Here is a 61,764-nt window from a genome sequence, read left to right on the forward strand (position 1 = left end):
TAAACTTATCAATTTCCAAATGTTCGTCTGTGCGAGCCGTAAGAAATACAATTGGCACAATGAAAAAGAAGTAATATTATTTTTTAAAGCTTCGCCGAAGCAAAGTAACGTTCTTGAATATATAAATAAGGGAATGCTTTTAAGCTTATGCAAAACAAGATGGATTGAAAAGCATGATTCTGTGTTAAGTTTTAAATCTTGTTTAATAAATGTAGTAGAAACACTTGATTTGATATCTAAGTGGAATGAACGAGATTTTTCAACAAAGGCCGCATTACTAAAAAATGCAATGTTTGAGCCTTGATTTGTAATAATACTTTGTTCATTAGCCAATGTGTTAAATACCACAGTCTCATTAAGTGAGGCTCTTCAAAAAAAATTATTTAATAAGGAATATGCAAAAACTATTCTTAAACAAACCATAAAGATATTAAATAAAGATGACAGAATGAAGAAAACTTTAATGCTATATTTATGACTGCATCAAAGTTAATTAAAGACTTAGGTTTAAAAATCAAGATTCCACGAATTGCAGGAAAACAAACTAATTGCGCAAACCTTAATACCAATGATCCTCTAACTTACTATAGAGTTAATGTTTATTTACCGTTACTTGATAGCATGCTTCTAGATTTACAGTTTAAATTTTCTGATGAAACCTTGAACTTTTTTGAATTAAATGTAGCAATACCTAGAAATTTATTAAATAAGACAGAGTTAACAGCATCCATAACTAATACACTGATAAATATAAAAGACTGTTGATGAGAATGTCCAATTTAGATAAGTTTCTTCAGAATTTGAATTTTGGGAGCTAAAATGGAAAGATGCAATCAAAAAGCAACAAGACTTACCTGAATGTGCACTGGAAGCATACAAGCATGTAATGTGATGGTAATGTCTTCCCTTTAATTAAATGTATTTTGCAATTGCTTTGCACCCTTCCTGTTAGCGTTAGCGTTGCTTTGGGAGAACAGAGTTTCTCCGTTTTAAAAAGACTTAAAACTTGGTTAGGATCAAATATAGGACAAGCACAATTAAATGGATTAGCTATGATGCATATCCATAGAGATTGCATCATAAATGTCGAAAATTTTAGCGGGCTCAATTTTTAAATGGGGTATTGTAGAAAAAAATTGTGGTATTTAGGAGTGTTTAGGGCCCGCAAAATTTTTTCTGCTAGGGCCCTCGAGGATATAAATATGGCCCTTATAACAGACTAAATATTCATTTTCAACGTTTGATTTTTTCAAGATATTAATAAACAGATACATTCAATATATTTATTAGCAAACTTTTCTAAAAATATTCTAAATAATCAAATAAAAAAGTGGTTTATCTGAAAAAAAAAAAAGCAGACTTTTTTTTGTTGGTTAAATTATTCCCCAAGGACAATGACCTGGATCCGCCACTACCTTTATTAAGGTATTATAGTTAGAGCAATAATATTCAAAGTTATGATCGAGGACATATTTGCATTCATAGTTTGTAATAATATGATGCAGTATGCTACTATATATTGTTTCTTTTTTATGATATATATTGTATTTGAATAAAAATTTCTGAAATCTTTATCAATTCTGGTTTTTTTGGGAGACCAGAAAAATATGTATATACAGTATTGGACAAAACATTTGCAACCAACATCGAACAATGCTAAAAAGTGTTCCTAATTTTACATGTATTAAAAACAAAACGAACTATACTACCACAGCAAACAGTTCAGGAGACTGGAGTCATAGCGTGCCATGACATGAGCAATCAGGTGACAGGTGACAGTACACAGGCAGAATTTCGTTGACAAGTGCCATTTTGCAGCGGACAAAACAAGTGCAACTTTTTTGGTTTGCTTCATTTTCTTAAGTCTAGTCCGTGTCAACGTCACGGAAGTTTTTTAATAATTAAATGAAGTATCCAGAAGTTTCCAGAAGCATGCAGAAGCTTCCAGAAGTTTCCAGAAGAAGCATCTGGAAGCATCCAGTTGCATCCAGAAATATCCAGAAACATTCAGAAACATCCAGAAGCTTCCAGAAGCATCGAAAAGAAGCATCTAGAATCTTCCAGAACAGGTTCATACAGGTTCATTTTACTATATAAGAGACATGTAAATCGACATGTAATTCAGTCAGTATATGGAAGTCAATCAGTCAGTATTATCAAGACAATTTTTTAAAGTGCGTTTTATCAAAGTGTTTTATCGAAGAACATCAACACAAGAAGTGAAATACAACAAGTGTTTCATTACATCAATACAGTCCACATCCAACCAAGACATTGTGTTCCACAGAGCATTATTGTATCATTACAAGGTAAATGTAACACGGTAAGCCTTGAGAAGCGTGATTGTTTATTTTTATTATTTTTATGACTTCAAGTACAAAAATGGCTCCCGACAGTCTTGGATTGGAACTAAGAAAGAAAATTATTGGCGATTACGTAAGTGGAATGTCACAAAAAAGTATTTGTGATAAATATCGCGTGAAAAAACGGACTGTATCAAGACTATGTTCCGAATATCGTTCTACGGGGAAGTTGGCAGCAGATAACAAAAGTGGAAGACCGCGTTCCACCACTTCTAGAGAGGATTCTATGATTGTCAGATCCGTCAAGAAGGAACCCCCTAGATATCATCAGTCGAGATACAAAAGCAATTAGAGCTGCCTGTATCTGACCGAACAATCAGACGACGTGCTGTTGAAGCCGGATTGTTTTCTCGACGCCCTGCAAAGAAACCGCTGATTTCACTAAAAAACCAGAAGAAAAGACTCCTGTTTGCTACATTTAAGTTTAACTTTGTTGAGGTCAATGATAGTTACGAGAAAGATATTATATGACTAAATAGCTATGATGCTACGCTTTCTTTTAATAATATATTTTTAGGAAATCAAAAATGGATTCAAAGAATGGTAGGTAAAGCAGCATCTAAAACTGTGTAGAAAACTATATGCAAGTGGGTTACCCAAAAGCGTACAAGTCAACTTCATTGTAAAAAACTAATACCTTATTTTTTCTGACTACTGAGAAGTATAAAGGTCAATAGTTCCTTATTTTATTTGCTTATTTACAGAAGAAAAGAAAAAGCTAGCAATTGTTATTTTAATTAAGTTAAAATAAAAAGTTTTTATTTTTGTTTATGTTTTGAAATTTTGTAGCGGAGGGGGTATTTTTCTATGAAAAAAAAAACGCATTAACTTTTATGTTAATACCAAATATAGATTAGGAAAATAAAAACAAAAATAAATAAATGACAAATAATGTTTTTAAAATTTTATAGTTATAAATACAACTATTTCTTTTTTGCCTTATTTACTTATTAACAAATTTGAAAAGGTAGAGCTTATTATTGGTCTTTAATGTAAATTGACGGCTTTGATTTTTATTTTAATAAATCTTTAATGTTGTCATTACATTAAACATTACCAGTATTTCGAAAAACTGAAAACTGTGGCTAGATTGCATTTTTTTTTTTTTTTTAGTTTTATTGAAGTGCCCCAAGAAGTCCTTGTGGTCTTATCACCGATTAGCAATTAATTGGAAGTTCACGCCTCCTTCCTAACCGCTGTTGCAAAACTTGCACAGAGGTGGGGTTTGAATCACGGATCTTTGTTTCTGATGCAAATGCGCTACCACTGCACCACGACCGCTCATTGATATTGTAGTTGAATTGAACATTATTTCAAAATTAAACTTAAACAACTTCTTTGAATGAATTTAAAAATCTTTGTAAATTTGTAAAGAAATAAACATTCTTAATTTCGATCTCTCGTCAAAACTTCCTTCTTGTTGATCTATAGATACTTTCTACAATTTATCATTTTAGTGATTCAATCAACCAAAAAATCATCAACTGATTTATAAAGTTTTAAAAATGGCTGTGTTTTTATTATATTTTTAGCATAATCTTAACATTTAAACAATCAAAAAAACATATCCACCATAAAGCAAATTTCTGTATACTTCTGGTAATAGTTAAACAAGATGGTTCTGGTAGCATAATAAACAAAGTTCTGTGGATCTAGCTCTTTCTGGTAAAAAAAATATTGAGTCCATTTTGTCTTCTTAAAGCTGAACAACCACATATTGCACAATTTTCACCAGACATATCAAGAAAAGAAGTTTCAAAGAAAACACAAAACAACTTAGTAAAATAGCAGGCAAACGCTAACAACAACAATCTTTCTGTGCAGGTTCGGAAATCCGGAAACGAAAAAAAAGCAGTTTGAAAGAGTTAAAACAATTTGTTCGCTTCTTATATCTTTTTTATAACTATGATGCAACTGTATCTTTGTTATAACTATGATGTAACTAAGGTTTTCGCTAGAAATTTTTTGATATAAAAGTGACAATTTAGCTATTATTAATTAAAAATTTTTTGAAGTTTAAAGGAGTATGGCAAGGATTGCCTCCATGATAAGTGTCTGGGAATAGATGGCATGATTTCTAATCCTAGTGCGAAGAAAATTGTAAGAAAATTACGCTTTATATTTTGACGTAGTAGCTGGTATTTTAAAAACCTTTGGTACCTGTTACCAGCCAAAGCCACCATGATCTAAAATACATAGATGACCATCGTTCCTACTTGTGTTGGAAACACACACTGAGAAATTTTTAGCTTTATAAAATAACGTAGGTCTGGCGGCAACGGGCTCTCGCTCTATATAGTTTGTCACAAAAAAAACCGTTTAAAAAACACAAATTAAAATTACGGTGGAACGAGTTCTGACGTTACAAAAATAAAACAAAACAAAAAGGCGTCAAAGATTTTAGTTCCTGAGTCGAATAAGGAAAGTAAAAATTTCTTTGAGTACCGGCACTTTAATATTATATCATATCTTTTATTGAGTAAGTTTTCTTCCTCTGTATGATAATATATGAAATTTCTCGCAGAGACAAAGATTATAAACTTTTAATGGTTAATTGTAGGGCTTACATCGTGCTATTATTTTACCTGTAATCACAGGTTTTATAACTTTAGACTAGGGTTTTCATATTTCTTTGGAAAGTTCAGTGTCATTTTTATATTTGGGTGCATTGAAAGATTTAAGATGGTTGGCATATCTTAATTTAAATGCGGTTTCACTTTATACCAAAATAAACTAAATTTTTGAAATCAGGATCTCCAGAACTTACAGTGGCTTGGTATACAATGTTGTTAGAAGGCATTGGTTATTTAATGCACAAATCTGTCTACTCAGTTGCATTGTTTTGATGTTATATTTTCATTGAGTTGTTAAATCTTGTTGTTATGTGCATTTATTAAAGAGTTGACATTGGGTATGCGACTATAGCTAACTTTAATATAGTTTCAATTAAAAACTTTATGAAGCCTGTGCCCTACTGTGCCCTACTACCTGTATCCTACTGGAAAGTGTAGGTCAATTAAAGCTAAGAAGCGGTTTTTAATTTTTGTTTCAACATGTTTGCTAAGCGGGAGTTGCACCATATAATTTTACGTTTGCGAAGTTTTTTTTGATTTTTGTTTACTAGCGGTTGGTAGGTGAGCTTTGAATTGTATCCATTAAACACAGTTTCGTTTACTGCCAAAGTTGATAATCTTAATTCAATAGTGCGAGGGGTTTCTTTTATTTTATTAGGTGGATGGTTTGAATCAGAATGAACATAATTACGTTTACAACATGGTTGATAAGAACTGTTAATTAGGTTTAATGTTGCATCAAGATAATTGGCAATTTAATATTACAATGGATGGAGATAAGTAAAATCGTTAAAAGTTGCGGCGAACAGACGTGTTTTATTGCAAAGAACATTCTTTTTTTGTTTTACAAATTTTAAAACAAATTTTATAATTTAACATTTGTTATCAATTTAATTGTTAAATATGGCATTACCATTGGTGAAATAAGAAATATGTTTAGGGAATTGTTCGCTGGGTAAAAGAAAGACATAGAGCTACTAGTAAAACAACAAGAATAAAACGTTCTTAAACTCATTAGTGCAAATGCAAAGGTAACGACAGCAAAAAGCAGAATTAAATATTATCGCCAGTATGGAAAAAATTAAAAGACTCGAAAAAGATGTATTTGGTATAAAAGAAAGCTTAAATTTTCTCGAAGAACTCATTGAAAAAAGTATTAACAATAATATTGAATCTATCTAGAAAGAAAGAGTTTCTAAAAATGTAGCACATAAAAGTATTGAGTTTACCGACCTTAAATAGGATCGATGGACTGAAAGAAAAAGAAAATGAAGCATGAACAGAAAAATAAACAAAGGTGATCAAACTGTTTGAACAGACATTAGGGGTAAAAAATGTTAAATAAAAGTAAAAATGTTAAATTGAACTAATGCATCGCTGCAGACGCAAAGATGCAAAAAAAAGCCACGTACAATCATGATAAAACTTTTAGATTACAAAGATAAAGTAGAAGTTTTAAAACATCCTTTTAAACTAAAGGGTGAAAGTATTTTCATTAATGAAGATTTTTACTATAAAACTAACGTAATAAGAAAAGACTTGAGCGAAAGAATAAAAACTGAAAGGCAGCGGGGAAAATTTGCAAATTTATTGAAACCTGGTGTAAGTTGGTGTATATTGAAACTTGGTGAAAAATTGGTGTAAGTGTGGTGATATATAACTTGGTGTAAGTGTGGTGAAACAAATGCGCAATTTGAACTAATTAATTACAAATTAGTTCACCAACCGCGTAATTTTGGTATTGGTGGGGGCGTAAGTATTTTTATCCACAACTCAATTAATTATAGTTTACGTAACGATCTCTGTGTGAATGAAATAGATTGTGAGTCATTATACATCGAATTAAAAAATAAAAACACAAAAAACATAATTGTAAAGGCGACATATAGACCACCATCAGGTAATTTTAAAAAATTTAAAACTCATCTTAAATCATGCATAATAGCTATCAATAAAACCCGAGATCATGTCTTTTTGGCTGGGGATTTAAACATTGACCTAAAAGCACATGCTTCAGATAGGAATGTAAAAAAATTTTATAAACACTCTTCTTCAAAATAACTTAATTCCAACAATAAACAAGTCAACTAGAGTGACTAACAACTCTAGTTGGCTAACAACACTTCTTGATAATATAATAACTAATAACTTCGATAATAACCGTCTTAACACAGGTATAATCAAAACTGACTAACCAGATCATTCCCCAACATTTTTAGTTAATAATAACATAATAAATAACAACATTCCTTCTTAAACTACAGTATTTAGGCGAAAGATCAATGAAAACTTTGTAAAACAGTTTTAAAACCTTTAAGAAACAACAACGATTGGAATCTGGTATTGCAATCAAACGATGCTAACAACTCATATGATCTATTTCTAAGTCAATTCTGCAAGCAATATGAAACAGCGTTTGCTGGAAAAAAAATTGATGTGAACATAAAAACAGTTATGACTCCATGGATGTCTGATGGGTTACTAAAATCCTCAAAAAGAAAACAAAAATTATACGATAAATACAAAAATAAAAAAACTTATAAAAACGAAATGACATATAAAAACTACAAAAATATATTCGAAAAAACAAAAAGAAACTCTAAAAAGCTTTGTTATGCAAAGCTATTATACAAAGCAAACGGAAACACCAAAAAAACTTGGAATGTAATTAAAGAAGTAATTGGCAAAAGTAATTATGTAAAAAACACTCTGCCAAAAAAAAAAAAATTAATCAAAAAATATTTATGATAAATCAATTATAGCTGAATATTTACTTAATGCTGGTCCAAAATTGGCATCAAAAATTCCTCTGAATTTAACTTCATTTGAGTCTTACTTCAAAAATTACGATAAAGTTTCGGATGAACCTAATCTTAAATTATTTGAATTGCGACCCGTCTTTTATAATCTTAAAACTAACAAAAGTGCTGGGTTTGATAAAATTAACGTTAATGTGGTAAAATCTGTTTATGATATAATCGAACCTCTTTTGTTTCACATCTTTAATCTTTCTTTTAAAGCAGGTATTGTCCCGGAAAAATTAAAAATTGCACGAATCACACCGGTTTTTAAGACTGGTGATAACTCTATTATTTCTAATTATAGACCTATATCTATATTACCGTGTTTCTCAAATTGCTTGAAAGAATAATGTACAACAGGCTATTTAATTATTTATCAGATTACAATGTTGTACTCAAAACAGTTTGGTTTAAAAAAAAAAAGTTTCACTTAACATCTAGTGGTTGAAATAGTCAATCAAATAACAAACGAATTATGTGCTAACTACTTTACATTAGGAGTTTTCATTGATCTGCTAAAGGCTTTTGATATTGTAAACTATAATATACTAATAAAAAAACTTGAATATTATGGAGTAAAAAATAATAACTTACTTTGGTTCAAAAGCTATTTGACCAATAGAAAGCAATTCATCCAATATGAGCAAAAACAAACTGTTCCATATGCTATAACTAGTGGTGTCCCCCAGGGCTCTACTTTAAAACCCTTATTATTCTTAGTATATAAATGGTTTAAATTTAGCAACACACTTCTTAAATTGTATTCTTTTTGCAGATGACTCCAATCTTTTTTATTCGCACAGAGATATTAAAACACTTTTTGAAACAGCTAACAAAGAGTTGGGTAAGGTTAATGAATGGTTTATTAATAGTAAACTGTCTCTAAATGTGGATGAAACCAAATTTTTTTTTTTTCATAAGGTAAATAAGTTAGAAACTATTCCCATTAAACTGCCAAACCTAACAATCAAAAACGCTTACATTAAAAGAGAAACTTCAGTTAACTTTTTGGTCGTAATATTAGATTAACATTTACGTTGGAGTGATCATATAAAAAGAATTGAGAAACAATTATCAAAAAATATTGCCATGATATATCAGGCTGAACCATTTTTAAATTATAAATCTTTAAAAAGTTTATATTTTTCTTTCATTCATTGTTTTTGGTTTATTGAAATATTGCATGGGCAAGTACAAATCATACTAACTTAAAAAAATTGTACAGTAAACAAAACATGCGTGCAGAATATTATTTGGAGCTGATAAAATTGTACCATGCGAGCCTCTTCTGCGTAAGCTGTTTTAATGTTTATGTATAAAATAAAGATGGGACTATCTCCTGAAATATTTCAGTCCTATTTTGAAAAAGTAATGCTCAAGTACCCAACAAAATTTTCAGATAATAACTACATTGTTCCTAAATATAATTAAAAACAAAATACATATTCAATTCAATATCGTGGACCATATTTGTGGAAAAAGTTTTCTAATATTGCAAATACGAAAAAAGTTAGTATACAACAGTTTAAAAATGAATCGAAACACGTGTTATTACTTACGGATTTTAACATATCCGATTTTAAATGCTTCTTTTAAACTAAAATTCAGTTATGTAAAATGTCTCAGAATTTATCAACATTTTTTTTTTTCATTAATTCAGTTTTGTCGTTTCCTCTAATTTTAAAAGTTATTGTTAAAATCTAATCTTCTTGAATATTTTTCTTTATTTTAACTATTAATTGAATTGTTATTTATTTTACTTTTATTCAAATTGGTTTTAAAATCTACATAAATATTACGGTTTTTGTAAATTAAGTACTCTTTTATTTTTAATTTTTCGTTCTTTATTTAAGTATTACTTTATTACAAATTGTTATATATTTTATTTTCATATTCTTCAATAAATACTTTGCATAACATACGTATATAGTGTTGCTCTTGTAAATACGTGTTTTTTAATTAATTTATTTATTTTTTGTTTTTCTTTTTTACTTTTCTTTCAGTTATTCTTGTTTATTTGATTATTACTCTTAACATGAATATTGTTCTTGAAGTATTTCTTAAACTAATTAAAATTTGTTTTTACATTTATAATTTTCAATAAATAGTTTGTAAATTATAAATATATTATACGATTATTGTAAAATCCGTACGATTGGGGCTCGGTGATAAGACAAAATAATGTCTTCTACTTGCCCCGCCAGTGTTTTTATTAATAAACTTTTAAATTGTTAAAGTTATTAAACGGCGAAATAAACAAACAAACAAACAAAAATAAAAAAGTAAGCTTTTACTTTAAAAAACATGCGTAAAATGCTTTTTGATTTTTTTAATTTGTTGGCTGCTTTTGTTTTCAAAAATAGCAAGCCCGTCGTCACGATACAAGCCACAAAATTATTTTTATCGTAACGTTGAGAGAGCAGAAACAATATAAAAATACCGACTAGTTCGCAAACTTCAGTTCCATCAAATGCTCCCATTGTGACATCCGCCTCATTACTTTATCCAGGCTTCATCGTTTTTAAAAATCAAAGATTTTATTTGCATCATATATTAATTTTTTATCGTCATTATTTATAATAACATGTTGTTCTGCGAAACTGAGTGCATTGGTAAGAGTGTTTTAACTAATAGATGGGTAAAAATCATTATATACATATATATATATATATCAATCAATCAATCAATCATATATATTCTGAAAATAAATTTTCACGGCTATTTACAAATAGTATTGAAATACTAATCTCAAGTAAATACCTTAAAAAATAGTTTATTTATATACAATTAATCTTAGTAATAATAATAATAATAACAACAATAACAATGATAATAATAGTAATATATTTAATAATAATAACAATAATAACAAAAATAATAATAATAGTAATGATAACAATATTAATATTAGTAGTAATAGTTAAAAGTAGTTAATAATAGTAATGTAAATATTTATAGAAATAACAATAAGCAATAGTAATGACAACAAAATATATAATAAAAATTAAAAAAAAAAAAAAAAAAAAAAAAAAATACTAAAGACAAGAAAAATTGATAATAGAAATTATAAACACTAACTATATTTTTTTAATAAAAAGTAGAATAATCTAGTTTTAAAGGTTGAGAATGAATTGAGTGCTTTTAGTTCATAAGGAAGGTTGTTCCAAGTTTTAATGCTTTGATACTTTATAGATTTATGTCCGTATTTATGAGAGCAATGTTTAGAGACAGACAGGTTTAAATTACTATTGGAACGAAGGTGATAACGAGAGTTGGCACTTTTGGAAAAGAAATTGATGAAAGTTAAAGGTAGGTTATTGTGTTGGTGGTTCCAGACAAATTGGCAGTTTGAAAATTGAATATAGTCACATAGTTTTAATACTTTAGAAGTTAGATAGAGCACATTAGAATTAAATTTAATATTCTGAAAATAAATAATTTTTAAAGCCTTGTTTTGGAGGTGGGATAACCTAATAAGAGCTTGTTGATGGGACTGCCCCCAAATTTGGCATGCATATATAAGATGTGAGCCGAAAATAGCATGGTATATGTTCAAAAGTGTTTCAAGATTAACATAATGGCGAACTTTGGCCAACATACCATTAGATCTACTTAGTTTCATTGCTAAGTCTTCACAGTGGGATAAAAAGGAAAGATTTGAATTAATTTTTATACCAAGATATTTAATTGAGTTAACAGGTTCAATTTTTTTGCCACTTAATCTAAAGTTCATATGTTTATAGATTTTTGTTTTATTTGATTTAAAGATAATAAGTTCAGTTTTGTTAGAGTTTAGAAAAAGTTTGTTGGAGCGAAGCCACTGAACTAGATTGGCAAGATCATGGTTAATGTGTTTGTTAATTTTTTTTAAGGATTTATTAATTAGCATTAGGTTAGTGTCATCAGCAAAGTGGTAAACAGTAGCAAACTTAATGGACGTATGAAGATCATTAATATAAAGAAGGAAAAGCAGTGGTCCCAATACTGAACCCTGTGGAACACCATTAGAACATTTTACAAGGGTAGATTTTGAGTCATTAATAGCAACAAATTGTGTTCTATTGTTTAAGTACGAAATAAACCATTTAAGGGGTACGCCTCTGATCCCATAATATTCTAATTTTTTTAACAAAATTGAATGATCTACTGTATCGAACGCTTTCTGTAAATCGACAAATACACCGCATGCAAAATATTTGTCATCGATTGCTTTTCTAATCAGTTCAGTCATTTCAATGAGAGCATGAGTTGTGGAGTGATTGGCACGAAATCCATACTGATGGGTGTAAAAACATTTAAATTTTTCAAGAAAAGCATAAAGCCTAATATGCATTGCCTTCTCAAATAGTTTACCTATATTAGAAAGCAAGGAGATGGGTCGATAATTTGTGAAATCTAGTAAAGAGCCTTTTTTAAATATTGGAATAACTTTGGCAACTTTAAAAATATCTGGGAAAATACCACTTTTAAATGAGTTATTTATAACAGTACAGAGAGGCTTTGAAATAATGTGTGGGACTAGTTTAAGGAGGAATGTAGGTACGCTATTAGGACCAAGACTTTTTTCAGTTTTGAGCTTGTTTGTAATGAGACCAGATATTTCATTTTCAGTAACAGGATTAATAAAAAACGATTTAGCATTTGGAATGTTAAGAAAGTCACTAAATACGCGTTTTGGGGGTATGGCTTTGCTAAGTAGTTTGTTATGTATAGTGCTAAAAAAATTGTTAAATATATTAGATACGGCAGTGTGATCAGTGATAAGATTTTCGTTCAATTTAAGTTTAAAAGATGTATTGTGTGTAGAAGGTCTAATATTAATGATTTCTTTTATTCCCTTCCAGGTGTTTTGAACACTATTCAGATTATTATTAAAATACGTAATATAGTATGTTTTTTTGCTAAATTTTAATAAATTGGAAATTTTGTTTCTATAAAATTTAAATTTTGTAAATAATTCATTTTTCTTATAAATATTTTTTGATTTTATAAACTTTTTATAAAGTTTGTTTTTAACTGAGATAGATTTAAGTATTCCATACGTTATCCAAGGTTTTGATTTTAGTTTAATTTGTTGGTTGGTTAGTATTTTGTAAGGAGCATGTCGGTCTAAGATTTCATCAAATGTTTTTAAAATAAAAACCATAGACTTATTAACATCATCATCTTTTTTAATAGAGAGTTCCCAATTGATATTAGAAATTTCTTCAATAAATAAACTTTTATTAAATTTTTTGAAGCATCGTCTGTAAGTTTTTACTTTTTTGGGGTGTTTGGGTATGCCAGGAATGCAAATAAATTGTGCCATGTGGTCTGAAATTGAAATCGTAAGGTTACCTGAGTATTGATCAGTTGAATGAAAGTTTGTGAATATGTTGTCAATCAGCGTTTTAGATGTAGCCGTTATGCGTGATGGTAAAATTATAGAAGGGCTTAGTGAGTAAGAAGTTAAAGAATCAAGATATCTAGAAACAGGGTTAGATTCATTGTGACTTAATAGATCCATATTAAAATCACCCATTAAAAAGATCTTTTTTTTTTCGTTACTTAGCTTTTCAAGTAGAGGAGTTAAGTGGGAAGAAGTAAACTCATGTTGATTCATTGAGGGATGACGATAAATGCAGCCAATTATTATGTTTGATTCACAAGGTTTTTCGATTTCAACAAAAATAGACTCTAAATATTTAGATGAGTAAATCATAAGATCATTGCGAACTATGTAGTTTAAATTTGAGCGTAAGTATAAAAGTGCTCCTCCTTTTTTAGCCTCAGTAGGACAATGCTCAATATTAAACCCGTTTATGTATATATCAGTTATATTTGTATCGTTTATATATAAATTAGATTCTGTAATACCTATTGCTAAGGGAAAATTATTAAGAGAGCTGATAAGACTACAGAGTTCGTCAATGTGGAATGGTAGAGAAGCGATGTTAAGATGAATATATAGTTCCGAATTGGGGAGCATAGTTTTATTGAGATCAATAACGTCATAGTATTTGCAATTAACAGAACTGGGAAATTTATTTAGATCTTTAAAGATCTTTTTATGATTACTTGGAGTCTCAAAAGAGTTTAATGAACTAGTAAGTATATTCTTACATAATAATGTTGATTTAAGCTCCAAGTTGGAAATCGAGCTGAACGCCATACTCTTAGATAAACAACTATGACAATAAAAATCTGACGAGTCATTTGAAAGAAGATTATAAGAGTACGCATTAATATGAGTACACTTTGCATGGACCCATGAGTTACACAGATCACATTGGATGGCTCTTTGATTATCAGTTATATTTTTATGACAAGTATTGCAGAGAGATTTGAATGCCATAATCTTTAGAAAAAATATTTTTATGTATATGCAGTATTAACTAATTAAAGTGACTAAAGTGTAAAATAGAGGTTTGAAAAATAAATGCAAAGTAAAAGACTAAATTTAATAATTAAAAACTTGGGTAACCGTTAGCGTGAGTAATCGAAAATAATTTTTTTCATTATATATATATATATATATATATATATATATATATATATATATATATATATATATATATATATATATATATATCTATATATATATATATATATGCTAGATTTTCAAACATCCAAGAAGCAGAGAAATTCAAAATAATCTTAAATAAACAACACCCTGCAATACAAATACACAATTGAGACAGAAAACCATAACAAAACTCTGAATTTCCTAGATATAACAATAATAAATAACAGCAAAGGTAAGTATGAGTTTAAAGTCTACAGAAAAGAAGCCAAATATTCAAATAAAACCGCACTCGAATCACGACCCCAAAATTTTATGCGCAACATTCAAAGGTTATGTTAACAGGGCATTCTCCATATGCAGTGTTACACATTTAAAAAATGACAAAAACTTTCTTATTCAAATTTTTAATGAAAATGGGTACACCGAAAGCCAACTAAAAAATATTGCAAATCAAATTAGGAAAAAACGCTACGTAAAGAACAATAGAATTCAATCCGAGAACAATGCTTTCCCAACAGTATCATAAATTGGGAGAAAATTAAAACTCATAAAGTTGAAACAAAAAAATTCGACCGTAAAGTACGAGAAGCACTCGAAATACAGAGGCACCAATGTTTCCCATTGAATGGCGGAATAAATCTCGATAATGGGCAATTTGTTAAAACTAAATTTTGGACTCCATTTTTTATATTCTTGCGTAACGAAAAAAGAAGCCATTCAACTGCTGACGTCAGTTAAAAAAAATTTTTATTAAAATGTTTTTTAACGTTCAAAAAATTTTGTAATATTTTACGAGCTAATGATGCTGGTATCCATAACCCAGTGAAAATTTCTCAAAATAAATTATTATTTGTGTTAAGAGAATTCGTATTGTTTGATGTTTTCTTATTAATAGATACATTTATATATATATATATATATATATATATATATATATATATATATATATATATATATATATATATATATATATATATATATATATATATATATATATATATATATATATATATATATATATATATATATTCGTTAATTAAGAATATTTTTATATTTATCACAATAGTGTATTCAAGTTTCACTAAAATTCAATTCAAATATTTGAATCAAAAGTAAGTTTACTTCACATGACGCCATATGGTATTTATAAAATTTCTTTGAGATATGCGATGAAAGTTGTTTATAAGTATTACAAAAGGATTTGCTCAAGGTAGTTAATTTTATTTTAAATTTATTTCAAATTCATATAACCTCTTATATTTTTAGTCTTTATTTGACGTATTTTTTTGTTTAAATATCATGCATACGCGTATATACTTATAATTCGAATAGCAACAACTCAAAACATTGCAAGTTAGATTTTATTTTTCGCAATAAACGGAAAATATGCTACTTCTATGAATGCTTATAAACTTTTATGATGGTTCCTATTTGATTTTGACTTACTGAGAGTAAAAAGAGTTTAATAGCATTGCTTTATTAAAAGCTAATTATGCTAAATATTTCTTTATTAAAAGCTAATTATGCTAATTATTTCATTATTAAAAGCTAATTATGCTAATTATTTCTTTATTAAAAGCTAAGCTACTATTGGTTATTCAACGCGTTAAATGCGCTTTCTGAAAAATACACGAATTTTGCATCTTAGTAAAAAGGATATGTTTATTTGAATTTTTTTTGCACAACTTAAAAAAAGAAAGAAAGGAAAATTTTTAATTTTCACTCTTTTCAACCTTCTAGTATTCTACAGAGAAGGATTAATAAATTTAATAAAGAGAAGGATTAAGGATTGAATTATGCATATAGTGATATAGTGAGGCTTGTGTAAAAGTTAAAAGTATAAATTTTTTTCTCGCAAAGTTTTTGGGAGAAAAAAAGTTGGCAAACCTTTTTATTGAGAATTATTCTTGGAAACAAGTTGAGTGGATGAAGTTTCATACTCTAATAGTTTATGTACATTATATATACACCGTTATTTTATAAATTTACACACTCACACACACACACACACACACACACACACACACACACACACACACACACACACACACACACACACACACACACACACGCTCACATTCTTTCACTTTATAACATGCTAATGTAAAACCTCTATAATTTTGGTAAGGGATCGTCCATAAATTACGCAACGCAAAACTTATTTAAAAAATATAAGCAGGAGATCATTTTGTTCTTGTGCGTGGCGGTTTACGCTCGACTTAAAGGGTTGATTATATACTTGATGATCCCTAAATATATTGCTTTTTGTTGTTGATGTTGTTAAGAACAAGTTGAATATGTAGCGGGAAAATTATGTTTGTATTAATAAGCAAGACAAAATATGTTTGTATTAATAAGCAAGACAAATAATTAAGTGTGTTGAGTAGCAGGATAGCCAATAATGATTGGTTAGTGGGATTTATATGTATATACTACCTTACCTTTCCTCCATCCCACTTTTTTTGTTGTTGCGCCTCTAATTAAATGTATTTTTAAACAATTTAAAAGTATCAGTAAAAAATTTGTTTTTTAAATATCAAAAGAAAAATATTTCGTGGTTAAACTAATATTAGTAATTATTATAGTATTAATATAGTATTAGTTAATATTAATTAAAAATAAAAATGGCGCAATAAAAACAAACAAACAATCAAACGCACCAAATTTTACACAATATTTTCTATTAAAAAAATTTAACTTGTTGTATAGAGGTCATTAAAATATTGCTTTGAACTCGTGTTTATGCAAGACTTTGTATTTTCTGTATTTTGTTAGTTTGTTTGTTTTGTAGTTTATTTTAAATCGCTTTTAAACTTAAAAAAATTTTTCAAGAATTTAATACTCTATTTTTTTTTTTTTTTTTTGTTCTATTTTATATTTCGCTTTTTTTGATTAATTGCTTCGATAAAAAAGCTTTCATAGTTATTATTTGCAACACATAATTAGTTTTTTATTAGTTATAAGAATATAAATAGTTAGTTTTTTCATTTCCTAATTAGAAAATTAAATAAATAAAAAACTAATTAGCGAACCATTAATGGTTCGCTAATTAGTTTATAATTTGACAAACTGTAGACAAACTGTAAATAAGGATTCGATTTCAACGGACTTTCTGATTCATGTCAAGTCTCTGACAGAGATATGACGTCGAACGTGTAATTTACAATATCTAATTTAAAATCTTTGAGTTCCTTGAAAAATATTTAAGTTCTTTTCAGAAGGATTATTAAAAAGATTGTCCTCAAAAGGATCATAATTTAAATTTTCAAATTCAACTTTCTCAAAAACATTAATCGACGTTTTTGATAAATAAAGCAATAAACTTATATACGAAAAAAATTTTAAAAGAAATACATAAACAAATATAATTTTTTATTTTTTCCTTAATATGCAAATTTTCACTGCCATTCGATTTATGTCGTTTGAATTCACGAACTAATAGTTTGTTATATATAACTTTGGCAAAATTTTGAACATGGGTTTTCGCCTGTGCAAACAGTTTTTTGCGAATTTTTCTTGTCGTCTCTCTAAAATCTTCGTTAATATAAATATTCGTACCTTTTTGTTTAGAGACTTTTCCCGTTATTATTTTTTTATCTTCAAAATCATGCAGTTTTAAAACAACAGATCTCTCTCGACCAGAATTAACTTCGGCAATTCTATGTGCACGTTCAATATTCAAAACTATATATTATTAGATAATATTTACATGTCAGTTTGCATAAGAGAGCGATGGCGGGTTTGTTTTAAAAACCTTTGTATCCCACAGGAATCCAAAATTGGAGAATAGTTTCATGTGCTTTCCAAAACAAACTGTAAAAAAGGGGTGGAACCCCATGGCCTCAGAATTCAAAATATGTAAAATCTTAAATAGTTTAATTACGTCCGAGAGAAACTTTTTTATTTACTTATGAAATATTTAACATGTAAACATATATCAAGTCAATTTACAGCGGTTCTCGAGAACAAGACCTTACGGTCTTGTTCGAGATCTAAAGCTACTTCAAAGATCCAAAACTACTTAGTGTACCAGGTTTGTCAAAACTATTTGAACTTGCATTACACCCGGAGAGTTCACACGAAATGACATATTTTGAGGGACTTAAGCAATTTGCAAGAGATTTATGCAAAATTTATTTCAATTGCCAAAGATTTATGCAAGAGAGTACCTGATGTTTGTTGTAATTTTCTTGAACTTCTAAAGAAACTGCAACGAGTAGCTGCTGTCTTTGGAAATCCTTGCTGCAACGAGTAGCTGCTGTCTTTGGAAATTCTGTTAAAAGTCTTTTATAATGAGGAGAGTTATAGGCATCATATTTTTCCTTTTCTACAATGCTCAGACAAACTTTCAAAAGCCCTCCATCACCATCAATACCTAGTTTCAGGAAGTGCTCTAAAAGATTTTCTTTAAAAATTACTTCTTTAACTAATGCTAAGAAATTTTGACAATGAATAACAGCTCGAGAAACCTCCCTGTTAATCCCCCTTCTCTACCCTGTTTAAACTTTGGAAATTAAGCAAATAATATCTTTTTTAAAAACCACAAAAAGCAAATTAATAGACTGAAATGTTTTTATTTCTATTTTTTTACTGTTTACATACATTGACTGAAAAATAGGTAAAATACGCGAGAAGTGCTGCTACATTGACTAAAAAATAGGTCAAGCATGCGAGAAGCATTGCTACATCAACTGACAAATAGGTAAAACATGCGAAAAGTGTTGCTACGTTGACCAACAAACAGGTTAGTGTGCGTCGAGTGCTTCTACATCGATTGACAAATAGGTAGAAAATGCGAGGAGTGTTACTACATTGAATAAGGGTTTTGGTTTGGGTAGGCTGTCTATCAATTAAAAATGAAACTTTCTGAAGTTTTTAAATTTTTTCCAGTCTTCAGAATTATTTTTTTTTTTAGATAAAGTTTATCTTTTATGGTAATAATTAAAGACGACCAAGCGAAATCTCAAAAATATTTGAGACTTGGGTATTACTTCAAAGACAATATTGTGAATCAAGCTTAATCTTTTTAAGAGATTTTTTTTTTAAATTAGAAGGCACTTGAATATCTTGAAACACATTTTGTTGTTTACAACCACAATGTTTCACATTACTAGAATTTTTGTTGCAATATTTTATTTTGTGATGTTTGAAAGTTTGAAAAACTAGAAAGATTAAAGAAATCCAATATTCGATTGTTATTTATCAAATTTTTAGGTTTAGGTTGACAAAATCCTGACTTCTTTTTTTAAATCAAATAAATTTGATTTTACTTTAATCTAGACTTAGACCGGAAAATCTAGATCTTTAATGTTAAGTTGGTAGGCTATATCTTTTTCTATCTTGGTCATTCATAAAAAAAGTGAGCTTTTCTTCGCAAAAAAGTGAAAAGACGGACATTTGAATATCCTCAAGTCTTATTTAGCAGATTCTGTTTCGACACTTTGTTAAATTTGGTTGCTGGTTGCAACACTAAAGATGCATTTAAATTTACTAAAATTGATTAAAAATGAGTTTATCAACATGTAAAGAACCTGATGAAAAAGTATTTATCTCAATGAAATTTGCTGCATCTATTTCGTCAAGTGTTACAGAAATTATTAACAAAAGCTTTGAAGAAAGTTATTTTCCTATAAAGTGAAAAAGTCATAGTATAGTTGCAGTTTAGAAAAAACAAAAGATCTAATTGCAAACCAGATCATTACAGACCTTTTTTAACTATTCCTGTATAAGCATATTGATATCACACACTCTGAGAATGATTTAAACTCGTACCAACTAATACTTAAATTGTACATACATTCAATAATACTAAAGAATTCTGGAAATCTTATGGCCTCAATATATTTTTTACTTTTATTTTTATTTATTTATTTTTTTATTTTTTTTATTTTTTTTTTCCCCGTTTGATAAAATTTACAATAAGAATAATCGTACATATATAATAAATGGCCGAAGAAAGAAGAATAAGTATATTGAATAAACTGAAAAAAATGTGTAGGGCTGGAAATACTATTTTTTGTGCACCATTTAATCAACGATGCTCAAAAAATACATTTTTCAGTTTCTTTAGCATGTTTTTCAAAAAACAGTCATTTCTAGTTCTTTCAGTTTTTCGTGCAGAGTGGACATCTTGAAGTAGTAAATCGTACAATAAGATTTAAGTTCTTTCAATTAAGTTCTTTCAGTTTTTCGAGCAGAGTGAACATCTTGAAATCGTGTAATAAGATATATATTCTTATAGTTATTTAATTTTTATTTTTATAAGAATAAAATAAGAATAATAATAAAACAAATCAAGACAAAAATAAGTGAGTAGTGATTTTTTAGGTACAAATTTTAAAATAATTTTATAATAACGAAGTTTTTTTCTAATAGAAGTTGTTGAGATTCTCTTTAGAACTGTTTTAGGGAGAAGTTTAGAAGAGTTTTATTTTTAATAATATTGTTCAAAGAACTTTCTCATATAAATGGTCCACGATTTTTAAATTTTATTTTTATCGATTAACTATTTAATCACATTCCACATTTTTTGTATGTTTATATAGTTCAATAAATTCATCTAAGTTATAATTTTCAAGAGTCCTAGAAAGAAACTGCCTGATGATCTACTGATGGTGGTAGACAATTGTGTAATTTTAAATCTTACTTTTGCTACACATACAGAAAATTAAAAAAATACCTCGTGGAATCTTACGAATTCTCTCAAGAGCTTGTGCTTACCTATCAAGTGACTTTTTATGACTGGCTATCTATCTTTAGTAAGATCTCAGCTTGGATACTTGTAATTTTCTGTAAGCTCCAACTCAATTGATTAAGCTAGATGCAATTCAAAAAACTGCTTCGCAGATTTTTGTGGTGCTAATTGTGATGCTCAATCAAGCCCTCTATTAAAATAATTAAAACTGAACTCATTAAAAGATCGAAGAGAAAAGCATGGCACGGACTATGTTAATTTCATTATAAATAGAAGTTGTCATCCAGCTTGTTACGACTTATTTAGAGATCTTGATGTTGGGATATTAAATTTATAGTTAAAATTGAATTGAAATTGAAAAATTGATTCTCGAATTAAAATTAATCAGAGATGATTTATTGTAATTGGTAAATAGCTACTGAAAATGGGGCTCGACGATAAGACAACAATATATGTCTTCTTCTTGTTTCGGCCATTTATTATATATGTATACAATTTTTCTCATTGTAAATAGTATTATATGGCAAAAAAAGTAAATAATTAAATAAAAAAAATAAAGGAGTGCTCAGTTAATCTAAACTGAGAGACTCGAAAAGCGGAAGAAGGATTGGATGTTTTAAATTTTTTGTATATAAATCTTTTTTATAACGGCAATGTAACCAGCTCTTATCGAGTTTGAATTAGAAAATATAATAATAATAACACTAATAGTCATTAATGATAATAGTAATAATAATAATAATAAAACTGAAATTGTGGCAAATCTTACAATTCTTTCTTGGCTCATGTAACTGCATAGATATTTGTAAATTCCAAAAATTAAATAGAACTGCACAAATTTGGAAGCTGATTTTCTACACATTTTTTGGAAGATATTTTGGTACAGATAGTTCAACGCATTTTAGGACTTGCATTTTTTTTCTTATTTCTGAAGTTTCAGAGCAGAAATAGTTGTTGTCTCAATGTCTCTTTGAAAAGATGGGTTTCTCCAAAATAATGCTGTGTACATGATTTTTCCAATTTAATATAAAACCATTAGCTCCTTCAAACTCTATATCTTAACGTTACTTAAATTGCTTAGAAAACCAAATAGATGTTCGATTTTATTTTAATTGTGTGAATCGCTCTTTTAGAAAGCTGATTGCAGTGTCTAATATTGTTAAAAAGAAAACTCTAAGCTTACCATGGGATTATTGATGTGTTCACCTTCTTAATATGTAAGTGAAGAACTTCCTTTTTCTTCTTCTTCTTAATAAGTAAGTAAGGAACTTTCTTTTCCTTTTTCTTAATAAGTAAGTGAAGAACTTTGTTTCTCTTCTTCTTAATGAGTAAGAGAAGAACTTTCTTTTCCTTCTTCTTATCTCTAGCTGAATAATTATCTTATTAACAAATTGTGCAACAACTTTTTCCATTTTTGAGCTTATGACAGTTATGACAATTTTATATCTTGAACTTGATGATCTTTGTGTTAGAATAACAATCAAAGGTTTTAAGAACTGAAAAATATGCTTTACACCTTACATTCAACTGATTCATTAACTTAAGACGTCTTCTTTACGTCCCGTGCACACTGTGTATTTTACGTCCCGTGCACACTGGGTATTTTACGTCCCGTGCACACTAGGTGTTTATTCTTATATTGACTATTCATCACCTAATGATAAATTAGACAACTGTACTTATATCACCATATATATTACCTTTTTTTTTTATTCGAATAGTGCACAATTTTTTATTTTTCTATCAAACGGTACCACAGTCTTAAACATTGAAGTAATATTTGATTGCAATCTAATTTCAATTTGATCAATTTGATTACAAGTTTTATATTAGACAAAATAAAGTTGAAAGAAGTTGAATTCTCAGTTAAAACTCAATAAGTATTTTAAGATGTAGTTATGTACTTGTTTATGTATTTTTTCTATTTTTAGGTTTAATTTTATTTTTTTAGATGTATTTTTGTATTTTTGTTAAATAAACTAAAATATTAAATATTTTAACTTAAAATAACTAAAATAAATTGGAATATAAAAATATCATAACTTCAAAAGTTATTACTTATAATAATTATAAAATTATATATTTGTATATATAAAAATATTAGTTAAATAAATCTAAAAACCGTATTTTACTATTTCACAGATACATAAGCTACTGTAACATAGTCAAGGTAAACAAGTGTTTACTAAATGACTAATTACAATAGTAAAAAAAACTTTAATACTGAATGGATAACAATTTGTTATCCATAAAATATTAATAGAGATAAACAATTTGTATAAGTAAACAAAGTCACTTGATGTTTATGAATAACGGGTGTTTCCTGAAAAATGAAACTCCTAAAAAACATTTAAAAAAGTATAACTTTGTTTTTTTGAAAAAACTCAAATTATGATTATTTTGTTGGACTAATGTACATTAAATATTGTTAATCAATTCTTTTCTGGTAATCCTTTAAGACAAACTGCATTCAATCTTCTTTTAGTTGAGCTCGCAAACTTCTAAACTACCTTTAAAGTGATTTTTTTTAAACAATACTTGATTCTTCTAATCAGTTTTGAACATTTCTGGCTTCCAATTTTCTCTTGTAGACTAAACCTTTCAAATAACCCCAAAAGCCTTGACCTTATCTCAAGATAATTCACAAGATTATCTTTTTTAAGAAAATAATTAACGCTTTCACTGTCCAGCAAAGGAATGACATTTTTAGCACAATGAGCCGAAGCTCAGTCAGTCGGACAGCTCAGTCAGGCCAAAAAACGTAAATGTCATCAGGATATTGTTCACATATGAACAGAATTAAAATAATTTCAATGCAGTCTTATTTGTACGTAATTTTGTAAAAAGAATCGTCATATCTCTGGAACTAATTGCAACCCATACCAATACTTTGATTTCGAAATTAGCCTTTCTTTTGTACTTGAGGACTGGAGAAGCATTCTTGGGGTCACTGGAGTAATACCCATCATTCCCAACAACTGTGGAGTTTGGCAAAGTAAATAAAGTAAAGATTCGTCATCCAAAATAAAATTTTTGTTAAAAAAACCTTTTATGCAAGCGTCCGCATTTAATGCAAGTGATGGCTCTTTGCTGCTCAGACTGTTTTGCTATTGACTTCTGCTGAAAATATTTTGTTTGTCTTTGTTTTTAACAATTTATCAGTGTGTGTGATAAAAATTCAAAATTTTGCACAAATTCCAGTTTCCTTTATTTTAATTATACTATATAACTTTTTATTATTTTAATTATATTTTTTTAAATATTTTCTTAAAAATACTTTTTTAGAAAAATTCAGAAAAAATTTTTTTTTAATTATACAATATTCAGTTGATTTTAGAACATTTTCCGTTTTAAACAGTTTTCCTTGTATAATTCTATTTTTGTATAACTTGTTGACGCGTTTTTTTTGAGCTCATTTTTATAACTAAAGAAAAAGTATTTTTTATAAATTTTTTTGTAATAACATATTGTCTAGTTTACTTAAAAAATTAAGTCTCATGTTATTATTTTAACATTTGTACATAAGTCTCCACCCATTAGACATTTTTTTTTTTTTTTTTTTATTCTTTGGGTTGCGCTTTTAGCTTTTGAACTGTGCAAAATATAGCTTTTTCGTAGATTTACAATTATGAAATTTAACTCTTTTAAAAAAAATAGTACTGTAATAATTCTTTGCGTGATTGTACCTAGGAACATACGCAAGCTCTTCGACGTTAATCACATCTTTATTGATATTTGTCATAAAAATACTCTTAGTGGCGTATCAATTTAAAGCATCATGATAATTAAATATGTTTTGCAATATAAAGTTATTGTTTCTTCTTTGATAGTTTTACCATGAACAAACTTTTGGAATTAAAAGCTTAAAGTTTAAAAAATCTTTTTTAAAGCTTAAACAAAAACTGTTGCAACTTATTACTACTCAAAAATCATTTTTATAATAGGAAGTTGCCCTTAACATTAAACTAGGGATGTACCGGAATTACGGCCGGAGTTTGCGAGTTTGGAGTTTTTATTTTTTACTTTATTTATTTAAGACATGTGAAACAGATTGTGTAAATTAAATCAAAAAATCATTGTCCTACAGGGCAATGAAGACCTATGTATAGGTCAAAATTCTTAACAAATACAAAGTAATTTTAGGTAAAGCTACAATTAAGCGCTCTAAAATAATTTTATTTTTTCGCTTGTTGCGCTCTTGTTAGTGGAGAGTTTTTAAACATTAGAAACTTTAATTGAAATAATAAAAGAAAAAAGATTGCTGCCCTATATCAAATCCTCACTCAATGTAGCATCACTTCCTTGCAGAAACCGGCTATAAGTTAGTCGATGTAGCAACATTTCCTTGTAGCAGCAGACTATAAGATAGTCGATGTATGTACTTAAGCCAATAAATCTTCTTTATGTTTATATTAAAAAGTCACTACTTTGAGCAGGGCCTCCACACGAAAGTGCAACAAGCGATAAAATAAAACTATTTTAGACCGCATATTTGTAGCTTTGCTTTGTTTTATTTGCAGTAATCAATTATGTAAAGATTTCTAAAAGTTTAGGAATATCGTGGTGCAAAAAGAGTTGTTATTCTTTGTTATCATTTTTGATAAAAAAGAGCTTGTTTGTTGCCCAAAACTATGTTTTGGGCAACAAACAAACTCTATTTATTTATATATAATATATATAAATAAATATATTATATATTTAATAATATATATATATATATATATATATATATATATGTGTGTATATATATATATATATATATATGTGTATATATATATATATATATATATACATATATATATAAATAAATATATTATATTATATATATATATATATATGTATATATATATATATATATTACATAAATATATATTTATATATATATATTTATATATATATATTTATGTAAATATATATATATATTTATTATATATATATATATATATATATATATATATATATATATATATATATATATATATATATGTATGTATTTATTATAGGTTGTAAAAGTATAATATTTATATATATATATATATATATATATATATATATATATATATATATATATATATATGTATACATATATATATATGTATATATATATATATGTATATATATATATATACACATATATTATAGGTTATAAATATATATCATGTAGCCATGATGCTGAGGAGCAGGCTTTCACTTTCAATTTTGAAGGTAAAAAACTATATAAATATAAATCTCGTTTAGGCCGGAGTTCAAAATTTACGATCCGGTACATTCCTACTATAAATCTTTCACTCTTAGGAAAACTTTAACTCAAAGTTAACTTACTGGAGAGTGGGCTCGTTGCCCCGGTATAAAAAAACAGTTTCTTTTAAGCATTCTAGATACATACTCATCTCATCAATCTTTTTTTTTTTGTTGTTGTTGCGATTAACACTTAATTGCATTAAAAAAATGTTGGTTTTTTTAATTTTTTTAATTTTTGTTTTCCCAAGAAGACCTTTTTTATAACAGAGCACCGCGGTAGAGCATTTATTTAGGACGATTACGCCTCCTTCCTTTGCGTGATGGCGCAAAATATGACCAGAGCTTGCTTCGAAACCTGGATTTCTTGCCTCTAAAGGAACTGCTATAACCATTGCGCCCCGACCGCTCAAAGTTTAGACACGCTAGCTCTTGAATAAATGAAGTAAGAAAGTTAACTTAGAAATTCTTGAAAAACTTTTCTTATTAATAAGATTTTTAACCAGATAATAAAGAATGACTTCATCAAAAAAAGAAACTTTTCCATCGTTTTCAATTTCCAAACGAGCTATAAAGTGTTTTTCTTACAACAACCAGTAAAATAAAAATTCTGGAAAATGAGTGACAAGAGGGGCGTTTTTGAGCGTTTTTTATTTAAGTTACCTTAAAATATTTGTTCTTATTCTTAAAGTTTTAATTTAAAAAGTGCTAAAATATAATTTAACGGAAAACAGTGAGTGAGGATGGAATGGGGGTTTAAACTTATTTTACATGCAAGATTCAGTGAGTAATAAATGCATCCAAGGACGATTCTATGAATAAAATGAGAAAGAAAGGTGAGTGAATCCTTGAAAATTGCCGATTGGTTTTTTAAAAAAAAGTCCTCAAAACAAAACCTTCCAAATAGCATTTGTAGTAAATATTTGCACAAACCCCATGCCCAGACTCCGTCCCCTTTTTTATTTTGCAATAAATTAATTGAACTTGTGTTTTTGAACAATTGGTATTTGTAAAAATTTTATATTACGGTTGAAAAAAGGATTCTAAATACAATCTTAATTAAATAATTTTTAATGATAATTCGATAAAATGTTTGCCATTGTTTTCAAACAACCAATTAAAAATGCTATATAAAGAAAAACTTTCCGTCGAAAAACTTTTACGTCTTTCTTGTCAAATAATTTCACAAAGAATTTAAAAGGTTATTTAATTTTAACAATGAAAATCTCTTTCCAACAAAGTTTATATATAAAAACGGTAATTAATTTCAAAAAGATTTCTAAAAGTGTTACTAATATATTTTATTGCTTTTTTAAGCATGTTTAGACTTGGGAATAAACCAATTTGCTTGTTTTTTGTGGTTTTTGGATCGATTGTTTTTTCAATAACATGGATTATTAAAGGTAGTTTTTGTTTTATAACTTTTTTGCTTTTACGTAGAAGGTAATTATAGACTTACGGAGCTTCGATATGTGAAAACTTTTTATCGTATTTAATCAATCAATCAATATATTTCTGAAATATTCGATATTACATTTCAAAGTTGTTTACAAATAGTATAAACTACTAACACTAAGTAAACGCCTAATGACGATGATTAAAATAGTAATGGTAATAGTAAAAATAATATTTATGATAATAATAATAAATAATTATAACATGTTATTTTAACAATAGTAATAATAATAGTACAGTAATTATAATAATTTAAATAAATCGGTATAATTTTCCATACAACAATCGTTTATACATACAAAGTTACAGTTACAAACAGTAATAAACTGACTAAACCTAACAACTAACGATAACATAAAAACAAACTCTGCTAAAAAAAACTATAAAGATTTAGTAAATATATTAATCATAGTTCTTATAATATAATATCCAAAATATATTGCAAATAATATGACTAAATAAATACATAAAATATAAGCAGAAAAATACTGCGAAAATCAAAACAAAATAAAAGTTAAACAAACAAAACAAAAAATTATTTTAAGTACTTTTGGCAAAAAAAAACAACAACAACAACAAAAAAACAAGATAAAATTAACAATAAAAAGCAGTAATAAATAAAGAATACTCAGTAGAATAAAACATATAATAAATGGCTTAAGTAAAAATAAAAACATATAATATATAACTGTATAACAGATTATATATCACAATTAAAATATAATTAATAACTAAAAATTAAAACAATAAATCACTTGCAAAAAACAATAAAACTTTATACGCTAAAAAAAACTAAAGAAAAATCATCGTTGCAAGACTGCATAGCAGCATAACTAAAAAATAAATCGTAAATAAAGAATCCTAAAAAATATATATGAAATAAAACTAAATCAAATATATGAAATAAAACTAAAGAAACATATGAAAAAATTAAAAAAACTTAATATGCCGATCTTATTTCGATGTATAAATAGTTTTTTTTCTTTGTTTTCCATTCTTTTTATTTATTTCATTCATTAACTTTTTTTCTGTTAACTTCTATTTACTATAGACGGGTTGCTTTGTTTACATTCTAAAGCGCGTGCGCAAAAAATGATAGGCAAAACATTTGAGCAAAAGCAAAGTAAAGCAAAAGTTACGGTGTGAAGTTTGTACGAGTAAAATATGTGAATAGAAAAAGTCTCTCACTAAAGTGGAACCAGCGCGTTAAAATGTGTCAAATTTTGTTAGCCAGTATCAATAAATACTTTGCCAATTTTTAAAAGTAAACTAAATTTAAAATTAACAGGATATACTTCCATTAACCTATACTTCTATCAATCCAGTTAAGTCATAAAAAAACAGAGAATTTGTATCAAAATTTAGATAAATTAGCATCAAAAGCTGTTGTTTTTAAAATTATTAGTTGATAAATTGATGAAACAAAGAACTGTAATAAAACAGACACTGCATATGAAATTAGGCTTTAAGTTCAGGCTAAACCAATTACTGCTCATTATGAGCTATTGCTTATTAACGAAAGCCAAGATAAAATTACAGAAAAACCAAAAGTTTCACTCAAATTGTTCATGAGATCTGATCAAAATCAACTATATTCTATAGAAAATTTGTCTAAAACTTTAAGGAAAACCACTTGGAAAATCTACAGGCATCTGTTTATAAAATACTGAATCTGTTTATAAAATGGGGTACAATGTAAATATTGATGAACCCTCACAAATCTTTACAAATAATTTCATATTCTGAAACTGTTTCCACTGTGACTGATTATCCTAAGCGCAAGTCCCGATGGAATTGAAAAATGAAATTGTTATGAAATGGGTATTTTTTAAATGAAATTCTATAAATATAGAAATAGCTTAGAGTTGTAGAAAGATGACCAAAATTATCCACCTAATAAAGTAGGACTTTAAATTTAAGGAGTTGCTACAAAATGCATTTAACTGTATTTAAACAAGTGTAATTGAATAATATTTATTAGTTTGTATTACATTTAACTATTAAATAAGATTTATATATTCAATTAGCACTTTCCTATATATATATATATATATATATATATATATATATATATATATATATATATATATATATATATATATATATATATATATATATATATATATATATATATATTATATATATATATATATATATATATATATATATATATATATATATATATATATATATATATATATATATTTATATATATAAATATAAATTTGAACATGTTTTGCCTGTCGTTTTTTTGCGCGTGCGCTTAAAAATGTAAACAAAGCAACCCGTCTATACTTCTTTACGTATTTTCTTTCAGATATTTCTTTTTCTTTTCTTCTTTTAAAACATTTATTTATTCTTCTTTTTAGTTGATTTTACTTATCGTTTAATTTATAAATGTTTTCTTTTATCTTTTTTCTTTTTTTTTCTTTTTTTTCCTGTTTTTTATCCGTTAGAAAAAATCGTCTTCAATTTGTGATATCATTTAAGCGTAGTTTTATAGGGAAATTGATTTTTATATTTGTGTTAGTTGTTTGATAAATATCAGGTTTTATTTTTTTTTTTAAACTTCAAAAATAATAGGTTTTATATTTAGTGTCTTTATAAAGAAACCCACCAAGTGGCTATGCTATAAAACTGTTTGAATTATGTTCGTCATTGTTAATGAAACTCTTGCAACGTGTTAGTTGTTAAGTATGCTGCGTATTTGTAGTCCGTAAATTACGCAACGCTAAATTTAAATACGCAACAAGAGTTTCGTTATGTCGATCGTAGTTTCAGTTAATCATAATTTCATGTCGATCAAAGTTACACAAATTACTCATGTAATTTAAATTCTCAAGAAGTCTCATAATATGTTCGAATTACAAAAGTAATTCGAGTATATTTTAAATTGGAGTTAAATTCTAAATTTTCAATCTTTAATAGACCGAAGAATTTGTTTGATTTAAATGATCTTTCGAATTATAAAAGTTCGAATTATGAGTATCTACTTTACATAGCCACTTGAAAAGTTTTTTTATTAAGGCACTAATTATAAGACCTTTATTCAAATGATTACTTTAAAAAAATCTTATATTAACGACTAGGGATGTAGGGGCGGATTCAGGATTTTTATTGACTTTAGCAAAAATGCCATAAATATTTTTTTGTATAAAAAAAAAAAGGTCTTCGCTTTTCACATTTGCCAATAGTACTAAAAGTTCAAGTTTGCCGACTTTATTATATCGCACACTCAGATCAAGGGTGCCACAAGTCAAAAATTATGGATATTGAGTTATGAATGTCATTTGATAGTATGTTATGTGTTGTACATGGTGACAAAATACCACAAGTCTAAAACGAATGTTTACAAAATGACAGATACAAATGGTACTCTTAGTTGGAAAAAAATTAAAAACTTAAAAGTTCAACCCTGATTTTCTCAGTTTGACACTTTTTGACTTGTGGCAACCTTGATCTAGGTGTACGATATGATCTACATAGCCGAATTGCTGGTCTAAAAGAACTAAATTTGCAGACATAATGAAATAAAATTTATTGATAGGAGGTGGGGGTAGGGGGGTAGCACACATTCGCGCCAGCCTTGGATGTACAGTGGCTTATAGTGATAGATAAGGTCCTCTACCACTGCTTTCTTCTTCCGTCCGTTTAGAGCGGAAGAACGTTACTTGATTTACGCGACGTTAAAACCATCTAGTTTAATTGAATACTTTTTAACGAAAAGATAGTTTACTTGTCTTTTATGACCTTTAATCATGACTAAAACCCTGACCGAACCCTTATCCTCAGTCGATATATTTTCATTTAGTTCTTGGTATTCCAAATGCCAGTCAATGTAATTATGTCAAATAATACACAAAACATTATCATATAAATTTATCTATATATTTAAATCTACAAAATATTTGTGGTTGTTAAAATGTTTTGGTCTGTAAAAAAATTGGAGGTTGATATTTGAAAATGAAAACGACAAATTTAATCTAAATTTGTTTAAAATTCAATTTTTTTATTTAATTAAAATTTGTTTTAAAACACCTTACGTTTTATATAATGGCTTACTTTATAAAATATCTGAAAATTAAAATAGACACTGTAACAATTTATATAAATTTATAAAAACAATTTATAAATATATAAAATATATGAAACATATAAATATATAATAAATATATAAAATATAACAAACTTCATTACTTCATTACAAAAGACCTTTTGTCAAATAATGAAAAAAAGAAACAGGTGTCAAATCAAATAATAAAGTAACTAAATTTTTCAATAAAAATATATTGCTTTAATTAAATAAGGAATGCTTTTAAAACCCCAAAACAGAAAACTTCAGGCATATTGCAATTAACAACGTTACAATTAACAAATCTCAGCAAATAATAAAAACAAAAGTGTCAATGAATAAATGTTAACCTAACAAGACAAACTTAATATGATCGTTCTTTGTTTAAAACAACATAGTTCTTTGTTTGATTTTGTTTTAGAAAGTTTTCAGTGGTTTTTTATAAATAAATATAGAAAAGTATATTGTGATGATAACACTCAATTTCAATTAAGTAATACATTAAAGCATAAAAGTATTAAATATGGAATTCAAACAAACTTTATCTTTAATCAAATTGAAGAAAAGCCATTGAACAGTATTGTCAAAAGGACTTTTTAATCCACCTATTTCAAATGATTTTAGATATTGACCAAAGTTTAACAAATTAAACATTATACTGTCAAAATTTCATATTCATTAAGCAAATCATAATTTTAAAATACATGTTAATGTAAACAAGAGACTTCATCGGTTTCAAAGTACACTTAAAAAATATGTCTAAAAGATACTTTTCTTAAATTTCTAAATTTTGTTTCAAGTGGTTTTGTAACAGATTTTCGTAACATAATATATTTGTAACAAAAGTGTTTCTCTTAATAGCGTTTTAATCAGCTAGACTATTTCTTCACGTGTATAATTTGTGAAATGCCTCGTGGCATGTGTTGATACTTTATGCCTATTTTCTGATTTTTGTATCACAAAAATCCAAAACAAACTTTTTATCATTTAGATCACTGAGGAAGCTTTTTGATCATTATTGAACCTAAAATATATGCCCAAACTTTTTAGATTAAAAGTTTTCCATTGTGTGACAGCGAGTTTAACAAAATCACCAGTCTTGTTAACGTTAGAGATAGTAGAAGTTTCAGGGTGATTAAGAAGAACATTGTAAGTATAATAAGAAAACGTGAACAAAAGTCAAACAACAAAACAATACCATCAGTAGTTTACCAAGATTTTTCATTAAATGTTAGAGTTAGATTTTTATCACATATAATTGTCTTTGCTTTGCTATTTGACTTCCTTACTGATTCTAAAGTTAAATGAATTTAATCACATAAAAATTAGGAATTTATTTGTTTAATGGTTTTCACAACATTTTCAAAATTAATTTATCAAACATATAACTTGTATTACAAGTTATCAAAATATCTAAAACACTTTTCGAAAAAGAATTTATATCAATGGTTTTCCAAAAACAGCAACTTCCTGATACGATAACATTTTTGTAACAAACACCTTGTCACAGAGAATAATAGTTCCTAGTAGAAATTTCCAAACTAAAAAAAAAAGTAGTAGAAAGTTCCTTTGATATAGCTTTATTAGACAATTCCAAGGAGAATCGTCTAATAAAAACATATCGCCATTTTTAATTAGATCTGAGCCTTTAACTTTGGAAGATTTATGATATTCACGCAGATTTTTCAAATACTCGTCTTTCCATCTTGATCGGAAATGCGTAATAACATGGAAAGATGTTTATTATGTTGATTTATATCTGTATTATATTCATTTTTAAAAGAGAATTTACATAATTGGTTTTCCAAAAACAGCAACTTCCTGATACAATAACATTTTCTTAACATACACTTTTTCATAAAGAATAATAGAAATTTCCTAGTAGAAATTTCCAAATTAAAAAAAAAGAAGTAGAAAGTTCTTTCTAATTTTAAAATAAACTAAAAATCTATCTGGGAGGAAAGTTGTGCAAAATGTTATTTAGTTTAACCTTTTGGAAGTTTTGATGTCAATCCGATCATCTATTAAAGTGTTGTTAGACGTTTTAAAACTCGCTTTAGGTAAACATTTATCCAACGTGTTTTCTTCTCTTTGTCTCTGGGAAATCTATAAATTTTTAAAAATGTTTTTAAACCGTTTGATTTCTTCAATGATAAATAACTCGTAGAACAGCAAAAACACATTTCACCATTTTTCATAAACAAACAAATTTCAAAACTTACAAAAACAAACAAATTCCACCATTTTCATAATAGACTAAATAGAGAAACCAACAGACGGATTTAATTTAGTCTTTATAATTATAAAAACTTTTCATTTAATGATTGCTATCCACTTCATTAAAAACAGTTTTATAAACGGAGAGTGGATATTTAACAGAATTTCTGTCTTTGCTACACAATTTTTTTTTTTTGCTAATGGTTCTCGCTTGATGACTTTCAGTCATTAGGCCTCCTTTTAATAAAATGATCGCAGCTAAATAGCCTCAATATATAATAAATTATCGGGGGTATGTATAGAGTTGTTTCAAAATAGGACAAATTGACTTAAGCTACAGTTGCTTCAATCGATTTGCCATTTTATTTAACTCCCAGTTCAATTTAAGTTAATACGCTGCGAGATGTTTGACATTCTTTCAAAAATTTGTGGCCATGTGAGACAAAACCCGTTAAAAACATCGGTTTTTCAGTGAAGCATTTCATTTTTCCAAATGAAATATTTCTGTAACATTGTCAAGTTGGCTCAGATACGATTTTGAATAAGTTTTTGAAGCGCCGTATTTTGACTCCATATCTTATTAAAATTATTTTTCTCTTTTGCATGAAAAAAACATGTATATAAAAAATGAAAAGAGAAAAAAAAACTGAGCTGACTATAGCAATTGCTACACTTGCTACAGCCTAGGATGGCTCTTTTACTTACTTTTTCTTAATTATACAAGTAAGTTAATTTTTATCAAAAAGTAAATTACATAAGTAATTTTTAACGTTTAATTTAAATTTACATTTCCGTATAAGTAGTTAATTTTTTTGAAACGACTTTTTCTTTATAATATAAGTTTATTTACTTTCAAAAGTAAGTTATGTAAAAGTAGATTAAATCAAAAAGTAATTTACTTTTACATGTAAAAGTAAGTCACATGAAAAAGCTGTTTACTTTTACATTTAAAAGTTAATTATGTTTGAAAATTACATTACATAATATATAATTACATAATAAGTTCATTATATAATAAGTTCCTCAAACTCTAATTTACATTTGCCTATAAAAGTAACTAATTATAAAAAAATTATATTAAAAAAACTTGCATATGAAAATAAATTACATAAAAGTACCAAATGTAAATTAAATTTACAAATGAAATAATATTTTTTAAATAATATATATAATTTGTAAAGTAAATTTTATTTAAAGTAATCTATATAAAATAAGTGAGTAAATTTACTTATATTCTACAATAACTTTGAGAGGATCTTGTACAACAATAATGCAAAAAAGTTAAGTTAATTCAGACAAAGCTGAAACATGGCAGTGAGAAGGTGCGTATACCCGTGGGAGACTCAGAAAGGGTATATAAATAGAAAACTATTTGAAAGGCATAATTGGCATAATTGTTAGTTTTTTTTACAGGTCTTTTGCGTAAAAGTTTTTGTTATTTAAAAACTGAGGAGGGAAAGTTTAAACCAGTCCTGGATTATTGGGGCTACAACCCCACGTCCCGCAGATTTAGGAGCTCCAAAATTTTTAAAAGAATGCTTTATTTTTGTAAGGTTTTTTTTGCCACTTTAATAAGAAAAAAGGCCAAAAGTATCCTCAGACCCTGCAAGTCTTAATCCGGCACTGGTTTTAAGAATTACGGTATTTTATGGGCTGAAAAATTTAGAGCTATTTATGAAAATTTCTTACTAAAACAAGGCCAGTGTAAGCAACATTTACTGTCCCTCAAGCAACTAGACCCAGGGCCGCGAGCTTTAGGAGCCTCAAGATGTATTTAAAGAGTTTTTGTTGTTGTTTTTTTTTAGTAAAAAATATTGTTCTAGAGTAACAGAAATTAGGCACCTGGGTCAGTATGCCTACTGGCCAAAAATGTTTTACTACGCCACTATGTAATATAAGTATGACCCAATTACAAATATAAGCAATTATTTATACCTAGGTTAAATAAAACCTGTGGTGATTGGAGCTTGGCAAAAAAATACCCTAAAATATTTACCATCCCTACCCTAAATGTGAGGGCAACAAATTAGTAACTTTTATTTTTTATTTTCTTACTCTAAATTTAAGTCAACAGTTTTAAAGTTCAAAATTCAAAGGTTTTGATTATATAAAGTTTACACGCAAACCGAATAAGGTGGTTGTTTCAACGTTTTTAAACATTCTAATGTGATATAAACAAGAACATACTTAGGTTTATTACTTAAGTATGTTTTATTTACCAAAAGTATGTTTATAAACCAAAATCGTTGGTTTTTCATGATTATTTTTATATTACATCTCAAAATATACGCAAGTAGGCATCATTATATTATTGGCTACCATAAAGTCTATAAATGAGTTTAATATGGTTCTTAACAACATATTAAAAGACCTCATTTGTATGTAACAATTAATAATACTATTAGTTAAAGATACTGTTGATTAAGTAATTCTAATCGGTTTGGTGATAAAGGGAATCGCCGCATTTTCAAATTATGAAACCTTTTTACATTGCTGTTGACGTGGTATAATACCACGCAATACTTGTATGTAAATCAAAAATTAAATCTTGCATTTAAATTAAAATTAAATCTTGCATTTTGTTTCACTTATATTTTCATAGATAATATTTTTTTAAACCATTTTATTTATATGTTAAAAAAAAAATTATTCAAAACTTCTGCTATTTATGCCCTATTTCTTCTGTTTTAGTATCTTATTTTAAGAAAAGGTTTCTCTTTTTTTTAAATAACATACTAAAACAGGAGAGTTTAGTATTTCTTATATATTAATTTTTTAAGTGTATTCCCAAAAAATACAAAACGATAATTGTCAACTAAAATAAACATAACAAACTTAAACTTCATTTCATAAGTTTTTAATCAATTTATTATGTACGGATATTTAGGGGCTTGGCAATAAGACTATTTTTGTCTTTTTCTTGCCCCCGCCATTTGTATATTTTACAAAAAAAAAGTAATAATTAGTGACGGCAAGTTTAGAAAAATAAAAAGTTATAAAAATTAAAAATCAGCCACTGCATTAAAGAATGTCTTTATGTAATAAAAAAACATTAATCAATGATAAAATTAAATTTGCGAAAAAAATTAATTTGATAATATTGTTGGAAAAATACGAATGACCTTGTAGACAAAAGTCACTTAGAAAAACGTAATTTTCTTCGTTATTCTGCGACAAATTTTAACGATGAAGTCTGCGTTATTTGATTACTTATTCACGAAAAAAGACTTAACTTTCGCTTCGAACTTTTGAATGAGGAACAGAGTTTGATTATCAGACGAACTTATAACTTAGTTAAACATAATATTTTAAATCCCCTTAATAATTGGGGAGGTTGCTCAAAATTTATATGGTCATAAATTTTGAATACTAAGAAATTATTGCATAACATTAGAGACTTGTTAATAAACTCAAATCTAATTTAAATGTTAAAAAAAAATGTATATATAAATGTGGGTGACAGGAACAGTGTCGAAAAATGAACTTCAGAATAGTGTCGAATATATTAAAAAGGCCTAACGTCGCAAAAAAATGAATAGTGTCCCAAATGAATTTAATGAATAGTGTCGAAAACAAAAAAAGAATAGTTTCGTAAATAGTAAAAAAAGGAATAATGTCGCAAATAGTTAATTTCAGCAATTGCTTACTCGTTTTGCTTATCTTTATAGTATACGGTTTTTACAAAAAAAAAAGAATGAAAGAAAAGATTGCTAGTAACCCCCAAAAGAGAGCCGCTACATCAGTAGATGTAGCGGTTCTCTTTGCGGCAGCAGGCTATAAGATAGTTGGTGTAAGTACTGAAGCCCCCTGCAGCACGCTATTTCAGTATGACATCAGACATGTTATCTAAACACATTTATAGTTATTATTATTTTTTTGCTTTTGTTACTATTAACAAAGTCCTATTGGACATTCTTTTTGTTGTGGTTATGTAAAAAAAATTTTAAGTTAATTACTTTTACTTTTTTTTTTTCAACTTTTTTTTTTTTTTTTTTAATTAATCTTCATGTTATTTACATTAGTTATTTAAAAGCTTTTTTTAAAAGACTGTCTGGTTTATTGTTCTTGGTTTTGAAATGGCTCTGCATTTTGCAATTTTATTCTAAGTTTTGTATTTTGACTTCATTTATTCAGCGTGGTTGTTGTTAAAAACCTAAATCTAACCAAAATGAAAGTTATTTCTGGAAATGACGAACTGGAATTATTGTTGTCTGGACTAGACTAATTGAAACTAGTTCATTCCAGACAACAGTTTTATGAATAGCTATTAATAAATAAATAAAATAAAAATTAATTCTCATTTCTGTTAGAGTGGTTGTTGCAACCAGGGCTGTCCCGAGCGGGGGGTGCAGGGGGTATCCCCAATCCCCTATGCTGTTATATATGCATTCGAGTTTGAGTTACCGCATTTGTACATCTAGCATTTCAGTTGACAAGTTTTGAAGAATAGTTTGCAAATGTCAAATATCGAGGACCTTTTTTTGTGTGTGTGTGTCTAGTTGGCAAAAAACTCATACGACCCCCCCCCCTCTCTATGAGAGTCCCTTTTAGGACAGCCCTGACAACGGCTACGCTGAATAAGAGAAGCGAAAAGCAGCAGCATAGTTACAAATATACCCGGCTCCTTTACGGTAAACTTTTATCATAGCCACTGTCCTATTTCCTCCCAACAAAAAAAATAATACTTAAACAAATAAATCAAAAAAATGCCTTTTCAAAGCTTTTTTGCAAAAAATCTTTCTTCCAAATTTTTATAAACCACAACTTTAACGAAAAACAAAATAATTGAGAAAAAAAATTAGTGTACGACCCCCCTTGCCCAGGAAACAAATTTAACATGCATGTTCATTGGGAATTCACAAATCCTGTCAAGATAAAGTAAAGTTTGAAAGTTAAAATAAATAAAAAAAAATAAAAAAGAGATTCAAAAAAGAGGAGTTCTCCAGTTGGCTCTGAAAACAATTTTAACATGTACATTTATTAAATTTGCACAAATGCTGGAAGTTTCAAAGTCCTACCTTGTCTGCAAGGTAGTAAAAAATCAATCGCAAGATTCCGGGACAACTGATAGCCGACAAATATTTTGTGAAGTCAAACTAACGTTTGAAAAACCATTACAAGTTTAATCTGAAGCACTATTTTAATTGAATAAGGTTTTATTTTTCTAATATCCTTGTGGCGGGTTAAACAATAAGTTAAAGCTAATTTATTGTGAATAATAATAAACTCTGCTGTGATGAAATTTACTTTAGAGGTTATGTACTGTTATGAATTTTACTTTAATCAGTATGTACTTTGTATTTTATTGAAAATTTAATTCAAATAGTTGCCATAAAGGATATTCTGTTGATCTAAAAAAAGCTATGTACAAGTTAAAATTTCTTATTCATTTATTTTTGTTTTCAAAGCATGTAACTTATTTTATCCAAATATATCCAGGCTAATTTTTTTATATAGTATAGCCACAACAATAAGGTGTCTAAATATAAAAATTTGGCTGCACGCGTCTGCTCGTTTTATTTTTATTTAATTTTTTTTAAACCTAGTGTATTCTATTACAAAATTGGAGTTATTTGAAGTATGGCGAAAACATTGAAAGGAAGAACGAAATTCTCTTTTGTGTGACTTTTTTCTAAGACAGATGTTCTAGTGATTCGAAAAAAATATACAATTAAAAATTACAAGCATATCCTCTAAATTTACGGATATGCTTGAACAACCGAACGTTTAACTAAAACACAGAGTCAATTTTCCAAAAATGCATACTCAAATTCGTCGTACTAAGCAAACGGGGATGTGATCAAAGTTTTTGCTACAGTACCTATAAGCAAAGATTTGAGAACTCCCATACTAACGATAATTTTTTGTTTGTGTTTGCGTTTGTCCCATTGAGATTTGATGATGACTGTAATGTTATTTTTTGGCAAAGTCCTCTACCATCGTCAACACTTTATTGCAGATCAATTAAATTTTTATTTTCAAAATAAGCACAGGAGTCTATTGTATTAGAAACTAACAAAGTTTTTTGTTAACAAAGTAATATCTGAGTTTCTTCCAAAACTGTGTACTGTTGGTGAATTTAAATTTATTTTGAAGCACAATCTGTTACTCACAATGACAGACGGAAAAGAAAGCAATGCTTTAACCAACGCGTTCTGCATAAAAATGCTACATATGTGGTACTACTCTGAATGATGAATTGTGGATTAAAAGGTATGGTTGATTGCAAAATTGCAATTTTGGTCTACCTTTCATGCTTGGATACGTACTTTTGAATGCTTGCTACACAACAGCTTGGACATAAAAATGTGGCAAGTTACAAGCAATGAGCATAAATGCATTATCAGACAACGTTATTCATATATGCAAGAGAAAAAATGTCCGTAGAACGAAAAAGGCAGTAAAATCTTGTCAACAAGCACCGTTTTTGTATATACAATATAAAATATAAAGAAGATGAAGAAGACAATACGTCACCAAAATCTTTTCATAGAGCCCCTATATAAACTTTCAATAGAATATAAATATTATATTAAAAATTAAACTAGTAAATAAAAGTTGGTTACTGGGCAATAGTTTAGAATTTAAAATTAATTTGCATTGGTCCAATGCTTCCGCTACATTTTTAAGAAGTCGATCTCAAGGTTAGCCAGTAACTCTAAAGTTATTTGATTCTATTTTTCATCTTAATTTGATCTTTTACTGATCAGCATAAAACTGCTGCGCTGATCAGTAAAAGATCAAATAAAGATAAAAAAACTGAAAAAATAGAATCAAATAACTTCAGAGTTACTCTAGCACAAATGAAACTCTAACTTTAAAAATTTCTTTTTTGGCTTAACTTAAATGACTTTGCCCTACATTTAAATTCTTTTTGATAAATACTCCATATATTTGGACCTCAATATGCAATGCTATATTCAGTATTAAGTTATTAAACCTTAGCGGAGAAGGGGGGAGGAGAGGGTTGTAGCTGAAGAGGTTTGCCTCCTATGTCCGCAAATAAATGTTGTGAGTTATTAAACCTTATGAACTTATTCAAAAAAATAGTAAAATATTTATTTCAACCTCCTATGACTAGAACAATCGAAATAATAAAGAAAATATTTTTGTTCAGCTTTTGTTCAGATTGTAAGACAATTCACTGCGCATTGCTTTCTTTTTATTTTTTTATTTTTTTTCTTCACAATTTGGATTCCAATTCATGCCAAGAAGATCATTTACGGCTTATGAAAAAAAGGAAATTTATGATCATTACTTGGGCAAATTAATTCAAAATGAATTATTTAATCGTCTGTTGTTTTTTTTCCATTTGTTGGTCAAATTACACTTATATATTGCCAAAAATAAAAATAATAAACTTTCACAAATTTTTAAAACACGATATAACAAATATAAAACAAGGTATCTGAAAGAAGATCAAAGGATCTTGTCGTCATAACCTTAAATAAGTTCAAACAAGCATTTAGCAAAGGTAATAACAATAATATTAAACTTTTACAAATTTCCAAAGTATTATATAATCAAAAGTATATATATATATAAAGTATATATTATATAATCAAACGAGAGATCACGCGGACCTACTCACCAATATTTTCTATAAACGTAAAATAAAATGGAAAGTAAAAAGTATGAAAATCTTATTAGTCAAAAGACCGCAAGGACTTCTGGGAGCATGTTAATTAACTACAAAAAAAAAAAATATGATAAGAAGTGTACCATAACATACGCACGCAAGTATGGGGCGTGGGGAAGGTATTTCCAAAAATGCCCAAATGCGTAAAAAGAGGAGTATCTCTCGTTCTCTATATCTTCTAAAACTTGGTTTCATAATTTTTTTTAACAAAAGCATTGAATTTAAAGAGTTAAAAAATCAATAATGTTGATTTTTTTGTTAGGGGCACCCATAAAGTATGTACGCAGTAATTACACTGATTTAAGTCCCGCTCCCCTTATACCCACCTGTAAGCTTTCTACCCCACACACACACACACACAAACACACCGCGTCCGTACCTTTCTAAAACTCTTAAGAAACGTGGAATTAACTAAAGGTATTCTTGAACTCAATCCGAAATCATTTTATGTGTCATGTAGATGTCACAGTCTCAATCCAACTCTTGGAGACATGGTGAAGTCTTCAGTTGTTGCAATAACACATTTTTTGTTTTTTCATCAAATTTATTTTTTATTTGGCGCTTTAACACAACAATCAAATAGCAGCTGTGTACGATGCACTCGTGGAAACGGTTGATAAAATAAAATTAAATTTCTGTCAGATAAAATCAAATTTCAAGCTATAAATTTAAGAAGAAAAAAAATGCGCAAACAGTTGAATATGAAAGCATTTATGAATCATTGATAGATCCAAAAGAAAAATATCGAGTTGTATTTTGTAATGTTATGTTTGATCAAGCAGTTATGTCGTTAACTACATGTTTCTAGAAAATATGACGTTACTTTGGATTTCTACATAATATCCAAAAAAATTTCACCAGAGTTCCACCAAAATGATTTGATTAAATGTTGTGAAGATTTAATTAATGCGTTCGCAGATACGTCTGGTTCAGATATTGATCCGAAGGATTTATGCAATGAATTGCAAATGTTTTCTTACATTGTTCCAGATGGTTTTTTGTCTTGATGCTTCAAGTTTTGTTTATGATAGTTTGATAGTTTGAATATTAATGCTATTCCAAATGTCGCCATAGCCCTTCGTATAGCTTTGACTATTCCAATCACTGTTGCATCGAGCGAAAGAAGTTTTTCCAAGTTAAAATTATTCAAAATCTATTTGAGAATGATTATGACAAAAGAAAGCCTAAATAGTCTAGAAATGATATCCATCGAACAAGATATTGTCCAGTCTTTACATCATTCACAATTAATTCAAGATTTTGTTGCCATCAAAGCACGAAAAGTTGATTTTTGTGAAACGTTTTTGAAGTCAGCATAAATGTAAAAATTTGCCGTGTGAAAAACTCAATTTTCGTAAAATCCTGGACATACAATTTACATGAAATTTATTAATAACCACAATTACATTAATAATTTTTTGATTCGATTTTTAGAATTTTTTTGCTTTCGGCGAAACAGGTTATGAGTCTCCGCCCAACAACCCCTATCGGAAAAGAAAAAAGAAAAAAAAACACAAAAAAACTAACAGTTCTATTTGTGTTTAAGTATAAACAAACGTCTTCAGCAATGTTGACTACGTTTATACTCATACATTAATTAGGTAACCTGATTAATAGTATGAACTGCACATTCTATCATCTAGGGAAATATCTATCCGCTTTCTCTATGCTATCTTTCTAACTCGACTTCTTACTTTCACTCTAATTCCTTCGTTCTTCTCAAAATCACTTAACTCTTGATCTGCGAAGTTGGTTATGATGCTCTTAAGTGAGCTGAACTCGTCTTTGCGGGCCTTGGTAATGTGGCCTCTGTATGGCACTGTTGGAGGATAAACAACAATACCAACAACCCTTCCTCGGGCCTTTTTTCCTAAATGCGCCTTTTTGCGCTTGGCTACTAGTTATTATTTTTTTTTATTTTATTTGGGCCACCAAGTTCACTTTGCTTCATTTACCTAAACGTGAGCTAAAACAGTTTTGTTTCATAGATAACCTCTGCCGTGATTTTGTTTGTCGAGCCAAGGAAAAAATTTTTTTAGGTGTTCAGCTTGTTGCGGAGTTAACACGGCCATGGTTAATAATTACCATGACGCGACAACAAGGTTAACAAAGTTAACCTTGTTGTCGCGTCATGGTAAGGAAGGAGGCGTGAACTTCCTGTTAAATGCACTTCCGCGGTGCTCTGTGACAAGACCGTTAGGTCTTCTTGGGGCACCTAAATAACAAAATACATATGAAGTAAGGACGGAGAGGGGGGGAGTATAATGATCGATTTCTAAAAAAAAAGTCGACTATATTTTGAAATTTCTATAAAATAAAAAAAAATAAAGTAAGGGAAGGCACGTGTCTCCTGGCCCCCCGCTGTCGTCGGCCTTGTTAACAGCTTGCATAGTATTACCACATTAGGTAAAAAACGCATTTTCAAATTTCATCAAAAGGAATGAGTAGGGAGACTTTGACTTATTTTTTGAGTTATTGAAGCTTTGTTTCCAGAGCACCTACATCAATTTTATCACTGTATATCTCTTTTACAATTAACATATCACTTTCACAAACCTTTTCTTCAATAGCTTAAGACAAAATTTAAGCTTTTAAAAATTTTAAATGTTAGTTGTTCAAACCTTCCTTTCAAGGACATCAAAATATTGTTCACGGCATCAAAGTAAATGTGTTTAAAATAAACTCTCGTGGATAATGAAAAATTTATCTGATTATTATATTGAAAAAATTATTCAAAAGTATGTCCACCTGAGTCTCAAAAAAAGCGTATTTTCACAACAATTAAAAAAAATATATTCGTTTTTACAAAAAATGAATACTAAAGAAAAAATTTAATAAATAAATAAAAAAATTTTTGTTTAAAAACATTTTGTTTAAAGTCTTTAAAATGTCTTAAGTATTTTTTTACAATATTTTTTGTAAATAAATTTTAGGTAAAAATATTTTTGTTTTCTGAAATCTCTATGAAATAACGCTTCTTTTGAGACCCGGGTTGACATACTTTTGAAAAAAAATTGTTAAGGAATTTATCCCAAATGCTAAAGATTTGAACCCAAATATCTTTACAACTTGACGTAATGGTGAAAAATGAGTTGAAGTCAAAATGAGAAATGCTCTACGAAAAACGTATTGTTTGCTCGGCACCAGAAATAAAAATTTTTTTTTTTACCTGGGTGATCTGTTTTTCAAAAAGAAGGAGGGGCTACAAATTTAAGTTTTGTGCCCATTACCCCTATAACTACAATTTATATGCAAAAAACAACTCTCTAACGATTTCAAAATTTATACTGTTTACATTGATTAATGTGATTTTTTGTTAAAAAAAAATACGTTATTTTTTTTTTATATATATATAATTAACCTCCCCAAAGCTGAGAAGGCCACTACAGATGAGGATGCTACTTGTGGTTATAACCCTCTCTCAATTCATAAGGTTGAGAGAGGGTTATAACCACAAGTTGAAACAAGTTGAGCACAGTACTACCAGGGACGTGGTGGGAATCGAACTCAGAACCTCTCGCTTATGAAGCGAGCGCTCTACCACTACACCACTACCGCGTTTAAGATATACATAAACGCTATACCGTTATGCGGCCGGTTATGTAAAATTCATAATTTGTATATCTCTAGTTGTATTATAATTAGTTTTTTATTCTTGTTATTATTGTAAATAGTTTATTTTTTTAAAGAAACTAAGTGATTTTTTTCCATTTCTACTGATATTTAATTTTCCTCAATTATTTTTAGGCTATTTAGATGTTCATTACAATCTACTACTAAGCATCGATGAGCGAACCACTAATCTAGAAAATGGTAATTATTTAACTTAGGCTAAGAAACTCATTTTTGGTCTTTGAGATACCTATCTTCAAGACATGAGGTCCAAGTATTTTTTATTATTAGTTTTTTAGTGTTAAGAAATGCTGACTATGTAAAATCTGTATGCCCCTCAAAATAAAAGGAGAACAAACTTTATGTGGTTATAATTTTTGAACACTAAAAGATTGTTGTATAAATCTTAAAATTTATTGATAAATACAAATTTATAAAATTTATTTTTTACTGTTTGAAAATAGTAGAAAATAGATTTTAGAAACTCGTGTGTTCTCACATTTAAGTTAAGGGCAAAATGTTGGACATTTTTCTAGGCTCAAGTGATTGTAATCCTTTGCAAAGCATTTTTATTTGTCATATGTATAAAGACATAAATGTTTGGAGTTTGCTCTATGTCAGAATGTTCGTTATTTCAAATATAAACAACGGTGTGATTGCCTCTGTATTTTTGTTTTACTAGGTCAATTTAGTATATGTTTTAAACTGGTAGTCAGTAATTAATTATATAATGCATCTTTATCGATCGAAATCGAATAGATCAGATCGAAAGAATACATTCTGTTTGATAAATTGTAGAGATTATTTGTCCTATGACCATTTCTAAGGAACCTTGATTTATTGCACTCATATCCGTACTCAAAAGTCCGATTCCTAGGTCTAAGGATGCGGAAACACAAGTCTTCATTTCTGCACTTGTTTTAGGAAAAATTAGGCTTAGATATTCATCTCATAATCAATCGACACCAAGACATAAAGACGTTATGTATTGGTATCGGTTGATTATGAGAATTTTATTGAAATTGTAGATGTGAGGGACTTGGTCTTTACAAAGACTTTATTAAAGTGTTTGTAAAGATCAAGTCCCTCGCGTCACAGTTCAAAGACAAATTACAAGGCTTATTGTTAAAATGATTTGCACTGATACCTAACCTATTAGTATAGTAGAGAACCCTGGTTTTAAAAAGTTTCTTCAGTTTTTGGAGCCAAGGTACACGATACCAGACAGAATATATTTCTCTACTATTGAATTTCCCAAAATTAATCAAAAAGTAACAAATAAAATTTGTTTCTTGGCAAAGAAAGCTAATTATGTTAGTATAACTATCGACACCTAGAGCTACACATTTTATGTTAATTACATAAACCTAACAACACAAAATGTAAAAATATATATATATATATATATATATATATATATATATATATATATATATATATATATATATATATATATATATATATATATATATATATATATATATATACTATTTAATTACGTACAGATAATATTATTAATACAAATTTTATATTTTACAAACTTAGCGGCAGGACTTCAAGAAAGTCTTATCACGAAGCCCTTTACAGTACTTTTAGTATCGAGTATAATATAATATAAATGCGTAATATTACAATAAAGTTGCAAAAATTTGTAAAATAACAAAAACGATAACATAAAGTTTAACAAAATACAAGAATTAAAACAATTTAATACGAAATTAGGATCTGTTAGATTGGTAAATTTCCAAAGAAGTCATAGAAATATTCGTAAATAATTAAGCTTAATACAATAATTCTAACATACCAACAATAATGGAAAAAAAAATTAAAAAAATACACTCAAAAATACATAAAGATGTTTTCTGTTGGAAAGATAATTTTTTTAATTTTAAATGCAGAGTAATTTAATTTGACTGTAAAGTCAAAATTAGGCAAAAGATTTTGTTCTAAAAGAAGAGGTCCATGATAGGACATACAAATTCGTCGTATTTAGTTTTGCAAAAAGGACCATTGAGAATGTTAACATGTAATGTTAATATCTGTTTTAAAGAATAAAGATTTTGAAATACTTGTGGGGTTACATTTTCTTTACACTTGAACATAAAGCATAAAGTATTAAAAATATCAAGTTGATAAACATTCAAAGCTTTCGTATCTTTAAGAAGTGGTGCAGAGTGTTTAAGAATTTCTAAAGTTTATTATGCGTGCTGCGTGTTTCTGATAAATAAAAATTATTTTAAGTTTTGTCTTTTGAGTGCTTCCCTATATAATATTTGCATAGTTTATATGGCAGTGAGTAAATAAATAGTATAATTGTGTCAACTGCCGTTTATGTAGTATGTTTTTCGCTTTATATAGAATGCCGATGCATTTGAAAACTCTAAAAGAAATAATGTTAATGAGATGTTTTCAAGCTGAATTTTCATCGATATAGACTCCTAGAAATTTTGTTTCTTTAACATATATAACAAGTTGACATTTATCTTAACCTAGTACCTTTTTCATGCGATTCCTACATTGCAGCCAATCTTGCTAAATTTATAAATTGCTCGCACGTTGGAGACAGCTTGAGAAACTCAATGTAATAGTAAGAAATAATGCCAAAAAAAAAAAAAAAAAGAGTAAGATTAAAAAAAGTAATAAATAAAGAAAAAAAATATTAGTAAATAAAAATACTTATTAAAATTAACACGGTTAGTAAAACTTGGTGTATATATATATATATATATATATATATATATATATATATATATATATATATATATATATATATATATATATATATATATATATGTATATATATATATATAAAGTTCATCAATTATATTAAATAGCCTTGTAAATAAATTTATGTATTTTCCTTAACTATTCAATGTTTCTCTCCTTTAACAATTTCTGAAATTTTTTTTACCGATATTTTGTATAGGGGAGACCGGGGCTAGTTGGCTCGGTTTTTACTCTATGAGCTCTGTAGCCCTAACAGTACATTTTTTTAAATATATTAAAGTGTAGTCTTAACGTGTATGGATTAGGGTATCTTATAAAATTTGCATTCATTTACAAAAAAAAATTCTTGGGGCATTTCCGGACCCTCAAAATAAAAAAAAAGTTTGCTCCAACTTACCCCACCACGAGGTAAGTTGGCGCAAACTATAAAAATGATTATTAATGCACTATTAAGTGCAAAATTAATAGAAATTTTTTTAAAATTGATTTTTGCAACAATTTTATCCCAAAATTTAATATTACTTTTAGCTGGTACCAAATATTAGTCCGTATAAAAGCCAAACAGTAACCCACCTTTTATCTGTGGAAAAAAAAACTAAAAAAAATTTTTTTTTAATTTTTTTGTAAGAATGAATATTTTCAATGTTGTTAAAAATTAAAAAAAATAAATAAATAATTTTATAAAAATAAATATTTTTTCCATAGTAAATGCTATAAGCCAACTTACCCCGTGAAAAATTTGTCAACTTATCCCGAAAGCTTTTTTTTAATAAACAGTCTATAGATCCTGAAAAACGGCAGCTTTAAAAAAAAGTCTGACTGGATATAGTAAACCAATTGTGACTGGAACTTTTACAATAATTTTTTTTCATACGACTAAGTATTTTCTTTGTAAAGTAAAAAAGAAGCGATGTTCTAAAAGTTACGTATTTGTCCAAAACACGCATAAATCTCAATATCTCCCATGCGCATGCGCGAATCCTGACAATACTACAGTGAATGATGAAATGGTCAATAAGGAAGTTTCTGAGTAATTTTTGTCACTTTCTGATGAAAGGCTCTAAAAATAAACGCAGTTCGTCAACTTACCCCTGCGGCCAACTAGCCCCGGTCTCCCCTACTACTGTTTTAGCATTTTGTACAAAATTACTTTAAGTTAATAGTTGAACCGAAAGTTTGTGGTTCCATTAAAAAAATGATGATTATTTAGAAAAAATATATTTGCATTAATAAAATAAATAAACTTTTCCTATAATTTTAACTTTTGCTTTTACATTTTGTTTTGTTGATGGCAGATATTTTGTTTCATTGGGCCCACAACAAAGTATCTATTTCGTTGTATTTATGTTGTAAAATTTAAATATATTCTTAAAATTCTCAGTGTGTTGAATATTTTTTGAAGGATTAAGGAAACAGTTGGACTACTTAGTAAAAGAAAAGAACAATGTAAATGTACTAAGTACAAATCCGCAAAACTCTCGTAAGTAATAATTTTAGAATTAATTTTTTTTTGAATTAATAGCATTTTTAGATCTAATTAATATTTATTTGAATTTTTATTTATTTTCGTATTTTATTGTTTATTTGTATTAAATTCTAAATTCAAGGCATAAATAATTCCTAGAAAATTTTTTGGCAACAAGTTTGATTCGTGTGGAAGACTTTAGTAAACTTAATTTCTTGCACAATCAAACTTAATTTCTTACACAATCAAACTTAATTTCTTGGCCAATCAAACAAAAACAGAAGCTTCTAAATTATCATCTCAAATGTGTATGAATGTTTTACTTTGTTTGAATGTTTCATTTGAAAAAAAATTAGAAAAGTTATATAAAAAAGAGTAGGTATCCACTCTTAAGGGTTAAGTAAATAACTGTCAATCTGAATTTTTAATGTTTAAAGATATTTAATAATTTTTAATATTTAATTTTTTTAATATTTAATTTTTAATTTTTAATATTTAAGAATTTAAGAATTTTTTACTTAGAGCTAGTTTTATATTTAAATAAAATTTTAATAAATGAAATATCGAAAACATGTCGTGTTTTTTGTTTAAAATTATTATTTCATTATCAACTAATGTACACACTTTTACAACAACAAAAAAAACTACAAAAATACTAAGAGTGCAAAATTTATACTAAGATATACTGTTATACAATCTTACTAAGATATACTGTTATACAATCTTACTAAGATATATTGTTATACAATCTTAGTATATATGTATATGGAAAATAAAGTTTTTAATTTTTAACATTTTGCCTTAAAGTTGTATTATGTTAGTCTATTCGCGCGGACGTTTATTACTGTCCATACCCAGTGGTCATGCGTCGTTCGGAAGACGTCTATGAGACTTCCAACGAACGGCCCATGGACGACGCGTGCCCACTGGGTAAGGTTTTGTAAGTTTTTAAAATTATGCGCTAAACCAAAACCAGGCTTATTTTAACCTAGACTACGCGCAAAGAAATTTTTTCTAGTAGTTAATTGCTAAGTCATCCAAAACAAACTTGTTTATTTTTTAGCATGGCTCGAATTAGAAAATATGGAAAAGCACTTTAAAAAAAATCTTTTTCTTGGCAACGCCCGTGAAAAAAAATGTAAGTTAAAAGTGCGTTAAATAATTTTTTCAGTTTATTTTTCAAGAAAATTTGTTAGGAAGATTCTTTAGAAATATATTGAATTGAATTGTAGTTAGTATAGACACTTAAAAGTTTTATTTTTTCAGCCTTTCTTGTCATGGGCGTGCCAACAGTTTATAGGGAAAAAGGGTTTTACATTATTGATACTTTGCAATCGTTGGTAAATAATCTCGACAAAAAAGATTGGAACAAAGTTGTAATTGTTGTCTTTGTTGCAGACTTTCGGCCAGATTACTTTCAAAAAGTATTGAGTCATGTAAAATCAAACTTTTCTGAAGAAATAAGTGCGGGATTAATACAGGTTAGTAACTATGGAAACAATTTTTCAAATACTAATTTATAAATGACACTGACACTGAATGACTTTTGTTCTTACATGGATGGTGCTGACGTTTTTGAAATGTTTTTTTCACATTGTGAGTTTTGTGGTTTGTTATAACTTTTATTATCTGGAAGTTTGATTACGGTGTAATTTATAACTTTAAGTCAAGTTTAAAGTTTTTACCATGAGGCTTATGTTGTTGTTGTTGTTGTTGTTGTTATTGTTGTTGTTTTTTGTTCTTGTTAATGTAGTTAGATTTTTTGTTAGGCTTGTTATATTTCTGAAACAAAGTTTTCTTACATTTTTGTTGTTCACAACTTCTCACATTTTTATTTTTCACAACTTCTCACATTTTTATTATTCACAATTTCTTATTTTTTTATTGTTCACATCTTCTCTCATTGAGTTGTCGTAGTTGCTATTCTTATTGTTGCTGATAACTTTTTGTGTAATCTTTTTGTGTAATCTAAAAGAATCCCTTAACTTTTTGTGTAATCTTTTTGTGTAATCTAAAAGAATCCCTTAACTTTTTGTGTAATCTTTTTGTGTAATCTAAAAGAATCCCTTAACTTTTTGTGTAATCTTTTTGTGTAATCTAAAAGAATCCCTTAACTTTTTGTGTAATCTTTTTGTGTAATCTAAAAGAATCCCTTAACTTTTTGTGTAATCTTTTTGTGTAATCTAAAAGAATCCCTTAACTTTTTGTGTAATCTTTTTGTGTAATCTAAAAGAATCCCTTAACTTTTTGTGTAATCTTTTTGTGTAATCTAAAAGAATCCCTTAACTTTTTGTGTAATCTTTTTGTGTAATCTAAAAGAATCCTTTAACTTTTTGTGTAATCTTTTTGTATAATCTAAAAGAATCCCTTAACTTTTTGTGTAATCTTTTTGTGTAATCTAAAAGAATCCCTTAACTTTTTGTGTAATCTTTTTGTGTAATCTAAAAGAATCCCTTAACTTTTTGTGTAATCTTTTTGTGTAATCTAAAAGAATCCCTTAACTTTTTGTGTAATCTTTTTGTGTAATCTAAAAGAATCCCTTAACTTTTTGTGTAATCTTTTTGTGTAATCTAAAAGAATCCCTTAACTTTTTGTGTAATCTTTTTGTGTAATCTAAAAGAATCCCTTAACTTTTTGTGTAATCTTTTTGTGTAATCTAAAAGAATCCCTTAACTTTTTGTGTAATCTTTTTGTGTAATCTAAAAGAATCCTTTAACTTTTTGTGTAATCTTTTTGTATAATCTAAAAGAATCCCTTAACTTTTTGTGTAATCTTTTTGTGTAATCTAAAAGAATCCCTTAACTTTTTGTGTAATCTTTTTGTGTAATCTAAAAGAATCCTTTAACTTTTTGTGTAATCTTTTTGTGTAATCTAAAAGAATCCCTTAACTTTTTGTGTGATCTTTTTGTGTAATCTAAAAGAATCCCTTAACTTTTTGTGTAATCTTTTTGTGTAATCTAAAAGAATCCCTTAACGCAAAAACTTTTTACAGCTATAGTTTTTGTTATTACGCAAGATTAAAATTTAAAGCTTTTTTATAATGCCAGTCTTGTTGTTTTTTTGCGAATGTAGTTCTCTTAAAAACGGTCTCTAAAACTTAACATAGACGACCTTGTAATATAGTAGGCTATCGTATGAAATTATGTTTTATTTTAAAAAGGAAAATATTTCACTTTTTAAATTTTAAAAAAGTAAAAATAAAAACCTGCATTTTTAAGCTTTAAGATATTTTTTTTTTAAATATTAACATTTTTATTACTATTTTTAACAAAAAGAACAGCTTAAATTTTGAGTCATAAAATATGATTTTATTTTTAAAAAGTTAAATATAAAACAAAACGAGAAGATTTTTTTCTATAATATTATAACATTTTCTATAATATTATAATATTATCTATAATATTTTAATACTTTCTATAATATTATATTATATTTTCTATAATATCATAATATTTTTCTATGATTTTAAATGTATAAAGTAAAAAAATGTCTATTTATCATTTGCATTTTTTTATTTTTTTTTTTTATTTTTTTTTTTTTGGGATGGAAAATAATAATATCATTCTCCTTCAACAAAATAATATTCATGACTGAATGTTTTGCAAAAAATCAGGACTTTTTAAGTGTTTTCTATCTTACCAATCTTTAAAAACCCCGTGAGTTTTTTCACAAAACCGTGAGTTTTTTCAAAGCTTTCACTCGTGAAGCAATAGTTTGTCATTAATGCTTGTCATCAATGAGTAATTTAGCAAACGTTCAATCGTCTTTGTTTTGAACGTTGTGATTCAAGGTTTGAGATTTTCTCTCGACTCCTAACTTGTGCCTAAAACCTCATCTATTAACGCCACAACTATAGGTTATTTTTGTTTCATTTTTATTTAACTTTATTATTAGTATTCAACTTTTATGTAAATGGTTTATGAAAACATTGCAATGGCTTATGTCATATGTCTTCTCTCTGAGCCTCAATTTACTTACTTTTCGTTCCCTGTTCTTAGACCACTTTATCGAAAACTTTTGTATTTAGAAAACTTTATATTGAGTAAATAAAACTTAAATTTATTTCATGATAATTATTAAATTATAAATAAAGAACTAGAAAGACAAACAGGAACTGAAACAGGATATTTATATCAGAATGTTTTTTTGTTGAAAGAAGGTAAATTTGAATATTATTTTTGTGTATTCTTATACAGTGAAATGGTTTATGCATCAAAATATAATATTCTTTTAATATAATATAACTTTAATATAACTTTTTCTTTTATTTAAGACTTGTTATTATATTTTCATTTTTTATTTTTAGGTTATTCAACCATCTGCATCCTTCTACCCTAGTATGGAAAATATTCCAACTCTGTACGGCGATTCAATAACACGCACTATATGGAGATCAAAGCAGTCTCTCGATTACGCTTTTCTTTTTTATTATTGCGCAGATCTTGCCCAATTTTACATTCAACTTGAAGATGATATCATAGCTGAAGAAAACTATTTAGAACAAATTAGTGAGTTTATTAGAAATAGTGAGGATTGGGCAATTTTAGAATTTGGTGCTAGAGGATTTATTGGCATGACGTACCGCAGTGAACATCTAAAATTACTTTCCAAGTTTGTTCGTTTTGCTTATTGGACAATGCCAGTAGATTGGACTTTTCGTTATTTTAACGACTTATTTTTAAATGGGAAATCTCACAAAATCAAATCACCAATTTTTAAACATATTGGTCAATTTTCATCATTAGATGGTCAAGTCAGGAAACTTGAAGATATAAATGATTATTCTGAAAAGATAGGTGTTCATATTTACCAATCCAAAGGTGGAAATCCTAAAGCAGAAATAAAAACATCAATGACTGAAATTGTTCACCCTCATGAAATAACTAACCCTTATGGTAATTCGGGTCAGTTTTGGTCAAAAAAAGTTCAAGTTGGAGACACTATAGACATTATTTTTGAAAATCCAACTAAAATATCGGAACTTATCATTTCCAGTGGAAATTCCCAACATCCTGCTGATATATTGTATGATACTGAACTTCTCGCAAGCACAGACCATTCATGTGCAAAATATACATTATTAAAAACATTTTTTAATTCTAATATAGTAAAATATAACTTTGATGCTGCTGCAGGTTATGTAAAATGTTTACAACTAAAAATACTAAGTACTGGTCACGATGAGCATAATAGACCAACATGGTTGATTGTTTCGGAGATTGCTGTTCTCGTATAATAATAAAAAATTTAAAAAAAAAAAAACATTTTTAAACTTTGTTTTAATCAGATCCTAAAATAGAAAACGTTACAATTTTGTAGGATTTGGGTTAAGTAAAGGCTTTAGGGAATAACAGTTAATCTTTTTACAAATTAAAGCAATAAAATATGTTTTTCGTAAGGTTTCTTCGATGTTCTTTCCTGGTCGTCTTTGAAAATGCTTTTGAAGCAAAAAGTTTATGTCCTGGTATTGTTTTGTTTTATAATACTTTAAATTGAAACATTTAAACAATTTCAGGGGGTTCATTCGATTTATACTTTGGTTCTTTTTGGCTTATATGAGTTTTTATATAATTTTAGGGAGTTCGTTAAATGCTAAAACGGTATTTGATTTGCTTAAATCAAAAATATCTACAATTTTAAATATATTTCTATTTTCATTTTGTTGCAATTAATGTTTTCTATAAACTATTGAGTTTTTTTTTAATATTTGAATCACAAACAGCAACTTTTAAAAATACTTTAACCATCTTTAATCCAAAGAAAATTTGAGTTTTTAATATAAAAAAATTGCATCAAGCACATGCATTGTTGCCTTACAGAACAAAGGTGATATACCGAAATGTTGAATTTTAGAGGAAAACAAAAATTAAGTTTAAGCATTTAGTATAAATCCGCAAATTGTCTTTGTAAATGTTTTAACTCTAACCATATCCTTACGGAGGTAGGCTTTATTTATTTAAATTTCATGTCATATTTTGCTATATAATGCTCTTATATCCGAAGATGTTGTTGGCTTAGCATAGAAACAGCTACAAATATTCATAGAGACAAATCCAAAGTAGCGTTCGTCATTGACAAACATTTTTGCGTACCAATGCGCTACTCAAGGTTGAGTTGATGGTTAATGGATTTGGACACTACCGTGTTTCAATATTTCGCTTGACGCTCAAATCAACTGAGCTAGCTGGCCATAAAATAACTCTTGCCTAATCAAATTCTAGCACTCATAACCGATGGCCGCATCATAATGGTTTCATTTTGATCAATATTGCAGGTGGCACATTTACCCTTAAAGGTGACAATTTAACAAAAAAAAGTTTGGTTGGTTCGTAAATTTTTAATTGATAATATCCAAATGCTTAGAATGCAATTTTGTTGTAGTTGTTAAACAACAAAATAAAATAAAATTTTATTTAGAGATTTCTATATAAAGACTAAGGCTGTAGGCAGTAACCAAAGGGTAATTTTAAACCCATCAAATGACGGGTAACGGTCAGAACCACCTATTAGGTGCTTCTGACCGTGCAATGATCTAAATAAATTTTTATTTCCTACTTTTTTGGACTTACCCTATCATCATACTACGTACTACTATCATCGTACTAAGTACTACTATCATCGCACTACGTACTACTATCATCGCACTACGTACTATCTTAAAGATGACTGTTATTCTTTTCCTGATTTTTTTTTTCTTGTGACAGTCCTTGGGAAGATGTCTTTTTGTCTATCCGTTAATAACTGTACCTCCAGGAACTAGGCAGGTAATCTCGTGAATTCAGGCAGGCAGTGAAAGCTTTATTCTTCCTTACCTTTTTTTCTTCCATACATCTCAAACTCTTTCTGTCTTTCAAGTAAAACAAGCCAATCAAAAACATCCAAATCACTCCGGCTTCCGTTGCTAAATTCATTTTTCAATAAAACTCTAATACGGTTTGTGGTCTAGACAACATCCCAGCTATAGTCTAACAATTACAGTTAGAACTCTCATTAGTTCTCTCTGAACTATTTAATAAATACTTGTACAGACCTCGTACTTTCGTCTTTATTTTCTTGCTCTATAGACCCAGTTGATGCAGCTTTCAAAAAGTGTATTGATCATCCCAATATAATGAACATAAAGAAAAACTTTTAGTACATGTACACATAATTTCCAGTTCCGTTAAATCACACCTGATGATATTACAAAAATCATAGGGTCTATGAACAATAAGAAAAAGACTAGTAGTGATATACCAACTTTTATCTTAAAATCTTATATTGTTCACTTTAAGGACAGTTTTACAGATTGCATAAATAAAAGGATCCATGGTGGTAAATTCCCGTCATTTCTAAAAATGGCTATTATACTAAGTTTAGAGAAAAATGACCCAACTGATAAGTCGAATTACAGTCCAATTAGTATTTTACCAGCCCTTTCTAAAGCTTTTGAAACTATTTTAAATGAACAAATCTTGATATTTATTGAGCCTAGATTTGATAAACTTTTGTGTGGTTTCCGAAAAGGTTATAGCACTCAGCATTAGGGCGTGTCGATTTTCAATTTTTTTTGAAATTCAATGATGGCTAGTATTTTTTTTTTTTTTTTTGTAAATCAGTATGCAAAACATGAAAATAATTTTTTTTTTTTTTTTTTAAATATTTTAAGCTACTTTTTTCCACCCTTAAACTATTATTTTTTTGGACTTTTCTTTTTGTTCTTGAAACTGAAGTTTTCCGTTATCTCCGAAGAAGATCGCATTTATTTACCAAACCATGTAGTAAACTAAAACTTAACTTTGTCCGCAAAATGGTGCATTTCAAAACTTGTTATTAAATTTTGATACCTTTCAAAAATTTGTGTGTATATATATATATATATATATATATATATATATATATATATATATATATATATATATATATATATATATATATATATATATATATATATATATATATATATATATATATATATATATATATATATATATATATATATATATTTATTTCGAAAAATTGTTTATGTACCGAAATTCCGAAAAAGTTGTTTATGTTTAGGTATATATTTATTTATATAATAAAAATTTTTATAAATAAAATGAATTTATTTTACAGAAAGATGGCTCAATGTTTTTAAAAAGTATTACTGTATTAGTAAAACGCCTCCTCCGACTTTTTTATTTGCAGATAAAGTAAAATATTTTTAGACAGGGTTCTCACGGCACTCATGGCACTTCACTTCACGGCACTGAAAAACCAAGAAAATCAGGGAAAAGTTTTTAAATTCTGATAAATTAGGGAAAACCTGGAAAATTCAGGAAACTTTTTTTGAAAATCTTTAAAATCAGGGAAAACTCGGTAAATATTTTTTAGTTTTATATATAACTTGAAGTTATTTTGCAATATTACAAATTTGGAGTTTTTATTTTTATTGAAAGTTGCTCACTGCAGTAGTTTTATAACTTTTATAAAATATGTTAAGATAAATATTTAATTAAATATAATAATATAAGATATGACTTCAGAAAAGAAAAACTGGAAAGTGATCAGCTAAATCTGTTTTAATAATACCACTTTGGATTTTAGTCCTTGTGTAATTACCAAACGGTAATTACAATCAATTTGAAAACCACTTAAATTATTTGCTACCAAAGCTTATTAAAAAAAATGTGTACTTATTAGGTGATTTTAATTTGAATTTATTGAATAATAAAGCTAATAACCAAGTCGTGAATTTTATAAATACACTTTTGCAATACAGCGTTTTTCCCATGATTAATAAGCCAACACGTGTGACTAAAACAACTGCATCTATTATCGATAATATTATTACTAATAATTACACAAGGACTAAAATCCAAAGTGGTATTATTAAAACAGATTTAACTGATCACTTTCCAGTTTTTCTGATAATAAATTCAGCAACCCTTGAGAATAAAATAAAAACAAAAACGGTATACGTAAGGAAAATAAATAATGAATCAATCGCCACGTTTCGTGATCTCTTACATGAAGTAAACTGGGAACTTTTAACTGATTCCAATGACGTTAATGATGGCTACAATTTTTTTATTCGCATGTTTACAAGACAATACGAAAAGGCCTTTCCAAAAATAAAAAAAATTGTTAATTCTAAAAATTTGTTAAGTCCGTGGATGACGAGAGGACTCATTAAATCGTCAAAAAGGAAACAAAAACTTTACAAAAAATTTTTAAATTAAAAAGAACGACAAAAATGAAATCAAATACAAAAAATATAAAAATTCTTTTGAAAAATTAAAAAAGCAATCCAAAAAAATTACTACTCTTCGTTACTTAATAAAACATTTGGAAATGCAAGGAAAACATGGAATGTAATTAAAGAAATAACAGGAGTGGGAATTGTGAAAAGTGATAATCTTCCAAAAAGATTGCAAAGAGATGATAATAGAGGAGATGCTTTTGTTAATAAAGAAATTGCTGAAACATTTAATAGCTTTTTTATAAATATAGGAAAAGAGCTTGCCGGTGCAATTCCTGAGGGAAAAAAATCATTTAAATTTTTTTTGAAAAAATCTGATTCCTTCATGGAGGAGTCGGAGCTTTTAATTGATGAACTTCGACTAGCAATTAATATGCTGAAAACAAATAAAAGTGCGGGTCTGGATGAAGTTAACCCTGATGTTGTAGAAGCGGTCTCAGATATTATAGAGAAACCTCTTTTTAAAATTTTTAATCTTTCCCTAAAAAACGGCATTTTTCCTGACCAACTAAAATTAGCAAAAATAATTCCGATATACAAAGGCAGTGATGACTCAATAAAATCTAACTACAGACCAATTTCCATACTTTCTTGTTTTTCCAAAATACTAGAGCATATTATGCACAACAGACTGTACAATTATCTTGAAAAAAACAACATTCTTTATCATAAACAGTTTGGATCTCGCAACAACCATTCCACGGAACATGCAGTAATTGATCTTGCCAACCAAATTTAAAATGGTTTTGATAACGACAGTTACACACTCGGAATTTTTCTAGATCTATCAAAAGCATTTGATACTGTCAACCACAAGATTCTAATTTATAAACTACACAAATATGGAGTAGTTCACTCCAATTTAAAGTGGCTGCAATGTTATTTACAAAATCGTAAACAAGGAGTACCATATGACTTAACATGTTCCCCATTTGAATCAATAAATTGCGGAGTTCCCCAAGGATCAATACTTGGACCCCTGCTGTTTTTAATTTATATTAATGATATTTATTTGTCTTCAAAAATACTTAATTATATTATTTTTGCTGATGACACAAATGTTTTCTTTTCTGACTCAAATTTAAAAAATATTTTTTATATTGTAAACACAGAATTAATATATCTTAATGAGTGGTTTGAAGCAAATAAACTTTCATTAAATATTGAAAAAACGAAATATATTTTGTTTGCTAAGTCATCTAAATCCGAGAACCTTCCACTCAAATTACCTGAACTAACAATTAACAATATTAAAATAAAAAGAGTTTTTTCAATGAAAATACTCGGAATAATTTTCGATGAGAATTTAAATTGGAAAAGCCAAATAAAGCTAGTCGAGAACAAAGTTTCAAAGACCCTGGGGATTATGTACAAGACAAAACATCTTTTAAATAATTTATGTTTAAAAAATTTATACTTTTCATTTATACATAGTCATATTAACTATTGTAATATTGCCTGGGCAAACAATCATTTATCTTTTCTAAAAATTATTTATACAAAACAAAAGCAAGCAAGTAGATTAGTTTTGGGCGCAAGTAGATACGAAAGTGCCGAGCCGTTACTCAAGGAAATAAATGCTCTAAATGTATACAAACTAAATATATACCATAACTTGTTATTTATGTTTAAACTTCAAAATGAAATGATTCCAAAATATTTTTTTAAAAGTTTCACTCGAATTAATCATAAATATGAAACAAGACATTCAATGAGTAATTACTACATCCCACTAACATCACTAAAAAAATCTGACTTCTCGACTATATGCCGGGGACCACGCTTGTGGAATTCGGTTCTTGACGAAAATATGAAAAAAATAAAATCTATTGCTACATTTAAAAGAACTATAAAAAAACACTTACTAAATTTAAACATTACGTACATTCTCTCATTTTTTTGAAAAAAAAATCGAAATAGTTTTGTATTTTTAATTTTTTATGTACTTTATTTAATTTTAATATTTTATTGAATATGTATATGCATATGAAGCGAATTAAATTTTTTTTTTTTTGTTTATTGTCTGTATACTGTCTGTATTGTATGTATAGGAATATGTACAGATTTGTAATTTTTTATTTGTTATTTTATATTTTAACTTTATCTTAAATTTCTTCATTTTTTAACTTTAAGTACTTTTTTTAACTTTAAGTTCTTCTTTAACCTTCTAAAATTTCTAACCAATTTTTTTTTTTAAACTTAATAATTTTACTCTTTTATGTAATATTGGAAAATGTAAAATTTAATTGTATTTTTTTTTTTTTTTTGTATTTCACAAAGGGGCTTGATGATAAGTCATTTTGACTTCTACTTGCCCCAGTCAGCTTGTAATTATATATATTTGTTTAAATTTATAGATAACATTGTAAAATGTGTAAAATGACGAAATAAATAGAAAAAAAAAAAAAGACCTATTTTTAAGAAGATTGATTACAACACCATATTTGTAAAAATTTTTAGGTAAAGAGCATCAATCTGCTGCAAAGCCCTTTTGCTGTTTTTTGTTAATGGAAAAAAGTTGAGAGCTGAGCCACCAAAAAACAAACAACAATTGATTCCTCGATTAAATCAACTTAATCAACCAATGATAAGATCATGCGAGCACTGAAACCAAAGATGAGATCATGCGAGCACTGAAATCTACATAATAATTCAACTACTCTAATAATTCATGTGCAAATTTAAGCAACTCTTTTAAAAAGATAATTCCTGGCAACAAGGTAGCAGAAGATACACCATCAGTTCCTCAAAAGTATCATACATTGTTACCCATGGACTAGTGCCATACTTCAGGACACTTTTAAAAGAAGAAATCACAAAATTAGACTGTTACATCGTATCTTTTGATGAGAGCTTGAACGACATAACTCAAACACGTCAGATGAACCCACTCTTTCGATATTGGTATGTCAACGACATAGTTAAAGTAAGATATTGGACAATAGCTTATTTTGGTCATTCTACAGCTTCTGATCTTTTTCCTCATTTTAACGAAAACTTATCAAGATTTAATTTAAGTAAAATGTTTCAAGTTTCCATAGGTGGACCCTCTACAAATTGGAAATTTCTAGATGATCTAAATAAACATAGAAAGAACAATGAAATGTCACAGCTTATAAATATTGGAAGTTGCTCTTTGCATATAATTCATGGTGCCTTTAAAACAGCAATCAAATAAAC

The 61,764-nt window shown here is 27.7% G+C and overlaps 2 protein-coding genes across 4 annotated transcripts; both read left to right on the forward strand.

The window, feature by feature from the left end:
- The first annotated feature begins 15,308 nt into the window (after window positions 1-15,308).
- LOC100212636 (alpha-1,3-mannosyl-glycoprotein 4-beta-N-acetylglucosaminyltransferase A) lies at window positions 15,309-54,759 on the forward strand. Of its 3 annotated transcripts, none has more exons than XM_065799031.1 (7): window positions 15,309-15,452; window positions 27,492-27,577; window positions 45,305-45,370; window positions 49,299-49,376; window positions 50,425-50,499; window positions 50,628-50,842; window positions 53,668-54,759. In XM_065799031.1, the coding sequence occupies exons 1-7, from the start codon at window positions 15,370-15,372 to the stop codon at window positions 54,595-54,597; spliced, it is 1,533 nt and encodes a 510-aa protein (XP_065655103.1). In that variant the 5' UTR covers window positions 15,309-15,369; the 3' UTR covers window positions 54,598-54,759. The 3 variants fall into 3 exon arrangements, with proteins under 3 accessions (XP_065655103.1, XP_065655104.1, XP_065655105.1); XM_065799032.1 differs by lacking the exon at window positions 15,309-15,452 and adding an exon at window positions 26,077-26,141; XM_065799033.1 differs by lacking the exon at window positions 15,309-15,452 and adding an exon at window positions 27,357-27,375.
- A 1,939-nt stretch (window positions 54,760-56,698) lies between these two features.
- LOC136081135 (uncharacterized) lies at window positions 56,699-59,323 on the forward strand. The gene is made up of 2 exons (XM_065798427.1): window positions 56,699-56,867; window positions 58,629-59,323. The coding sequence occupies exons 1-2, from the start codon at window positions 56,699-56,701 to the stop codon at window positions 59,321-59,323; spliced, it is 864 nt and encodes a 287-aa protein (XP_065654499.1).
- The last annotated feature ends 2,441 nt before the right edge of the window (window positions 59,324-61,764 follow it).

The sequence above is a fragment of the Hydra vulgaris genome, chromosome 06 (assembly GCF_038396675.1).
Source record: "Hydra vulgaris chromosome 06, alternate assembly HydraT2T_AEP".
In the NCBI taxonomy this organism is placed as follows: Eukaryota; Metazoa; Cnidaria; class Hydrozoa; order Anthoathecata; family Hydridae; genus Hydra; species Hydra vulgaris.

Coding starts and splice junctions, on each gene's coding strand:
- LOC100212636 (XM_065799031.1), top strand. CDS start 15,370: ATGACGCCATATGGTATTTATAAAATTTCTTTGAGATATGCGATGAAA. Junction 45,371..49,298: donor AACCACTAATCTAGAAAATG/GTAATTATTTAA, acceptor TATTTTTTGAAG/GATTAAGGAAACAGTTGGAC. Junction 50,843..53,667: donor TAAGTGCGGGATTAATACAG/GTTAGTAACTAT, acceptor TTTTATTTTTAG/GTTATTCAACCATCTGCATC.
- LOC136081135 (XM_065798427.1), top strand. CDS start 56,699: ATGGCTATTATACTAAGTTTAGAGAAAAATGACCCAACTGATAAGTCG. Junction 56,868..58,628: donor TTTGTGTGGTTTCCGAAAAG/GTTATAGCACTC, acceptor AAATTAAAAAAG/CAATCCAAAAAAATTACTAC.